Source organism: Silene latifolia, chromosome 5, assembly GCF_048544455.1.
Source record: "Silene latifolia isolate original U9 population chromosome 5, ASM4854445v1, whole genome shotgun sequence".
Classification (NCBI taxonomy): Eukaryota; Viridiplantae; Streptophyta; class Magnoliopsida; order Caryophyllales; family Caryophyllaceae; genus Silene; species Silene latifolia.
Genome location: NC_133530.1, coordinates 78,805,846 through 78,877,934, shown reverse-complemented (window position 1 = coordinate 78,877,934; position 72,089 = coordinate 78,805,846). Strand labels below are relative to the sequence as shown.

Sequence of the window (72,089 nt, the reverse complement as noted above, 5' to 3'; positions counted from 1 at the left end):
TCTTCCCATGTTATCCCACTAACTTGACATTAACAATTCTCAAATGCATTTGACCCAACAATCTATCCTTCATACAATCATTCATAGGAACACAATATCCATCAGTAGTCAATTCTTTCTTTTGCCACATAATATGTGTCAACCACATGCCATAAGAAAGCTCCCTCTTTTTCTTAGCAACACCGTTAGTAGCTGCCTTAGGAATAGTCTTAGCATCCCTCTACACTTCAGCTGCAACTTCTCGTATGTAGTAAAACATAACAGATGCTAAATTCCCATAATTTCTCGTCATCAGATAAAATATGAGCAAAAAATCAGGAATAAAGCAATAGCCTCGAGAGTGCGTGAGAGGAGTGACAGTACGATGGATACAGTTGAAAAGAAATTGATGTGGTCCATCGAGACTACTAGGGGAAATACCGGTATTCATAGTAGCAGAAGGATCAAAGTAAGGCAAAACATCAAGAGGTCCCAATTAGTCAATCATCAAGAGGAGTGATAGTACGATGGTTAGAGTAGGTGTTTCTACTCGGTTTTCATCACCCATGGGTTCATGGATTATAACCCCTTTTCTAGTTCCTCTTCGACCTCATAAAACCCGCTTGGAAATCGTTTTCTTAACTGAATCAGTTGTATAAATTGGTGGCTCCTCTATCTCAGTGACAGGCGGCTCAAGATCAGTTGCATAACAATGAGGAAGTGAAAATATGTATATAAACTACACTTATCAAGTACAAAATGTACTACTTTTATCATTGTAGTACTTAATTAAATATACTCCACTATATATGTGTACTATTTTGATAATTATTTTACCGCGTTTACTGTTGAATGAACTACGCATACACGTTTATTACTATGTGGTTGCCGGATTTGTGTCATCCCCGCGGACCCGGCAACACTCCCTGATAAGGGTAAAATCGTATCACCTATATCAAAATAAACATAAATTACTACTAACTAATAGCTAGTGGTAAGAAGGGTCGAATCCGCAGGGAGGCGAGGTAATTATTCTAGTTTGTTGATATTTAAGTCCGTCTTAAAATAACTGTTTCTTGAAGGGTTGTTTGATTGATTTCTATAAACTAATTGCAATAAAGTAAATAAGGCGAATTTAACAATATTAAAATATCTAGGGATCAAGTTCACTAGGTAGTTATCCGAAGGTGTGATTTAACTAGTTGATAGAGCAATTTATATTGTTGAAGGTCATATGATCTATCGATTCTAATATATCCTCTGGGTCTAAACTTAGCATACGGTCGCTATCATTAAGTTAACCTATTCAATTGGCGTAGCTTATATTAGTCTTAATCCGGTCGGTAATAATCCTAATTCGCAATGCTAATTAACTAATCCTAGCCAGTAATAATCAATTAGGGTTAAGACAACAATTGAACAACAATCAAAAACAATTTAACTATCAATTCATTATATAATCTCCTTCTAACAACCTAGATACCCATTCACCCTAGATAAAGAGTTTAGCTACGCATACTAAGATAATTAACAACAACAATAATAATAGAAGACATAATTAAAGGCATAAAAGATGAATAACAATATTAAAAGGGAATTTGAATGAATACTGTAGTAAAATAAGGATGAACAAGGTTTAGATCCGAAAGTAATGCATAAATAATATAGTCTCAGGATTTTGAGAGGTTTTATTGTAAAAGTAACGTAACTAGGTAATAAGACGTAAAAATACAATAGGGCACGAATTAGGTATTTATACTAAACATAAACCGATTTAGGAAACTTTCGAGAAAATTCATCAGGTCACTGTATACTCGATCGAGTCCGTGCATACTCGATCGAGTACACCACCACTCAATCGAGTCTGTGAGGACTCGGTCGAGTACTCCTTGCTTCAACACTTTTCTTCGTCTAATCTTCTTGAATTCCCTTCCTTTATTCTTCTAGATTTTCGTGCCATGCTTCGTGTATTCCTTCATGCCATCTCCGCAGTGCTACGTTTCATTCTTTTGCTCCACAAATGCATCGTTCCCGCATTAAACACCAAATAGCGGAAGTAACAACATTCTAATATAAATGGTATATAAACAATGTAATTTAGCACGAAAACCAAATCAAAAGTAACTAAGTGGAGGCATATAAATGTATATAAATATGACTCATCACTCCCCCCGGATGTGCCTCTTGTCCATCCAGTCGAGCTTTCAAACGAAATTTGGAGATCACATACACCGTTCTTGTTGGCAGCGCCTGCCCATGTCATCGGTGACATCCGGCTACGATAATATTCCCACCATCCCACATCAATTTAATTTGAATAAAAGCACTAATAAAAAAAATACAAAACAATAACAAAGAGTCAATTTAATTACTTGTAATGAATTAGTGAATTAAAAATATATGTGTTGTATTCGAATAATTATGATTGATTAATTTGAAAGAGATTGAATGAAGTTCAGTATATGTAACAATAGAGGAGGGGCAAAGGAGAAACTATGGGAGACGTGGTTTCGTGCAATACTACCTAATATATTCGTCTGATCACTCTGCCATCATAATTAAAGAAGAGGAGGGGCACATGAGAAACTATGGGAGACATAGTTTCAAGTTTGAGCCTTTTTTGCTGTCGGATGAGCAGTGTATGGAGGTGGTGAGGGATGCGTGAAGGGAGGTGACATGAAGGAACGTTCCAGACAAATTGGAGAGGTGTGAGATGAGGCTGACGAGCTAGGAAAAGGAGCGTTTTGGGGATGCAAAAAGAAGAATACGAGAGAAGGAGGCTGAGTTGAGGTACTAGCAACGACGAGCACTATTAGCTGATATGTTGTCTCGATGCAAGAAAATTGTGATGGAGGTAGATGAATTGAGAAGACAAGTCGAAACGTATTGGTACACGAGGGCTTATAAATGTGAATTGAGGGACGAGGACAAGAATACTAGCTACTTTCATCATAAAACTAAGCAACGCAAGAAGAGAAATTCAATTGTGGGTATTGAGGACGAGAGTGAAGGCTAGTGCACGAGTGAGGTGGATATTGCGCCCGTAATGCAGTATTTCTTTAGCCAGCTATTTTGCTCGTGTAATCCTGCCAATTTTGGCGATGTGTTGGGAGTGTATTCCACATGTTGTTTCGGAATAAATGAATGAGAAGCTCGACAACCATGTCACTAATGATGAAATAAATGAGGCCTTATGCACCCGAACAAAGCACCGGGGCCGGACAGTATGCATGCACTTTTTTTTGTCAAAAACATTAGGACATTGTGGGGCCAGATGTGTGCAGGTTTGTGCATGATTTGTGGCAAGGAAGAGAGGATGCAGATTGAATTAATATGACAAATGTGGTATTAATATTGAAGTGCAGTTCGCCGAGAAAAATCACGGAATACCGCTCCATTAATCTATGTAATGTGGTGTACAAAATTATATCAAAAACGCTGGCAAACTTTCTTAAACCTCTTTTGAATGCCTTTATCGCGGAAAATCAAAACGCCTTTACTCCCGACAGACTTACCACTAATAACGCCCTTGTTGTATTTGAGTTTTTTCACGCAATGGAGCGGAGCGGGGATGGGAGGAATGATAACATTGCTCTGAAACTTGACATAAGTAAGGCGTATGATAGGGCGGAATGGGTATTTCATGATGAGGTTATGAGATAAGAAGGGTTTTCATCAAACCAGAGGAATAGGGTAATGACATGCATCTCTACTGTAGCTCACTCTTTTCTCATTAATGGGAGGACATCTGGTGTGGTGAGACCGAGTAGGGCGTTACGACAAGGGGACCCGATTTATCCCTTTTTGTTTCTTTTGTGTGCTGATGCGTTTTCCTACTTAATTAAACAGACTGTGAATGTTGGTAAGATACATGGGGCGAGGGTTTGTCGTGGAGCCCCGAGAGTTTCACATCTTTTTTTTGCAAATAATAGTATCCTTTTCGCAAGGGCAAACTTGAGATAATGATTTAAAATAACTGAAATCACCAGTAAATATGAGAGAGATTCCAGACAGAAAATTAACTATTCAAAGTCGGAAGTGATCTTTAGCAAGAAGGGATCGCCATTGGCAAGAGAAGAAATTATCGCTACTCTGGGGTCCGTGAAGTAGAAAGACATGGGAAGTATCTGGGACTACCCACCATAATTGGGAGATCGAAGAAAGTTATATTTGCAAGCCTTAAAGATCGGGTGTGGACAAAAATACAAGGGTGGAAAGAAAAAATGTTGTCGAAACTCGGGAAAGAAATTTTGATAAAGGTTGTGGCTCAAGCCGTTCCTACATACATGGTGAGTTTATTCGCCATCCCGGAAGGGGTTATTTCTGAGTTGCACACGATTATAGCTAGATTTTGGTGGGGATCCACGGAGGGGTAGCGAAAAATTCATTGGTGGCGCTGGGAAAGATTGTGTAAACTGAAAGTGATGGGTGGAATGGGATTTAGGAATTTACGTGTTTTTAATCATGCATTACTTGCAAAATAGGTGTGTCGGCTAATGGTGAATCCCGAGTCTCTGGTAAGTAATGTATTAAAAGCAAGGTACTTCAAACATGATTCAATCCTTGATGCATGAAGGGGTTACAACCCTAGTTTTGCTTGGCGGAGTTTATGGGGATCGAAGCCTTTGCTCCTGGATGGGCTAAAATGGAGGGTAGGTAATGGAGAATCTATTAAAATGTGGTAGGACCCATGGCTACCAGCGGAGAGAGGAAGAAGAGTATCACATCCAAACATTGAAGCGAACCCGTTGATGCGTATTGCTGCTCTTATTGACGCTGCCATGGGATCATGGAGGGATAATGAACTTCTTTCCTTGCTGACTGAGGAAGAAGCAAGGCTGGTGTTTAAAATTTCCTTGAGTAAGAAAATTTCGGCGGATCAATTGTACTGGTGGCCAACAAGAAGCGGTGATTATTCGGTCAGGCTATTGGTTAGAGATGGGCCCGACAAATAATGAGGATGTATAAGAGGTTTCGGAAGTAGGGCACGACCTTTGGAAAATGGTATAGAATTTAAAAGTCCCTCCAAAGCTTATTCATTTTATCTGGAGAGCTTGTACGGGTATGCTTGTTGTTAAGAAGAATTTGTTCAGACGTCATTGCTATGATAATGCGCTGTGCAGGTTTTTTTAGGAGGTTGACTCAAAGATAACGCCTTGTTCTTGTGTCAATGGACAAGGGGTTTTTGGGAGAGTAGTGGGTTTGCTTAGACTATAGCGGGAGGATCCTAGCTCATCGTGCTCAGAGAGGATGACGTGGGTGTTACGACACCTTGACAGTGGGGAGAAAGGGAGATTCTTGGCTTTGTTGTGGGCACTTTGGACAATTAATAATTCAAGCATTTTTGAAGAGGAATCGTGTCATATGGATGTTGTGGTTTTGGGGTTTGCGAAAATGGTGGCTGAGTATCAGGGCTATGCAGAGTTGGTTGGTGAGCGTACAGGGGAAAGTTTGTGGAAGCCACCCGACCAAGGACTATAAAAATTAATTTAGACGCTGCGATAATTGGAGATGCGGTTGTGGGACCAGAAGTGGTTGGGAGAAATTCGAATGGTGATATGGTTTTGGCTGCGAGCATGAGAGTTCATGCACGTTGGTCATCGGAATTGGCTGAAACTAAAACTATGCTATTTGGATTAGAAATGGTAGAAAGGATGGACTTGACAAGCATTAGTATAGAGATCCACGCGCTTAATTTCGTTCGTGTTGTCCAGAAGGATAACGATTTGCGTAGCCCGTTTGGACTTTGTATTAGTGACGTGCGTTTCAAGGCTAAAACTTTTAACTTTAAAGAAATATATCATGTAAACGTGGGGGGAATACGGTAGCACATTTGATCGCTAGGCTGTATTCGGTAGGTGATGAAGAATTGGTCTTTGTCAATGATTTTCCCGAGTACATCCTTAGTTTGGCGGATTTAGATTTAATCTAATATAAATCCCACGTTTTATTGTAAAAAAAAAAGTATTAACAATAGAGAGAAGATTAGATAGAATTAAGTTTGATGTATTTTTTTTTTAGAAAAAGTTTGATGTTTTGTAGGTAAGGGTAGAGAAATGGAAGGGTTGGTGCAAAAAGTATTGGAGTGAGTAAAATATGCACTACGAAGATAAACTCCGTAAAATTACTATTATAGATCCCGCGTGCAATATAAGTACGGTATTTATAGAGTTTTACATTTCACTATATCCGTAATACTCCGTATTTTAATTAATAGTTTATGTTTATATTTATATTTATGTGGGTAGTCGTAAATAAATAATAAGATGAATAAATATTAAGGAGAATAATAAATAATAAGTTGTAGTCATAATAGAAAAGAAGTAAAATAAAATAAGCAAATAAGACAGAGTGGGGACCATAGTTGGACCGTGTGGTGAGTCGTGTAGGGCCACTGTGGGGACCAAGAGGAAGGAAGGTGGTATTTGGGTTGGGTGTTACCTATGCTTTAAGATATTTTTATTATTTTATTATTAAAAGGACTTTCCTAGAACCTTCCTACTTCTCCTACCAACTTATATAAATACCAACCATATGCCTAACAATTATAATTATTCTTCTTCTAAAACTCAAATATAATTATTGTGAGGAGAGCTTTTGTGAGACAACTTTAAGACGGAGCTTTGCACCTTGTGATAATTAATTACGGTAAGATATCTAATCATCTAATATCAATTGTTTACGTTTGACCTTGATCCGTATTAAGGTCGTTGACCGTGACCGTTGACCGTGAGGACCGAGGCCGTGTGGCTGTTGACCGGCGGGTTGACCACCGTCGGTTGGCCATGAGTTTGGGGATTGTTGTGGTGTTTTGCGGGATTTGTTTTGGGTAGTTTACATCTTAAATTTATTAATAAAATTAGTTAATAATTATACATAATTCAATTGTTGTTTAAGTGGTGAATTTATTGAAGAGGCTTTTTGATTAATCTCTTAATTGAGAAGATTTGCTAAGAGGTAGGTTAACTACTCAACTTTACTATATTGGTAATTGGAGAATTGTTGAAAGATGAATTATTGTTGCAATTGTTGTCTTGAGCACATCGTCGTAATTGTTGTCTTGAGCATATTAATATCATTGTTGTCTTATGATCATATTATTATATTGTTGGTTGGTTCTCTGTTGTTGATTGGTTGTGAAGGAGATTGGCATTGAGATTGACATTGCTATTGAGATTATTTGGTCGATCAGGCACGGGGATGTGTATGTGCCGTGGTCCTGTACGTATGATGGTCGGACAGGCATGGTGGCGTAAGGAGTGGGTCATGGACTTGAGCAGTACACCGTGTGTGGTGTCGGATTGGAATTCATTTATGGTGTGTGTGTGTATGTGTGGCATGGACAAGCCGTGTGTGCGCCGCGTGTGTGCCGTGTGTGTGTGTGCCGTGCGTGTATGAGCACGATGATCTTGGTTGGTTCGTGGATTGTATTGCAAGCTAACGTATTATCATTATTGTTATTGTTGTTTGGTTATCCTACTCAACCTCGTGGTTGACTGTGTATTCGTGAACACCTGTGATAAACCATAATGAGGAGCAGATTGATTTCAGGTTAGCTTGTGCGAAGTGTCGGATGCTTAGAGGGGAGCTTTGGGACGAGATCACTCGAGTCTAGAGATCACCTTATTAATATTCAGACACTATTTATTTTAATTCCGCTGCGAGTTGTTAAGTACTCTATAATAATTATTTATCAAGTTGGATATTTGTAATAAACTCTTTTTTAGGCACTTTAATAATATATCGTCTTAAAGTACCTTTGTATTGTTTGTCTTTTATACTTACTACCTCAGGCAACTGAGATGGTGACACCTTTATTTATTTGGGAATGTCTAGCTAAAGGCTCTTAAATAAATAGGGGTGTTACAATATCATTTATAGATTGTAAATTGACAATCATTATTTGTTTTTGTTGTTTTTCATAATTTTTTTATTTGAGAAATAAATAAATAAAATTTTTCTCAAATAAAAAAATTAAAACAACAAATTAATCAAGAAATTTAATTAATGACATGGAATGTGTATTTTAATGAAAATATCTTTTTATACAAAATTAATGATATCATTTTATAACTTTTTTTAACAGCATATATTTTTACGGAAAATTCACGTGGTACCCTCGAACTTTGCCATTTTGCACGTGATATCCAACTTTTTAAGTTTGTGTACATGATACCCTCCATGTTTGTTTTTCATGTACAACATGCCCTTTTTGTCGCTATAAAAAAACTCAATTGCGCATAACTCATGAACTCCTAGACCGGCTTTTCTAAACGAAAATCTCAAATCAACCATATTTTCGATCTTAAATTACCGAATGACCATTTTCGTTTTATCAATCTATAGATCGCGAAGAGATAATCAATTTGAAAAAAAACATACTCAATTCTGATTTCTGGTCTATAAATTATGCTCTGAAAATTTTAAAAAGATAAAAGGGTACGCTGTGCTTCAAAATCAAATCAAGTATAACATGTGCACAAACTTAAAAAGTTAGGTACCATGTGCAAAATGACAAAGTTTAAGGATACCACGTGAATTTTCCGTAAATAAATTTATAATCAATCAAACCACCAAATAATTACAAACATAATCAAAATACTCGTATTTGTACTCCTCTGCAACATTCCTCTCAAATCACTTGATTTAATTAAGAGAGTAGTAGATAATGTGTCTTTAAAAAATTAAAATGTGTCTAAATACCATCTACACATGTATGAGACATGATCAAATATCATGGACACGTGTCAGCCAAATCCATACTCTTTTAAAATCCCAAAGGGGACTTACTGTAGCTGTAACAGTAATCATGGTATTTTCTGCCCATTCTACCCTTCCCTTTCATTCTTATTGCATCCCTGCCACATTATTATTCCTAATACTCCGTATATGCTTCTTTATTGCTTCTTTTTCTCCTTCTCCGTCTTCACTTTTCTTTCGACTTTGGCACAAAACAATCACCATAATTCCTCTTCGAGAAAGCAAATCCACTTATCAAATCGACAACAATGGCGATAACGAATTGAATTTGGCTGATACGGTAAGTAACCCTGTCCATTCTTGTGATTTTATAAATTGAGATAGATTATTGATTGTGAATTTAATTAAATAATTTTAGGGTTTAGTTTTTGATTTTAAATTGATTGCATGCAATAATTTGGGGCTTTTTTTAGGTTTAAACTTTAAATTGATTGATTGCATGTAATAATTTGAGCCAAATTTAATTCCTGGTAGATTTACTGTGATGCATGAATGGAAATCCATTACTATTGATTGAATTTTCTATTCACCTTACTATGCTTTACTTGCTGGTTTTTCATGGCTCTTATTATTACTGTTTTCGCTGCTTTTCCTCTATCTATATCGTTGCTTTCTTCCTCTTCTTTCTGATCTCTTTCTATTATAACAATTTTAATTTCTGGGTTTTCCGTTTCTCTTACTCATCAAAGCAACAACAATGGCGATCAAAAATGGAATCCGTCAACAACAAGTAGCAGGTGAGTTGCTCTGCTGAATTGTGTGATTTATATCTGTTATTGATTGTGAATTAAATTATATAAGTTAGGGTTTAGTTTTGGGTTTAAATTGGTGGCATGCAATAACTTGGGCCTTTTTTTGGGTTTTAATTGATTGCATGTAATAATTTGTGGCTCAAAAGAGTAGCCTTTATTATTCTATTTTCAATTTCTGGTTATTGTTGTGTTTTTGTTTGGCTTTCTATTTATATTTTTTTAATCGTCATTTGCCATTTTATTATTGTATGCTTTAATCCCCGGTTACTGTTATTTTCGTCCTAAATATTACCTATTTAGCTCAATGATTGTTTGTGAGTTATTTAAAATAATTTAGGGTTTAGTTTTTGGTTTTAGAATTGATTGCATGCAATGATCTGGCAGTTTTAGAGGTTTAATGCTATGATCCTGACAAGGTGACGATTTCTTAAATGATCCTTGAGTTGAAACAGATTCTGGGTGCTTCATAGAGCTTAAATACAATTGCAGATTTTACGATACAGACATATGAACACAAATGTTGTCAGTTAGGTCTTGGTTTAATTGCATAAGTTAACATTTGGCTGCGCAAATCATCTGCAGCATATTCTGATTTTGTTTAGAATAACTGAATGAATTTCTTAGTTTTCACATGGTTAGAATGGATATTACTTTTACTTTGTGCGTGCTGCTTCTGTGGGTAGTTGGAGCATAATTAATTCATCTTGATTGAGGATGGTGGATGTAGGTGATGTGCTACAGGGTGGGTTGTTTGCAGTTGGTTTTTATGTAATGATCATTGTTTTAACATTCTTAAAGTTGTTCATCTTGGAATTATGTTGGTGAAATTCAATCTAAAACAATCAAATCTGAAAACAGATTTAGTTGCCAACGTCAACCTGCCCAGACTGGTCACGGTCTCCTACTACTTTTTACCCTGACCAAAGCATCATGACTACTGTATTGTGTTTGATTAAGTTCTCATATAAGAATTTGTTATGATCTGCCAAGGAAATCTAAAGTTAGATTTAATTTCATTGTCTGCGGTATGCCCCGACTTTCAACGTTTAATACTCATTTCTTGTAAGAGAACTATTTGTGTTTACCTGACAATTTATATTTACATTACCATGGCACCAAACTGTGTGGTTATTAAATATGGTAATTATTCAGCTTATCGGTTAATGAATATTTCACAGATTTTGTAGTTGGATAGTTGGTCACATTATATCAACATGAAAGTGTTATTCAAGATATTGAGCGATTTAGAACCCGTTTTTGGCAACCACACATATGGTGGAAGTGGCATGGGAGTTCCGTTTTCTTCAGGATATGCGGTAAGATTTTTTAATTCATTTCTGTTATGCGAGGAGTTTAGTGGTATAACTTTTTTTATTTATTTAACAAATTATTTTAATATGATTGGTTTGAACTAACTAAACTTTGTTGCTCAGTATCAAGCGGTTTCCCGTATGGTTAATCCTGTCGCACCCGTCTCTAGCCAACCGTGGCCATCACCTGGAATTCAAAATTCTACAAAATTTGCCCCAGTTCCACCAACAGCAGATCAGTCTTCTGTCTCTGTGAGATCTCTTTCCCTCAATGAAACAAATGAGTTTTTAAAAAACTATTTAGATGAGAAATGTATTCCTTTTATCAGTCAAGTGGGTGTGAGTAAATTTTAAAATGAATTGAGTTATCGATTAGGTACCAAACTTCTACTATGAAGTTGAGGGTGGGAATGGGGAACAACGTTTGATTACTATTTTCATTGGGGGTTTTGGACGAGGTCGCAGAGTTTGGGTGGGTTGGTTCAAATTCTTACGAAATTTGTGTTTACATTACCATGGCACCAAAGTATGTGGTTATTCAATACGGTAATTATTCTTTTAGCTTATCAGTTGATGAGTATCTTACAGATTTTATAGTTGGACGGCTGGCCTCATTATATTAACATGATACTTCTATTCGAGATATGTGAAAGAGATCACGAATGCCAAATAGACCGCGTATTAGCTAGGTTGGACAAATGGGCATGTCACACATTCTACAAACACTAATTTAGGTTTGGTCATAATATTATTTATGAAATAATATTATTTATTAAACCATTTGTTCATTTTGTACACAGCTCGGCCGCACAGAGATGCTGGTGGAAGAGGTCACTCTTGATGAGCTGATGGTAACGTACTGAAGTTGGCAGCATTTTAGACATCAACTGCATAATTTCTGATTGTACAGCAACGGCACCGCAGAGATAAGGAGAGTGATAAATAGATTTGATATTGTAATAGAAATAATATTCCATTCGTATTGCAAATGAAATAGTCGTCTTGAGGTTAGTATTCCTACTTCTAGAACGTGCTCGAGGAAGTCGGAATCCTAACTGTATTTGTCTGATTTCCTGTACTAACTGTTACTTTCAAGGTCCTTGCTGCGAAATAGTAGGAGGGTTATTTTAAGCATTTTGGACTTTGGCCAAAAATTATGAATCCAAGTAAGTTTCTTCTGCTCCTATATATGTCATATAACTATGATGGAACTTCCGTGATTAAAAGTTTGTTGACTTGTCTTCACCTAGAAAAATGAATAACATAAAGTCTTGCAGCAAGGCATTATTCGGATAAGGCATTTTTCAGGATGAGAAAATGAAAGGTAAGATATCATCCGTACCCAGTTGTTTTTAACTTCATCATTACCGTACATTAACAACATTGAATGAAAGTTATAAAGGGAATTAAAGGGTAGAAAATGGAGGAATTTCTCCGATAGGGCAAATCAATATGTAAGTTAAGACGTCTCACAATCCTTTATTTATGTTTTACTTTATTTAAATTGTTTGTGAGTGTCGTCTTAACATAGAACGATCATAACCGAGAATTTGTGTAATTATATATTACTCCCTCCGTTTCAAAATATATGAGTTGATCATTAGGGCAGACATATGACTCTCGAAATTGTTTTCAATTAGTATTTCACCACGACTTCTTCCCTCGTAATGGCCGGTGGAATTTCAACAATAAGGTTTCATTCTCACGATGCGTATTTTTGGGTGGACATGTGTTAATTCTCTTAGTATTTGATAGATTTCAGTATCTAAGTATTTTTTAATTTCTGAAGAAACTCATGGACTCTGCTAAGATAGAAAAGTGGGCAATTGTGAACTTCTCAGCTCGATGTGATGTCAAGAATCTGAATAGAGTTTGGAACAAGTGTGCAAATATGAATGCCATAGTAAGTAACTTATACGCACAACACTTTTCATTCTGCTTTTACTAATTGACGATGTAGTTTTAGCTTTACTACTTGAGACCAGTTTGTCTCATTTAACAGTTGTTCACTGACATCATTGTCACTGCCAGATTTGTGAACTTTGTGTTTACGCCTACTTCAATACTATTGTGCTGATAAAAATTTCTCGAAGTTGTTTACTCTTTGCATTTTAATTACATTTAATTGTGTTTATTTCGTAGTGGGCTGATTATCAAAATTCACAAGTGTAGATGTTGATCTTTCTGACGGCGACGGAGGGTGCCGCACACGCTTTGGCCTAGCCATACCCACTGTTCCTGGATAATAAGGAAAGGTATCTACATTTTGTAAATGGTTAATCTAACCTTTAATGAAACCATTTAAAAATCACTTATTTTCCTATTGTGGTCAATATTTATTCGTTCCCTCAGCTCTCCAGATCCAATAATCCAGCACTTCAAATCATGCAAAAGGTATGGAGTAAGTTTAATGTGTTTGTTGTTATGAGACATATAGTTGTTTATATTTTTAAAATGGGTGTTGATCTCATTAATAAAATAGATGTTTTTGGTGAATTTATTAACAAACATTCATCATCTTCATCTTATACTGGGTATGTTTATAGTATGATCATTTGGAATTTTAGTTTATGTATATGATTGCGCTTTTATTGAAGATGGCGTGTCCGGTCCCTTGGACGTTGGAAGCAATCGTAAACAAATATGCTATGGGTTTACAACAATTAAGGTATTTCTCTCTTTCGTTTTTATCGAACATATTAATTTCTTTAGTTTGTCCTTTTTCTGTGATACTTCATTTGGTCATGTCATAAACATCGGAAGGGGTGTTTTAAACCTTCAAACTGTTTTATTTTGTGCCTTAACCAGTTTGTTTGTCGCGGCTGGGCATCCGTGGAACATGACACAACGAAACTGGTGGTTGCAAGTGGTGGATAAAAGTGACAGAAGGGTAAAATAGTGTATACTGGTTCAATAATACTGGTTTGGTTATAAACTGATCTAAGTAAGGGATAATTTTTTCAGGATGCAGCTTTACCATTATGGAATAGGTTCAATAGTACTGGCTTCTAGCGTCAACTGGCTGTAAGCTCAATTGTTGTTTACTTTGTTGAGATCTGGTGATTTTTCTGACGTTCAATTCTGAATGCCACATCTCCTTCACCATATTCTATTGCATAAGCATAAACATAGGGTCAGGTGATGCTATTTTGCAACGATTAGAGGTTTGTGTGGAACGAACAGAATGCCCTTTTGACACAAGTATAGCATACTTGATTTAGCATTACTTTCAGCATAGGGACGACTTTGTAACACCCCGTAATTTCGGACCGTTAATATATTTCGGAAGTAATTTATTAATCAAGTAAAATGTGATAATAATGTATTTAAAGTAATAATAATTCAAAGAAATATAATTTTATTATATTTTGAAGAAAAGTATTTATTTTGATAGTTTCGAAATGTTTAAAAATAGTTTTAACCGTGTAAAAACTTTTTATTTCGAAATGGGCATATCGGGAAAAAATTACAACTCTTTTGAAAATTGGGTAAACGATTTAGGAAATGGGTCGTATGAGTATTCAATTTTCTTGTAATCTCGTGTTTAAAAACTTTGGTCTTGTCGGAATTTGCATTTGACCAACGGTTCTAATTATTATCGAAACGAGCCAAAACCGACTCGTAAAATCCCGACTCAATCCCGCTCTTTCCTTTCCTTTTCCGCGGACACCTCCCTTCCTCCTTTCTTTTCTGATTTTTCTGTCAATCTTCACCTCCTTTTCGTTCTTCATTTTCCAAACACCAAAAAACACCATTTTTCTACAAAATTCAAGCTAAAATCACCATAACTTCCTCGTTTCTTATCGGATTTTCACATAATTTATATTTCCGGAATCCTCTCGTCGAGATCTACAACCTAGTATGTTTTAATTTCAGTTTTCTTGAAGTTGTTTTAAGACGAATTTTGGCAAATTTCGGTATTTATACTTATATATTGTGTTTTTATTGTTTAATTAGGTGAAGAATTGGAGGAGGAGTTTGGGGACTCGTATATTGTCGAGGATAGCGGCTAGTTGCTTGTTGGGGTTTGGGTTTTAAGGTGCTAATTGCTCATTTTCTAGCTTAAGGTAACATATTTCGAGTTACTCGACGAATAATCGTCACATGCTTTGATTTTTGTATGTTTTTGTGATTTTTAATTAAGTAGTTAATTTCACTTGTTAAAATGATTGCATGCATGTTTAATTCATGTCCTTTGGATAGTTTAAGTTAATATGTTAGTATTGGGGACGATTAATTATGTTTCAGACGGTCTTATACTGAACAAAAATGGAAAATGGAGGTGTGGGGGTGGCGGCAGCAGGCCCGGCAGCAGCCCGGCAGCCCACGGCTGGCCCGGGTCGGCCCGTTGCTTGTTTCGCGATTTTCCATGCTTTGTTCGTCATTTTAGGTTCATTAATGATATAATTATAATAAGTGACATATGGTTAAACTTAAGGAATGAATCATATTAGTAGTTAAAAATTATGTTAATGGTAAAAGTTATGCTTATATTGATAGTTTTCACATGTTAGGATAGTTTATAAAATGAAATTGTAATGATTAGGCTCAAAATGAATTTTATAGTGATAATTGTAATGTTTTGTTGATTGTCTTGAAAAAAACCGAGCCTTGGTCCCTTTGACGATTCGATGTCGCTTAATTGAGTGATTGGTCACCGCAATTTAACCCGTACCTGTCGCAGGGCTGGGGTTGCGGGTAAAAATTCGGTTGGATGAAATTTTATATGAATTGGATAATCGGCCTTTTTCTTGTTTTGGGCCATTTATCAAGTTTTAGTTCACATGTATAGTTGATTGAATTTAATAGTATCTTATGTTGTAGAAATGGCCCTAGATTTCCCCTAAAGCCTTTAATATTGTTTAAATTGCTAGAATTGGAATGGGTATTGGATATCTCTTGCAGGTTGTTGTTGTGTTTGTCATAGATAGGTCTTTATAGTCTCTGACGAGTATATGTTCACTGCTTAATAGCCTTTGTGTTCCTGACTAGTGGATTTATATCCAAGTTGGGGCATGACCTCGTTACTTATTTTGATAGTAAGTGGTCAGCTTAAGTACTAGCCAACCCTTTGGTGGACTCCTTAGAGTACTCACTTTGTTTTAGAAAAATTGTGGATCTTGGGTGCGGTGGTGTGTATCCGCATGTCTAGGTCTGCGCAGATTTTAGGCTAGGGTTGTGTTGTGTCTTGGCCATGTTTTATTAATATTAACCGCTGAGCCAAGATACCGGTTCGATTACCTTCCCTACCTCGTGGTATAGACTCGAGTTCAGAGTGACTATTGACTGATGCGAGAACTTATGCCTGTCTTTGATATATTGCCCTTTCTTGTTTGATGATTCTATGAATCATAGAAAGTGAGATGCAAGCCGGCTATGGTTGATAGAGTTTGGATTACTACTTGTTATATTTTTCACATGATAGTTTAAATTAGTCAATTTAGCATTCATATGTTAGAATACTCGGAAATTAGATTAAATTTTCATATAGTTTACATGTTTCATTACATGACACATTAAATTTGACGTTTCGTGGGTCGGGAGGACTCGAAGTTACTCCCACTGAATTGTGGCTTTCGTGTTTGTATAAAATGCGATTGACAAAGTTGAAGATTTAGATGGGGTCACGAGACAATTTAACTAGTGAGCATAAGGAACCTTGGACCTAGTTTGGCTATTCTTATAGCAAACCTTTTAACTTTTGGTTTTGTATATAATTTGAAGGGACATATGTCTCCCTTTTCTATTTTGGGTTGTATCATTATATTTTCTTATAGATTAGCTATGGCATGTAAATTAGTTCGTTAGCATTGCAGGTTTTGGCACCCTCCTCTTGGGAATGTTGGAAATGTTTGTGGTTGGTTTAGGAAAGTTTTAAAAATTATAGGTTTTGTCTAGTTGAACCAATTACAAACATATCCCGTCGATTTTTCTCGTAGAATTTACGCGTTTAATTATCGGTTTATTTAAGGGTGTCACAGCTGGTATCGAGCATATTTGCTCCCGACGACGTTTGACCCCACCTAAAATCACTTGACCTTTAAATAATAAACTTGAGAGATGGGTAGGATGGGTAGATTTAGGATTTTATGTGGTAGTCTGTTTGTGATTGCTAATTGTTAGGTACTAATTGATTTTCTGTTTTGTAAGATGGCTCTCCAATAAATGTAGATAATGCAATCTTACCTTAGTCTTCCAATCTCGTTGTTTATTCGTCTTTCAAATTACTCTTCTCTCGCCTTGGTAACTACCTTTCAATTCTTTCTCCCGATTCATCTTAGGTTCGTTTTCTTCTTATAATAAAGTCCATGTGGACACCTTCCTTTTATTCCGCAGGATAGTTCCCTTGTTCAAGAGAACCCGGTTTTGAGAGAATGTATCATTGGAGGGCGTGAACGAGTTGAGAAGTTGATTGGTTAAGGTTTGAGTTGTATAGGAGAATATAACTTGGGATCCTTTGGTTAGTCTTGTTAGTTGTACTTAATATGAGAGCCTAGTGAGTTGAGAAACACCTTGGGATTTATGTCTATTGAGAGCTTGTTTGTTATAGATGTTTGAGCATGGGTACTACTTTAGCACATAAGATGGAATGTTGTTCGATGTAGTTCGTGAGTTCAAGGATGTGATTCCAATTTATGGTATCGGAGACTATGGTTTATTTAGGAGACTATGCCACAATTCCAATTTATTGAGAGCTTGTTTGTTATAGATGTTTGAGCATGGGTACAGGTTTTGTCTAGTTGAACCAATTACAAACATATCCTGTCAGTTTTTCTGTAGAATTTACGCGTTTAATTATCGGTTTATTTAAGGGTGTCACAGTTGGTATCAGAGCATATTTGCTCCCGACGCACGTTTGTGCACCCCACCTAAAATCACTTGACCTTTAAATAATAAACTTGAGAGATGGGTAGGATGGGTAGATTTAGGATTTTATGTGGTAGTCTGTTTGTGATTGCTAATTGTTAGGTACTAATTGATTTTCTCTTTTGTAAGATGGCTCTCCAATAAATGTAGATAATGCAATCTTACCTTAGTCTTCCAATCTCGTTGTTTATTCGTCTTTCAAATTACTCTTCTCTCGCCTTGGTAACTACCTTTCAATTCTTTCTCCCGATTCATCTTAGGTTCGTTTTCTTCTTATAATAAAGTCCATGTGGACACCTTCCTTTTATTCCGCAGGATAGTTCCCTTGTTCAAGAGAACCCGATTTTGAGAGAATGTATCATTGGAGGGCGTGAACGAGTTGAGAAGTTGATTGGTTAAGGTTTGAGTTGTATAGGAGAATATAACTTGGGATCCTTTGGTTAGTCTTGTTAGTTGTACTTAATATGAGAGCCTAGTGAGTTGAGAAACACCTTGGGATTTATGTCTATTGAGAGCTTGTTTGTTATAGATGTTTGAGCATGGGTACTACTTTAGCACATAAGATGGAATGTTGTTCGATGTAGTTCGTGAGTTCAAGGATGTGATTCCAATTTATGGTATCGGAGACTAGAAGTATTAAGTGGTGAGATGATGGAGTAGACAAGCTATGGTACTTGGGGATGACATAGTAAGTGAAGTTCAATGATGAGAATTGTAAAGGAGATACTTTGGGACATGGGTGGTAACAAATGAATTTGTGTGGTGAATTGATTTTGGCTCTTAGAATCAATTGAGTTGAGGAATACCTACCATTGTGGAGTCCTTGTTAGTCTTATCATTTGGTGGACTTTTGGGGCTTTGTTGAACACCTTAGTGGTGTAACCTTATCATATCGATAATAAGCTTTGATGAGTGTTTGGTAAGCGGTAACCCTTTCATTGTGCCGCTTCTATTCTCCTCTCCTTCTCTTTAACGTTCGTTGAACCTTGTTTTTATGCCAAATTTTACGTATCTTCTTTTTGCCCGAGATATCTTCTTAACTCGAATACCTCTTATTTATGTCAACCGTTATCTTTACGGACCGACTCCTTAGTTTCCTAACTTGTCAGATTCATGCACCCTTCGGAAATGTTTTACCGTTTCTCTATTCCTTTATCACTCCTTATCTCCTTAGTATAGTTGGTACCTTTTTGACCATGTTTACAGAGTTAGTGAGATGTGACTTGAGGATATAGGATTGACTAAGTAGTCGAGTTTGTGATTGGCTTTCATAATCACTTTGGAGATGAGGGTTTGATAATGTATATGTTACCGTGTGAGAAATGTTAAATGTGGGATTATTAGTTGGTTTTAGTGAGTGATATTGATTACTACTTGAGGTATGGTATGAGAGTGAGAGTAAGCTACATTATTGGGAGGTTTTAGCACTTGTTTTGGTAACTAGAAAGGGTAATGGTATGGTTAAAACCAATTGTTAGGCTAAGGAACATAATTTCAATTTATGGTTTTAGGAACTCTGAGGTGATAAAGTGTTGTTACAATTATGACCTTGTTCCTTGAGAATTTGATGGTAAGTAAGTTTAGGATATCAAATTTGAAAGAATACTCCTTGGGGATGTTGATGACCAGAATGGATTGGTGATGTGATTTGGTATTAGTTGGCTCTTGAGAGTTCTTGAGTTGAGAGAGACTTAGTATTGAGAAGAATTTGTTAATCCTATAGTTCTATAGACCTTGAGGTCGCACTGAGTACTTGAGGTGATGGGACGGTGTTGTAGCTGAGTGTAGCTGAGTGTAGTTCCTCTTTTGGCAATCCTTAATAAATAAAAGGATAGAGGAACGTGAGATCCTATTGATTTTTCGGATTTTGGGGTTGGTATGTTACTACCTTGTTTTGAAATGAAAACCTTGTAGAATTTGAGGAACCCATAGTTGACACTAGTTGGATACGAATATAACTTTGTTGGAAGCCTTGACCTTAGGCTTGTGAAAGTTGTTTTGGAATGATATTGTAAATTTGGGCCTTATATTTAATCCTTTGAGGAATCTTTCTATTGGAAATGGGAATATTGTTGGGAAGTAGGATTGTGAACCTTTCTTGATGTACCGATCTTCCTAATTCCGATCTCTGACAATTGTCATTCTTGCTATTCTGGTTTTTCCGTTGTGTTCGCCTTTGTGGAACTCATTTGACCTTTTGAGTAAAGCGTCTTGTTCGTTGACATCTTTATTAACTTCATCCAAAAATTCCACCTTTAAGAGTTCAATTCCTTCTTGTCTGTTGGGTGTGAGTTCCCTATCGCGACTTGCACTTCTCGTTCCCGAGTTGTTTTCCATCTTGCATAGATTCTATATAGTTTGAGTAAACTTTTGGTTCATTTTTTCTTAATTTGGAGTTAAATCTACAAATTGACCTCTTTTTATAACATTTGAAAATGATTTCTCACTCTCTTTCAACCCTAGTGTTCAATTGGATACCTAAGTTGTTTCTCGTTTTGTGTAATGATTCCTTTTTCTTACTCCTTTTCCGCGGTACTAAGCCGTATTTAATCATAATTAGTAAAGATATTATTCTTATTATAGAACTTTAAACTAAAATTTTGAAAATGCTTTTATGATTTTCAATGGTTTTAACATTAGTGAATGTTAAATCTCGTTGTTGGAGACGTCCCAATAATGGATATTCTCATTTATTGGTGTAGAAATATTTTTATATCTTGATATGAATGTGGATGTTCTTGTCTGATCAACGAGAGTATCACCGTTTCATTGACAAGATACTTGTATTTTCTTATAACTATATTATTAAGATGTTGTATACTATGATTTCTCCTTCTGAGTTTCGAGGTCGAAACTTTTTAAAAGGAGGAGTGATTGTAACACCCCGTAATTTCGGACCGTTAATATATTTCGGAAGTAATTTATTAATCAAGTAAAATGTGATAATAATGTATTTAAAGTAATAATAATTCAAAGAAATATAATTTTATTATATTTTGAAGAAAAGTATTTATTTTGATAGTTTCGAAATGTTTAAAAATAGTTTTAACCGTGTAAAAACTTTTTATTTCGAAATGGGCATATCGGGAAAAAATTACAACTCTTTTGAAAATTGGGTAAACGATTTAGGAAATGGGTCGTATGAGTATTCAATTTTCTTGTAATCTCGTGTTTAAAAACTTTGGTCTTGTCGGAATTTGCATTTGACCAACGGTTCTAATTATTATCGAAACGAGCCAAAACCGACTCGTAAAATCCCGACTCAATCCCGCTCTTTCCTTTCCTTTTCCGCGGACACCTCCCTTCCTCCTTTCTTTTCTGATTTTTCTGTCAATCTTCACCTCCTTTTCGTTCTTCATTTTCCAAACACCAAAAAACACCATTTTTCTACAAAATTCAAGCTAAAATCACCATAACTTCCTCGTTTCTTATCGGATTTTCACATAATTTATATTTCCGGAATCCTCTCGTCGAGATCTACAACCTAGTATGTTTTAATTTCAGTTTTCTTGAAGTTGTTTTAAGACGAATTTTGGCAAATTTCGGTATTTATACTTATATATTGTGTTTTTATTGTTTAATTAGGTGAAGAATTGGAGGACGAGTTTGGGGACTCGTATATTGTCGAGGATAGCGGCTAGTTGCTTGTTGGGGTTTGGGTTTTAAGGTGCTAATTGCTCATTTTCTAGCTTAAGGTAACATATTTCGAGTTACTCGACGAATAATCGTCACATGCTTTGATTTTTGTATGTTTTTGTGATTTTTAATTAAGTAGTTAATTTCACATGTTAAAATGATTGCATGCATGTTTAATTCATGTCCTTTGGATAGTTTAAGTTAATATGTTAGTATTGGGAACGATTAATTATGTTTCAGACGGTCTTATACTGAACAAAAATGGAAAAATGGAGGTGTGGGGGTGGCGGCAGAGCCGTGAGCAGAAAGCCGCAGTTCCCGGTCGGCCCGTTGCTTGTTTCGCGATTTTCCATGCTTTGTTCGTCATTTTAGGTTCATTAATGATATAATTAGAATAAGTGACATATGGTTAAACTTAAGAAATGAATCATATTAGTAGTTAAAAATTATGTTAATGGTAAAAGTTATGCTTATATTGATAGTTTTCACATGTTAGGATAGTTTATAAAATGAAATTGTAATGATTAGGCTCAAAATGAATTTTATAGTGATAATTGTAATGTTTTGTTGATTGTCTTGCCAAAACCGAGCCTTGGTCCCTTTGATCGATTCGATGTCGATTAATTGAGTGATTGGTCGGCCGCAATTTAACCCGTACCTGTCGCAGGGCTGGGGTTGCGGGTAAAAATTCGGTTGGATGAAATTTTATATGAATTGGATAATCGGCCTTTTTCTTGTTTTGGGCCATTTATCAAGTTTTAGTTCACATGTATAGTTGATTGAATTTAATAGTATCTTATGTTGTAGAAATGGCCCTAGATTTCCCCTAAAGCCTTTAATATTGTTTAAATTGCTAGAATTGGAATGGGTATTGGATATCTCTTGCAGGTTGTTGTTGTGTTTGTCATAGATAGGTCTTTATAGTCTCTGACGAGTATATGTTCACTGCTTAATAGCCTTTGTGTTCCTGACTAGTGGATTTATATCCAAGTTGGGGCATGACCTCGTTACTTATTTTGATAGTAAGTGGTCAGCTTAAGTACTAGCCAACCCTTTGGTGGACTCCTTAGGGTACTCACTTTGTTTTAGAAAAATTGTGGGTCTTGGGTGCGGTGGTGTGTATCCGCATGTCTAGGTCTCATGTGATTTTAGGCTAGGGTTGTGTTGTGTCTTGGCCATGTTTTATTAATATTAACCGATGAGCCAAGATACCGGTTCGATTACCTTCCCTACCTCGTGGTATAGACTCGAGTTACAGAGTGACTATTAGCGGTACTAAGAACTTATGCTTGTCTTTGATATATTGCCCTTTCTTGTTTGATGATTCTATGAATCATAGAAAGTGAGATGCAAGCCGGCTATGGTTGATAGAGTTTGGATTACTACTTGTTATATTTTTCACATGATAGTTTAAATTAGTCAATTTAGCATTCATATGTTAGAATACTCGGAAATTAGATTAAATTTTCATATAGTTTACATGTTTCATTACATGTTACATTAAATTTGACGTTTCGTGGCTGGGAGGACTCGAAGTTACTCCCCACTGAATTGTGGCTTTCGTGTTTGTATAAAATGCGATTGACAGGTTGAAGATTTAGATGGGGTCACAGACGAACTAGTGAGCATAAGGAACCTTGGACCTCGTTTGGCTATTCTTATAGCAAACCTTTTAACTTTTGGTTTTGTATATAATTTGAAGGGACATATGTCTCCCTTTTCTATTTTGGGTTGTATCATTATATTTTCTTATAGATTAGCTATGGCATGTAAATTAGTTCGTTAGCATTGCAGGTTTTGGCACCCTCCTCTTGGGAATGTTGGAAATGTTTGTGGTTGGTTTAGGAAAGTTTTAAAAATTACAGGTTTTGTCTAGTTGAACCAATTACAAACATATCCTGTCAGTTTTTCTGTAGAATTTACGCGTTTAATTATCGGTTTATTTAAGGGTGTCACAGACTTGCAGAGCTAATAACTCTTTGATACCTTGAAATTAACATGCCCAACCTAATACCATTTTGAAGCTACTGATGTTAGCTTTCACCTCCAACAAGTTTCACCCCCAATAATGATCTATAACTTGAAATATGCATGTTTAAGTAATATCAGGTCATTTCTGAACTGTGCTGTAACTTTTCAGCACGTAGTAACAACTTTCAGGCACCATAACTCTTGACTCAAGATGAACCAGGAAGTGACCCATATGCCAAATCAAATATACATGAGTTGGCTATGCTATCCAATAGGAATTACCCCAAAAACCTTCCTAGATCTTTCATTATTTAACGCCGAGTGATTGCAGGTAACTGCTGAAAGTTCAGCATGTTTTCTGTGTAGCAGCAGTAACTTTGATACAACATTTCTCCTACCTCAGGTTGAGTAAAAAGGCCCACAATACAACATATGAAAGCTAAATGAGTTGGATTTCATTCCCAACTGGAATCATGCAAGAACATGGCCTGGATCTTGAGGTATTAAACCGTTAGTAAGTTCAGGTCGGAAATGTGCGTCATAGCATTCTTCTGCAGGGTCTGCTTGCAGCAGTCATAAGTCATGCTATTGACCTGATATGGTGATGATTCAAAATTCATTGTTTAGCTAAGATTCCAAGCTTTCTAGGGACATAAGATTCACTGATATCCAATTAGCATAGCATGAGATATGATGCAATGAAGTTGCCCCATTTCTGCTGAGATTCTGAGAACTGTTCTGAGCTTCTGAAATCCATTTGTTTTTGGCTTGATTTGGGATCACTTGGCCTGCCTTGTGTCATTGACTAAATAATATATTAACAAAAATGATAACCCACTTGCTCCTGTTTCACTTTTGGTCTAGGTGTGCATAAATAGTCTGCGTAGAAGATGTATACCGACATTATCTCTCGCCTCAAATACTCACGTACGACACATTCACACCCACATGAGTTTTAGTAGGATGGGTTTTCTTTTCTTAGAGCTGAGTCGGTATAGTTGATTATGTCCACTAACACCAATTTTTACTGGTGGCTGGGTATTGAAGGTCGAAGTAGGAGACAACGGAGTCGGCAGTGGAGTGGTCGCTGAAAGTGGTGAGTGAAGATTGAATCATGTAAGCTCCGTTGTGTGTGGATTGTATTATTTTTGGCTGAATCTTCTACTCACTTCATTGTCTGGTATGCTATGTTACTCTTCTTATGTCTGATTGATGTTTCTTTTCTTGTGATTTTAAAGGAAAACCACTATGGCAGCATAAATGTTGTGGCGAAGCACTTATTTAGGAAGTTTTGAGGCAGGTAACTCTTCTAATAGCTACTTTACATGTATTGTTAGGCAACATCAGTAAGCCCCATTCTAGGCTAGGAAATTATCCATCCCTTGCTACTTTCTATGCATTGTTAGAAAACATCAGTTAGGTATCTCACAAGTAATTCTTCCTCTAATTTTTTCTTAAATGACACGGTGCCATATCACTTCAAGTTTGATGCTAATATGCCTGTATTGCACTACAAGAAAGAATTTATCTCATCCTCTTTTGGACACCGGTATCAAAATTTTGCTTCTTGTTAGTTACATCCCTACTTTTAAAAAAGTTAACTATTTTGGTTGTGTAGAGTAACCTCATAGAGCTTTTGTTTCTTTTGATAGGCAGGAGGGGCGGGATAGTTAATATGAGTTACGATCATAGAAATTTATGAGCCGATTTAAATTTCCTATCGTTTTTGAAACCTTGTATCCTATTCTACATAATTTTTTGGGTTCATTCATGTCGCAATTGATTTTGGGCTCTCTCATATGATTTCCACTTAAATAATAAGAATATAAGATCACAACTAGGATTTGAGTTTGTTATTGTTACTGTAAAATTGTTGCCAACTAAGTTCGATTTAATTGCTTATAATTTGATAGTTACGGAACACGTTAAGTTGAAGTGCTTGTATTCCAAGATGTGACAAATTTCTTATTTTATCAGTAGCGGAGTAGCAGATTTATCTGTAAGACACTGTCAGAGTATCTTAGGCGCTATAATCATGGAACTCATAATAATAGTAGGTTCGGGCTTTGCCTTGTATTACATGCTTTAACAGTGGCAAAGATTTAATCTTGGATCCTGAATAAAAGGTGAGCCAGGTTCTGGTAGTGGCAAGTGTTTAATTTAGGCTATTGTGCATATATTTGGTTTTGCATGCAAATTTAAGCTTTTTAGGACGTGAACTGAGGACATGGAGAGGTGAGAGAGGAGGGGGAGTGGGGAGGAGGAATGGAAAGTTAACTTGGAATAAGTTCTTTTTACTTCATGTCAATGGGAGTATACCCTCACCATCAGGTCATGCATCTAAACGATGTCAAAATGAGTTTTAGCTTTTAAATGGCTTATTCATACTGCCAAAACCGAATGATAATTATGTTAATCAAATGAGAGTGATAGTCATTAGTACAGAAGAAAACTTTTTCCTCATTCGTTTTACCGAATGATAATTTGAAGCACTTATTTAAGAAGTTTTGAGGCAGGTAACTCTTCTAATGGCTACTTTACATGCAATGCTAGGCAACATCAGTAAGCCCCATTTTAGGCTAGGAAGTCATCCATTCCTTGCTACTTTCCATGCATTGTTAGAAAATATCAGTTAGGTATCTCACAAGTAATACTTCCTCTTAATTTTTCTTAAATGACATGGTGCCATATCACTTCAAATTCGATGCTCATATGCCTGTATTGCACTACAATAAAGAATTTATCTCATCCTCTTTTGGCTACCGCCTACCGGTATCAAAATATACTATTAAATAATGCAAAGTTACATACCTAGGTTCTAAAGTGATCCATTCCTTCTTACCTAAAACTGCCGATGTTTCTAAATGAAACAAAAGCAACTTGCACACCTAGGTATAAAATGGGAACTACCGTATCTCTCGGTTGCAGCTGTCAACTGAAGATGAAGATGACGGCAACGCTCTTTCTATATCTCTCTCCATCTCATATGCAAAATGTTGATCCCTTAAGTAATTTGAGTATATAGTTATCAACTCAAATTTTGACCGTTCACTTTCCGCGAAGCTAAATAAAGTGCGTCCCCCGTAGCACAAATCCCACAATGCACTTGATGTCATAACACTTTCAAGCTTAAATAGAAACTCCACCAGTTCTTGTTTTAATGCTTCCAGATACCCTTTTCTAGAATAAAACTCAGTGCGAGTTACATTTTGAAGCACATCATAGCCTGGGTTAAGTAGTTCATTTGGTGTATTTCCACAAAGAATTTGAACAAGCATAACACAGTTTGAGTTTTGGTTAAGTTTCTCCCATATAATGCTTTCTGTCAAGACTATTCTTAGTCGAACAAATAGCTCTTGAATTTCTTTTACAATATTATCAATTGCATGTTGCATTGCCTTTATTTTCTGAATATTGTTTGGCGTAATAACTTGAATAGAAATGTGAGGATATGGGAAATGACGGGCATGTATTAGAACCTTTTTCTATTTATATTCTTCTTTCACTTTGTATAGGTTAGTTGATTGACATCTAAATTATTTGATGTTGATGATAGAGCTAGATTTTGTGTAAGAGATAAGCATAGAGATGAGGTTAGATAAGGTAAGGATAATAATAGATAAAGTTTTTGTTCCGGGTGTAATTCCAGAGCAGTTATATGTTACCACCCGTGCTTGTAGAATGACGTCTTTAGTTGAATCCTCCTTGCGGTCTCCTGAAACGATGAACAAACTGAGGGCTCGGCTTTGGACCGAGCGAACTCACTCCGACGCTCAAGTCAGTAACTTAGAGAGGTAAGTTGTTGTTACTTGGCAAAGTACGTATTGTAGAGAGATAAGGAAGATATTACCAGATGAATAGTGATTCTTAGGTTAAATTGTGGATCCTTTACTCAATGAGAGTAGAGGAGTATTTATAGACTTTCACCTTTTGTCACGTAGTGGCCAAGTGGCCAAGTGGCTAGCAGGTGGAAAGACCGATTACCCTCGGCCGAGGGACCCACGGCAGCCGACGGCCCCGTTGGCTCACCGCCGAGGGTCTTGGATATGAGTTCGTGGATGTGTGCCCCGCCAGACCCATCCGACAGCCGACAGCCTCGTCTTGTTAGGCCGTCTAAGCCGTTGACTTGTCAGTGGATATCTTTGACCTTGCTCAATATGTTGATCGGTCACGGTGTGCGAATATGCCCCATCAATTTGCCCCCAGCCGTAGTCTATGCCGTGGTATGGGCTCCGGCGTACGTTGAGCGTATATTCTGCGAAGACAAAATTTTCTGCCCCGGCTTCTTCTACCTCGGCGTGGCTCTGCTTAGGCCGTACCATATCCCCCCTCCACATGGTTGTGTAATGGACATCCGATGTGGAAAAGGCAATGACTTTGGCTGAGACCAGGGTGGAGAGTGCCGGTTGTGACTGATTACCCCCTGGCCGGTGCTTTCTGGCTTGGTTGATCATGTGGCCGGCGGAGAAACGGATACTTAGGAATCTTTTGAGGAAGATGAACAGGCAGAGAGATATGAAGGGGCGTGTTGAAGACGCTTGGTCACATTGCATTGATTGACATTCAATCCGTTGCAACGATTGTCATTCCGTGGTTGCATGCTCGACACGTGTCTGTTTGTTGATTGGCTGACGTTTCATGGGCTGTGCCCTGATTGGTCCCTCTTCATGGGCTTTCCTCTATAAATAGGGTACTTAGTCCCTGAAATTGGGCACCAATTTCATTTTCTCAAAAATTTTCTTCTTTCTAGCCCTTGTGACGAAACCTCTCTCTAGCTTTCAGAATCATTACTCCGGCGTGGCATTTTCTTCAAGGTAAACAAATAAATTCTCTTTTTAACTCGTAAGTTTTGTTGTAACATGTCTTCTTCGCTGGTGTTGGACCTAATAAGCTGCGCACGGGGTTCCCCGTCGCGTCTTGATGAGGAGGAGATACTAAACGCCATCCCGATAAGGTTTGGGGGCCCTAGGTCTCCGTCTCTTGAAGTCGATCCAAAAGCTCCGGAGGGTGGGGAGGATGATGATGTTGATGATGACTGTGAGGAAGGGATTCCTTCTGGTGAAGAGAGGCCGCATATCCTGGACCACGGCGAGGCGTGCATGACTGGTCCCGACCGTGCCGGACCCAATAAATTCGCAACATTGTTCGGTGGAACTCTTTTCGAGGGTCATTTCTACTTCGGTGAGGGGTACAAAATTGTTATCCCCGGGGAGGGTCAGGCGGTCTGTTGCCCTCCTCCGGTCATATCGGCGTATACATCAGGCATCTGGAGTATGGCCTCCGGTTTCCTTTGAATAAATACGTCACGGCCATCATCAAAGCTATGAATGTTGCCGTGGCTCAACTGCATCCGTTGGCCATTAGGACGATAGTTGGCTTCGTGTGGCTCTGTCTTTTCAAGGGGGAGGTACCTACGGTTAACTTATTCCGCCGGCTTCATCATCTTCGGGCATCGACCCCCGTGTAAGGTGGGGTGGTACGGCGTGCGATGGAGCCGGGCGTCCTCTCTGTTGATAAGCTTTCTTCCCGCAAGGACCGGAAGGGGCGGTGGGTGTATGTCGAGGTGCGATGACTATCCGCGCCCGGTCTTCCAAAGACCAAGTCAACTTACGGTGCGAGAGTAAGAGGGAGCGTGAAAATGGGTCTCCCGGAGTAAGCACAAGATGGATGCCAGCAGGTTTCTCTTGGTGCCGACGAGGAGCGGCGATGCAAAATTGTTTGATGCTTTGAGAAGGGATGGGTGCCCCGACTCGGATTATTCTTCAGGATGAGCCGCGCTTTGCCGCGTCGGCCTCATACCGGCCCTCAACCAGGGTGAGTAGGGTCGGTGTGAGGCCCATCTTCGCCTATTACGCTCCTGTTTTTAGAGCTTTGTTTTATTTCTTTTATGTAATTCTTGTCTGGTTTCTTGCAGACCGGTTTGGCCAGGATCTGTCTGAGGAGACCTTGAAGAGGTTAGGGCTTGATAAGGACGGGAACGTCGTTGAGCGGCACCCTCAGGCTGACGCTCGTGACCGTAGGTTGGCTCCCAACGAACTTATGGACAAACAGCTGAAGGCACTGGATCAGGCGGCGGCTCAAGCGCGGGTTCTCGGGGGTGTGCCGAAGAGAACATCGAAATCAAGGTCCAGGTCGGCGACGTTGTCGATCCCAACTCCCTCTTCAACCCCAACGGTCCAGAAGGAGCATGTGGAGGTCATCGATGTCTCCGAGGAGGGGGTGACCGTTGTGAAGGGCCCTCCTCCTCCGAAGAAGAGAAGAGAGCCACTGCCGGCTTCTACCGTCGCCGGGGAAAAGAAAGATTCACCCGGTTCTCCGTCCAAGAGGGCCCGGACTAGTACGGACCTAACCTGTGGTTCAGACTTAGCTGGTTCGTTATGCATTCCTGATGACAGACTCTCTGATGTATCAATGAATGTTGATATGGATGCGCTGTGTAAATTTTTTGTAGATCCGCCGTCGGCAACCGCCGTTCTTACTGAGCGGCAATTGGAGAAGCAGCCTGAGAAGGCGGGTGATAGGAATGTCACCGTTGACTCCGTACTCCAGAAGGTCCCCCCTGCCGAGCTTGTGGCAGAGGGTACAAAAATATCCAAGAGGCTGGCGAAGTGGACTCAACTGGCCGGCTCCTACCTTATGGAGCAAGAACAGGCCATGGCCCAGGCTGGGCCATTGATCCAACGGCTTAAGCTTGATCTCACCGCTGCAAAGGGAGAAGCCGGGAAGGCTAAGCTTGACCTCCTAGCTGCTCGGAAGCGCGCGGAGGAAGCTGAGAAACGACTCATCGGCCGAGAGGGCTAAAGTTGATCTTCTTGATGCCACCTCTCGCCCACCGCCGGAGGAGCGGGACAGGTATAAGGGTGGCTACGATGCCGTTGTTGCCAAAAGGGAAGAATGGAGGGGATGTATGAGGCTCGACGGAGGCACTTGCGGACACTAGGGTTGTTCTTGCCCAAAGGGAGAAAGATATCGAGGTGCTTCAAGATAAGATCCTCCCTGACTTGTGCGCTCAATTCCGGGATCAGGCCGAGGAAGCGACCAGGGAGGCAATCAAGAGGCTCATTCCTGAAGACTCCTTCCCGTGGGAGAAATTTGAGCAGCTTCTGGATGAGATGGCTGATGCCGCGGAAAAGGCGGTTGCGGAAAAAGAGGAGGCGGCGAAGGCGGCTCAGATAGCCGAGGCCAAGGCGGCCTATGATGCAAAGGTGAAGGAGGCCGAAGAGGAGGCTGAAAGGCTGAAGGCATGTGGAGATGGCAAGCTTTCCTCTGGGCAGGCCACCGAAGTTGACGCTGGGCGGGTGCCGATGGTGGCGGCATCAAGATCGTAGGGAGACGGGCGGTCGTCACCGGACTCACCCGGCGTCTCGATAGCTTTAGCCGTCGGGGCCAACTACATCGAGCCTTTCCTCCCTGACATCTTTTGGCGTTCAAATATCATGTCTGTAATCTTTTGCTTTTCTTTTCCCTGTTTATGTAAGACTTTGGTAGGTTGCGTTTTGGCTTATCCCTATGGGGACGGCCGTCGTCTGCATTCTTCTCGTTTGTAACCTGTTGTCATTAATGAAAGTTTGCTTGTTTTGCCTCTGGCTTGGCCGAGGTCTTTTCTTGTCTTCTTGCGTTATTAATTGAGCGCTTTTCATTTTTACCTTCAGCTTAGCCGAGGCAGCTAGAATGCGTATCTCAACTGCGTTTAACGTCTTTTTCTTGAACATGTTAGCGCGTTGGTCGCTTCCTCTTTCACTCTCGGTCTGACCGAGGCGTCGGATTTGCGCTTCCCGACCGCCGTTGCGAACATGTTAGCGTATCGATCGTTGTGTCCCCTGCCAGGCCTTCGGCGGACCGAGGCGACTAGGGGTTACAACGCGACAGCGTAAGTTGGCGTATCGATCGTTGTGTCCCCTGCCAGGCCTTCGGCGGACCGAGGCGACTAGGGGTTACGACGCGACAGCGTAAGTTGGCGTATCGATCGTTGTGTCCCCCCCCAGCCTTCGGCGGACCGAGGCGACTAGGGGTTACGACGCGACAGCGTAAGTTGGCGTATCGATCGTTGTGTCCCCTGCCAGGCCTTCGGCGGACCGAGGCGACTAGGGGTTACGACGCGACAGCGTAAGTTGGCGTATCGATCGTTGTGTCCCCTGCCAGGCCTTCGGCGGACCGAGGCGACTAGGGGTTACGACGCGACAGCATTCTTGGGGTGACTGCCCGGCTTGGGCCGGGGCGTCTACCTCGATATGATCGCGGGGGGATAAACACTTTGATGGAAAAATTGGGTGATTCTTCATTAGATGTAAACATGCGTTGGGGTGCCAACAATTGTTTCGGACACCTCCGCCGCTACACAAAGTATTTCCTGAGATTGTCAGTGTTCCAATGGCTCATCAGAGGCATACCCTCTATGTCGGTCAGCCGGTATGTACCCGGCCTCATTTCTTCAACCACTTTGTAGGGACCCTCCCAGTTGGCCGTTAGTTTACCATGAATGTTTCCCTTGTTGGTGGCGGCCGACTTTCTCAGGACTAGATCCCCTACCTTCAAGTCCCTTTTGTGGACTCTTCGGTTGTAAGCTCTTCTCATTCGGCTTTGGTATACCGCCAAGTTGAGGCGTGCTGTATCTCGGCTTTCTTCAACTAGGTCTAGGGAGGTTCTTAAGCCTTCCTCATTTTCAACCGGGTTAAAGGTGGCCGTTCTGAATGTCGGCACTTTGCTTCTATTGCAGGATCGCCGGACCCGTAGACTAAGTGGAACGGACTGTACCCCGTTGCTTCTTTCTCCGTGGTTCGCAGGGACCATAGGACGCCGGGTAGTTCATCGGCCCATCTTCCCTTTAGGTCTTCAACTGTCTTCTTCAAACCATTGAGGATTGTTTTATTGGCTGCCTCCGCCTGTCCGTTGCTCTGTGGGTGACAGACGGAGGAGTATGCAAATTTGATACCGAGTTCTTCCAGCCAGCTCATTATTGTGTCACTCCAAAACTCTCGGCCGTGGTCGAATACCATGACTTGGGGTAACCCAAAACGAGTTATGACGTTTTCCCAGATTACCTTTCTTACGGCTGCCGTCGTCTTTGCAGGTACTGCTATAGCTTCAACCCATTTGGTGAAGTAGTCAACGGCGACAATCAAGAACTTTCTTCCACCGGATGCCGTTGGAAATGGCCCTAGTAGATCCATCCCCCACTGTGCGAAAGGAAGGGGATTAAGTACCGGTTGCAGGTCTCGGGAAGGCGCATGTATCACCGGAGCATGCATTTGACAGTTGTTGCATTTTTTGGTCTTGGCTCTGGAATCCGCAAGCATGGTGGGCCAGAAGTAGCCGGCTCGGAGAGCTTTGTGGGCTAGTGTTCTTGCCCCCATGTGATGGCCGCAGATGCCTTCGTGGATCTCTGTCAAGATATTAGCTCGCGTCGGCTGGACCGACGCACTTTAAGAGTGGCCTTGTCACGGACCTCCTGTACAATTCCCCTTCAAACACCAAGTACCTTGCTGCGATCCTCTTTATTTTCTGCGAGAGACTGCGGTTCTCCGGTAGTTCACTTGTCAATTTGTATTTCATTATCGGAGTCATCCACGCTGTCTCGGTCTCTATGTTACCCACCATGCCGACGGCCTCAGTAATGCTCTTGGCATTCCTGATGTCCACCAGCACGGTTCGGCTGACATTCTTGATGGTTGAGCTGGCGAGTTTTGAGTGAGCGTCGGCTCGGTTGTTCTCAGACCTGGGAATGCATTGTATCTGAAAAGATTTTAATTTTGAGGTGTCAGCTTTTACCCTTTCCAGGTATCTTACCATTCCGTCGTCTCGAGTCTCGTACTCTCCTCTGATTTGATTAGCCACCAAAAGTGAGTCTGTTTTCAAGATGATGTGCTCCGCCCCTAGCTAGCTCGACTCCGGTTATCACCGCCTCGTAATCGGATTCGTTGTTTGAGGCCGAGAAGGTAAATTTCAAGGCGTACTCGAACTCGTCCCCGTTTGGGCTGATGATAAGTATGCCGGCTCCTGAGCTGTTCGTCGTGGAGGACCCGTCGGTGTATACCTCCCATACTCCGGGGTTTTGCTCTTCTTGGTATGTGCATTCGGCCAGGAAATCTGCCAGTGCCTGTCCTTTTATCGAGGGCCTCGGCTTGTATTGAATGCCGAAGCCGGATAGCTCTACTGCCCATTTGATGAGTCTGCCGGATTGCTCAAATTTTTCCAATGCTTTCTCCAACGGCTGGTCGGTTAGGACCGTCACGGGATGTGCGTCGAAGTAGGGTTTCAGTTTCCTTGCAGCGACGACGACAAAGAAAGGCGCTTTTTCAATCGGGGGTAATTTCTCTCGGCGGGCAACAATGTATGGCTGACAAAGTAGATTGGGTGTTGTTGCTTGTCCTCTTCTCTGACGATCACGGCACTGACCGTGGCCGAGGTAACTGCTATGTACAGATATAGTGTTTCCCCCAGCATCGGCCTGGACAGGGTTGGGAGAGTCTGAAGATGAGCTTTCAGTTGTTTGAAAGCTGTGCTCTGCTCCTCCCCTCAGCCGAAGTCTTTATTTCCCTTCAACACCTTGAAGAATGGGGTGCTCTTGTCGGCTGACCGAGAGATGAAACGGGCTAGAGCCGCCATCCTCCCGGTCAGCATCATGACCTCCTTTCGATTCCTCGGCTCCGGCAGGTCTAGGATCGCCTGGACTTTGTCTGGATTGGCGTCAATTCCCCTGGCGCTGACAAGTACGCCGAGGAACTTACCTGCCCGGACACCGAAGTTGCATTTCATTGGGTTGAGCTTCATCTTGTACTTCCTTAGTGAACAAAATGTCTCGTGTAAATCGGCTAAGTGCTCGCTGTCGGACTTGCTTTTTACAATAGCATCGTCGACGTAAGCCTCAATGTTTCGCCCTTTTTGATTTTGGAACACTTTGTCCACCAGTCTTGTGTAAGTTGCACCGGCGTTCTTTAAACCAAACGGCATCATTTTGTACATGTATGTGCCGTTAGCAGTGATGAATGCGCATTTAGGCATGTCTTCCTCGGCCATGAACACCTGATGATACCCTGAGAAGGCGTCCAGCAGGCTCAGCATAGTGTAACCTGCCATCGCGTCGATTAAACTATCTATTCGAGGCAGGGGATAACAATCTTTGGGGCATGCTTTATTAAGATTGGTAAAATCCACGCACATCCTCCATGCCCCCGATGATTTCCTTACCATTACAACATTAGCTAACCACTCAGGATAGGTACAAGGCATGATGAAGCCCGCCGCCAGTAATTTATCCACCTCGGCTTTTATGGCCTCATCCTTCTCGGCTGAGGAGTTCCTCATCCTTTGCTTGACAGGGCGAGCGGTGGGGAGTACGTTCATCTTGTGAACAATTACCTCCCGGCTCACGCCTGGCATCTCGGCCGCTGAGTAGGCGAAGACGTCTTTGTTCTTTCTCAGCAGATCTAGGAGTGCGGCTCAATTTTGGCTCCCAGGTTAACACCGATAGTTACGGTGCGGCCTGGGTCAATCTCTACCTCTTCGGTCTCCGCTCCTTCGACCATGCCGACGGTGGTATCCATGCGCTCGCCCTCCTGTTGCAAGGACGGGCTCTTCCCCCTTTCTGACTTTTTCGCCACTTTGAAGGATTGCATGTTGCACCCTCTGGCGGACACTTGGACATTGACCACTTCGTCCTTTTCGTTCTTTGAAACGAGTTTATGCGCTTCCCCCCGGTCCGAGACATACATCAATGTCAGAGCCCGGATGGACATTACTGCATCGGCCTCGCTCAGGGTGACTCGGCCTATGAGAACGTTGTAGGCGGACGAGCCGTCAATGACCACGAACTCAGACATAACGTTCTTGGCCGCACTTCCCTCGCCCGAACCTCACCGGCACTGATTGACCCAAGGGTACCAGTAGCCGCCCCAGAAAAAAGTCGTACAACGGGTTGGTGCAGGGGCTCAAGTCTTCAACCTTCAGACCGAGGTTGAGAAAGCATTCGCTGTACATAATGTTCGTGTAGGCGCCTGTGTCAATCAGGCACCTCTTCACCAGGTGGTTGGCTATGTCCAAGTGGACTACGAGTGGGTCGCTGTGAGAGGCGATGATTCCCTCGTAATCCTTCTTCCCAATAGTTATATCGGGGATGTTGGAAGCGGGAGTCGCTGTGTTGGGCACAAAGTTGATGGCCTGATACAGCTCGTTCAGGTGCCGTTTGTGCCCATGAGCGGACCCACCGTTCTCGTTGCCCCCGATGACAACATGGATTACTCCCATCCGTTCGAAGACGGATTTCTTATCTGAACCGTCGGCATCAGTCTTTTGGCCTTTGGCAACATACTTGCCGAGGCTCCCCTTCCGGATCAGTTCCTCAATGGCATTCTTCAGATGCCGGCAGTTGTCAGTAAGGTGACCGGTGTGGCCGTGGTACTCACAGTACTGGCTCGTGTCACCGTCACTCCTCGGCCTGGGAGGCCTCTCCCACTTCTGACCCTCGCTCTTGCTCAGGGCGAAAACCTCGGCGGCGGACATGGCCAGGGGGATGTGATCATTGTACCGCCTCTGGCGGTTCGTTCCCGAACTCCTCCCGGCGTCCGCCGAGTTCTGTTTCCTGGTGGACCTGTCAGACCGTGTCCTATTATCGTCACGGCGTCTTTCATCCGGGTTGTCCTCCCGGCGGCTTTTTCTTTCTGAGTGCTCGGCCTCGCTGGGGCCTACCCAGGTTTTGTGGTAGTCCTCCACCTTGATGGCTTGATCGGCCATTCTCCTGGCGGAGTCTAATCTCTGGCCGCCGCACTTGATGAGCTCATTCTTTAGGTCTCCTCTCGGGAGGCCTTTCATCGCCGCGAAGGTCGCCCGGTTCATTGCTCACTCACGAATCTGCTGAACCTTGGCGTCGAACCTCTTCACATAACTTCGGAGAGATTCGCCTCCTTCCTGTCTGATAGTCAGGAGGTCCGAGGTCTCCACGGCTCTCCTCTTGTTGCAGGAATACTGGGCTAGGAACGTATCCTTTAGGTCGGCGTAACAGTATACCGACCCGTCGGGTAGCCCCTTGTACCAACTCTGTGCCATCCCATGCAGTGTCGTTGGGAAGATTCGGCACCAAACCTCATCGGGTTGCTCCCATACTGACATGTGAGACTCGTAAGCCTCGACGTGGTCGGTTGGGTCGCCTTCTCCTTTGTATGCTATAGGTGGCAACTTCAGCTTAGTCGGCACCGGGGTATCTAGGACGTAGGCGCTGAGGGGCTGTCTGACCACGTGTCGAATGACACGCGGCGATCGGCTCCTCGCATCCCTAGTCCGGCCCCTCTCTCCGTGGTGGGAAGGGCTTCTTCTCCGACTCTGGTGAGTCGGGCTTCTTCTCCGACTCTGGTGAGTCGGACTTCTTTCACTCCTCTGGGGGGTGCCTCGTCGGCGCTGCGGCGACGCCATCCTCCCGCGAGTGCGGGAAGGATTAAGGTCTACCACTAGCGCTCGGGCTCCCCGTCTTGACAGGGCGCTTCTTCCAGTGCTCCATTTAAGTCTCTTGGAGTCACATTCTGGGCCCTGGTCTCCTGGACGGGTTCCGCCGCTCTTGTCGGTGTGACAGTGTGAGCCGGCGTACTATCAATTATGTCCAGGAGTAGTTTCAGCTTTGCTGCATCGACCACATGTCCCATGATGGTGACCTGGTCGGCGGGCAGCGGTATATCTTGTTCCTTTGGCGTCCCGTTCGTCGTATCAGTGATATGGCCGGTGGGGGACTGCCCGATTTCTGAGTTGTGGAATGTGTCGTCTTGGTAGAATTTGTTTTCCACCAACACCTTCTCTGGTTGTTTCGACATCTTCTTAGCTTTTGGGTGGGTTTTTGTTTTGTTTTTTTTTGTTTGGGAATGAATGTGACTAGCTTCTAGTATCTTGTCCCCACAGACGGCGCCAATTGTTCCGGGTGTAATTCCAGAGCAGTTATATGTTACCACCCGTGCTTGTAGAATGACGTCTTTAGTTGAATCCTCCTTGCGGTCTCCTGAAACGATGAACAAACTGAGGGCTCGGCTTTGGACCGAGCGAACTCACTCCGACGCTCAAGTCAGTAACTTAGAGAGGTAAGTTGTTGTTACTTGGCAAAGTACGTATTGTAGAGAGATAAGGAAGATATTACCAGATGAATAGTGATTCTTAGGTTAAATTGTGGATCCTTTACTCAATGAGAGTAGAGGAGTATTTATAGACTTTCACCTTTTGTCACGTAGTGGCCAAGTGGCCAAGTGGCTAGCAGGTGGAAAGACTGATTTACCCTCGGCCGAGGGACCCACGGCAGGCCGACGGGCCCTGTTGGCTCACCGCCGAGGGGTCTTGGATATGAGTTCGTGGATGTGTGCCCGGTGGTCGGTTGCCGGCCGGACCCATCCGACAGCCGACAGCCCTCGTCTTAATTTAAGATGTCTAAGTTTGTTGACTTCTTTGTGGATATCTTTGACCTTGCTCAATATGTTGACTGGTCAGCGGGTGCAGAATATGCCCCATCAGTTTTGTTACACAAGTAGATATTAATTTTAATTTTAATGTTTACAAGGCAAATTTTTATTTTTATTTTTTAAGAAACATTATATTGTTTATTGATTATTTTCTTGAACATGGTGGTACTGATTTTCCCTGAGCAATGTTCTAAGACAGTAAATAAATGAAGAATTTATATTAGTTTATTTATTTACTTTATCAGTTTATGGAATCTGATTCTTAACAAAAATGCATTTCTGCAGAAACTACCTTCACCACCGAATCTACCAATTGCCACTTCATCTCAAAAGAATACCGACAAGCAGAAAGACCAGGATAATTCTAATTCAACCACTGCATAGCTTATCTCAGTCAAAATCGAAGGTTCCAAATCAACAGCCCAAGACAAGCACCCCAAAAAATATATCATTTCCGTTGCAGGAAGCCAGTATGCCACAAAAATCAGGAAACTCCGCGGCATGATGTTAGCAACAAAGCCAGTATGCAATAATACCTATATAAAATAGTATCTATGTAACATATCTATGTAATATATGACAAGTACAATATTTTGGGAACACCCATGCTTACGAAGCTAGGTGTTTTGTTCAAAAGCAACTACCTATTGCTTTTGTTTGTGTAGAATGCAACATGTAATAGGCACATGTAATCTTTTGCTTGTGTATGTGCAATACGCACAACTTCTATATAAACGACAATGCTTTGCATAATTACCATTTCTACAAAAAAAGCTATACAAACGTTCAAACAAAACCGTTCAACCAAATTGGGGCACCGCGCCCGATAGGGCGCGGGTCAACAACTAGTAAATGAAAAAAGTTTGACACGGTTTTATAGGCATCAGATATATTTATGCGTGTGTCACACGAATGTAGTGTCGGACATGAGACGGCGGGCCAGAATGAGTGTGCAAGACTCCGTGCTACCTAGTTCTTGAGCGTTTTGAGTGCCGAAATTAGTAATGAGTACCCCCTCTCAATCTACCGACTAATCACAAATTAAATAAGACACACACCCAATAAGGCAATAACCCCATGTGACATGATTATAATCAATCAAACAACCAAATAATTACAAACAAGAACATTGTATTAGCATCAAACAAATATTTGTACCCCTCTGCAACATAACATTCCTCTCAAATCACTTGATTTAATTAAGAGAGAAGTAGATAATTTGAAGAAATAAAGAAGAATGTCATTCTCATTTTTTAAAGCAAGGCCAAAATCTCCACAAGAGATTGCTAGAGCAACAAAAGATAGCCTCTTAGCTCTCGATTCTCCTACTGTTGTTGAAGTTAAATTCCTTGAAAAGGTTGTTTTTTCCCTTTTTCATCTGGGTTCATCTTATTTTTTTGATTATTTTGCTGCCATTGTTGTTGTTGTTGTAGTCTCATTTGTAAATCGGTTTTTCTAACCCGTGCCGTAAGGGTACTTGTTAAAGACACTTAATATTAGTTGTGGGCATGTTGGTTTTGGATCATAGCCTCATAGGATGAGTTTTTTGTGTGAATGTTATTTGGGTGTTGTGTTTTGAGCTTAAATTTGCTGGAACATTTGGAATTTAGTTGCTTTTTCATGAGTTTAATTTGTGATTTTAATGCTAATTACCTTTATCAGTACTGTCATATACCTTTTATTTTGTCTAATTGGGTGAATATTTTGATGTGAATGTTACTGGGCTTTGATTTGGAGCTGAAATTTGTTGGATTTTGTAAATTCAGTTGCTTTTCTCGAATTTTATATGGTGTTGAATGCTTATTACCAATTGCTAGCCCAAATTCTCGACAACAACGAGAATGTAATGATTGTTGGGGCCTTTTGAGCCATGTGAAACTTAAAATCACTACCTCAAAGTCTAAATCTTGGCTATGCAATGTGACTGATGAGAACACTGAGCATATTGAACCATGATCGTTAGCTGGGCAGTGAGGTGTGGCCGTCTGGGGTTTTAATACAGAGAGTTCTGATTTGGCCACGTTAGTAGAGTATATAGTGTGAGTGTCTCTCTGCCGCGAACTTCAATATGGTAATGAGTTTTGCAATAAAATTTGAATATTAATATTCACTTGGCTTATAAAAATGTGTTGAATTCTAATTGCCAGTGACTGAGTGACAAAAGAGGAAGTTGCAATTTTTTCTAATCATATAGCGGCGTTTCACTCAAGATGATTGACTCGTGTGGTGGTTCTGAATTGGTCTTTATTTTCTTTACTGTTTGGTATGTTCTGTCCTGCTAAATAAGTCTGGTTGCAAGTTATCAAAGAAAGAAACTATTGGGATGAGAGTGCAGGGCCATTCTTAAAAATGATTGTGAATATAGATAATAGGTCATAGAAGAGGAACTTTTGATCCTTGTGGCCTTCTAAATATAGACACGATCTGTTCATCTGTTGGAACCACGTACTTATTGGGAAGGTGAAGTGGTGTAGGTAAAAGTTAAAAACATTGAAATAAAATCATGAACATGATAATTAATCGAATTAAATTACTATGCACCCTACATTCCAGTAGGCTGTTCACATTTAGCAAAATGGTCCTAAGGACTAACATATTCTGAAAGTGTAAACAACCTATTGAAATGACTTCTGCAGTTTCCGCTTGCAAACCATTATTTATACCTAATTAGCTTAACAGTTAACACTAATCTTTTTTATGCGGTGAATTCTTGCTGATGATGAGGAACACTTGTAACAGAAGTGGGCCATCATCAATGTAGTGTACAATGAAAATGTAATATGCTGATTAAGTTATATTAGTTTATCTTATGCTAAGTTTTTGATTGGCTATATTAGGCATTGGAAGAAGTTGATAAGAACTTCTCAGCAATGAAGATCATGCTCTGTGGAGATGGGGAATCTGAGCCTAACACTGATCAGATTCTGCAGCTCACGATTGAAATATGTAATGATGACGTCATTCCCCTTCTAATTCACAAGCTCCTCATATTTGGTTGGCAGGTAAATCATATATAGATCTCATTTGTATTGAGGGATTGACAACAACTGCAAGGGATGCAATTTTCCTGGTTCGGGTAGTAATTGGGTTGGAGGGAAGACAGAGGTAGGAAATGAAGTAATATATTAACTACTACCAGGCAAATCAAATCCTTCTTCCTTAGGAAGTATTTGAAAATAAAATATCCTTCTCCATAGCTTCCTTCACTTTCTTCCCTGCTCCCTCTCTCCTCCTCATATCCTATCCAAACAATGCCTAAATGTATGATAGTCGACCACTTGGTTGCTTTCTAACCATGATTATGTGGTACAGGCAAGAAAAGATTTGGTCTTATGCTGGTCTGTGTTACTGAAACAACAAGTGAATGACACTTATTGTTGTGCTAACTACATTGAGAACCATTTGGAGTTACTGGACTTTCTTGTTGTTTGGTGAGTCTATATGGAGCTATTATTGCTTTTGGTGTTTGCCCTCATTTTCGTTTTCAATTTTTTCTTGTTCTTAGGCATCTTACTGCATATCTTTCTGCTTCCGTGTATATTTAAAAAAAATATGTTCTCTTGCAAGTATATTTTCTTGCTTTTTCGTAATGCATATCTGTAAACTAAGACGTTGAAAGCTTATGTCTTGGGAGTAGCCTTGCATTCTTTATAGACTACATAATTAGTGACTGAAGTTGTCTGCATCCGTTGTCCCCATTTGGTTTTGTTAATCAATCAGTGTCCATGATAATTAAATTCTTCAAATATATGTAGAGATTTGATGTAAAATTTATCGTGTTTCAATTATAAGAACAATATTTTTTATATTATCAATTCTAAAATAATTGCAACCAGGGTACCGGATCGCTCGTATACCCTCCTAATCGCGAAACGTTCAGCGGATCCTATCCTATTGCTTACTGAATACACATATAACACATTCTGTAAAAGCAAATCATGAATCGGTAAGGGTGTATTCATAGCGAATTCCGCAAGTCCGTAACCATGATTTTGCAACTAATGTAAACTATGAGAAATATCGGTCAGAACTGACATAATTTGACCACCAAAGTCAAATGCGGACGATACAAAATCGGATGGACTATTGAGTAGAGGGAGTACCAAATTGCACATTGGTCACATTTTCTTCTAGAAGAGTGTAGTTTCCTGTACATTTTTCTTATTCTCTTTTCTCCATGACAAAGGAACTTCTTTTAAGTTAAGAGTGATATAAAGTTGATTTTTGTTTGTAATATAATGGCTCTTACACTTTTTTTACGGTAAGATATAATATTAATTAAGAGACAGCAAGGAGGTGATGCCCATGTACAAAAGATATCATAGAGGTGACACCATATACAAAAAGACATCTTAAATGTGACAACCATATACACAATTGGAGATGGATAATTATGCTCTTAGACTATTTTTATCTTCAAAGAAAAGACCATTTTTCTATTTGGATGAAGCATATGAATCCAAACATATAAAAGCTTCACAAAATGAAAATTGAGCTCTTGATATGATTACGCAACATCATCATAAAAAATGGATCTTACACTAGCTTTTCTGATTCATCTCCCTTCTGTGGGGATATATTTGGATCTCAGGCATGTTACTGTATTAGAGATTCAGTGAATAGATGAAAGGGCATCATTCAAGATCGATTCTGCTATATATATATGTATAGGAGTTACAATTATCATTTTCAGTTTCATTTCTTGGACGAAATTAATGGATTGTCTCCTTTCTTGAGCAGCTATGATAACAAAGATGCTGCCTTGACTTGTGGGAACATGCTAAGGGAATGCATCAAGTTTCGATCACTTGCAAAGTAAGATGTTTATAGTTGTTTGGCACTGCATAGTTAATACAGACATCTTCAATGTTTATGTTGTCTGGGCACTTGGGACATACGGAGTACTTTTTTTCCCCCTGATTGTAGCCCATTTTTAATGAAAAAATACAAGTGAATCTCGCAGTCTTTGGAATTGTTATTACTTATTAGTTTGTGCTCCTTTAAGGTGCTTGAGGTCACTTGGGTAATATCAGAAACGATATTGTCATTTACTCATTTGTAATTTAGTTCCAATTTGAAGAGAAAGCCTATATTTAAGTTTACGTACACAAAGGTGTAATTTGCCTGCCCTGTTCATCATTTGATTTCTCAAAGATTTTCATGAAAGTACTACATTGTTTAATGAACTTCCCATTTTCTAAGATATCAGCTTTGTAGTATTCTCTCAGATATATATTGGAGTCCGCAAGCTTTCACTTTTTCTTCAAGTATGTAGAGCTTCCTAACTTTGATGTCGCATCTGATGCATTTGCCACATTTAAGGTCAGTCTGATTTTGGCATTTTTCTGCATTTTGGTGCATAAATTTTACTTCTTTGTAACCCTGGAACAAACTTATTGTAGGATCTGCTTACGAAACACAGCAAAGAGGTGTCTGAGTATTTAACGTCTCATTATGATGAGGTAAATTAATGTCCCCGATACTCCGAGATCAATGATTAGATAGTTTTGACCGATCACGCTTTTTGCCCAGAATTTGATGTCCTGTGAGCCGTGAGGCATCCTTTACCTAATTTACAATGTACAGAGCTATATTGTTGTTTCCATTTTTAATGAAGCTAAAACTCACTATTATTTGTTGTGGATTGTAATGAAATAGAGCAATAGGACTTACTAGAAGGTGGCACTTATTTTTATCGCGAAGTATCGTCTAATTCATAAATAGAGCAAGGGAGTTTGCTAATTAACAAGGGAATTTGTATCTCTCCCTCCCCCTCCCCTCCCTTTCCCCACCCAAATAAGGCCTTAATATCTTCGCTCTAATTAGTGCGTGGTCTTTTCAGTTCTTTGAAATGTACGGAAAGCTTTTGACATCCGAAAATTATGTGACAAGAAGACAATCCCTCAAGGTTTGTTGATATATTTTTTTAGATATGACCAACAAGCTTTAGATTTAATTTACAAACTAACAGAATGTTGTTGTTTTGTTGTAGCTTCTCACAGATTTTCTTTTGGAGCCTCCAAATTCGCACATAATGAAGCGATATATTTTGGAAATACGTTACTTGAAAGTGATCATGACATTGTTGAGGGTAATTATTGACTTTTAGTTTCAGACCCCATATGCTTCGTCTCTTCACTTTTGTGCTGTTGGTTCTTAATTTTCAAATAATTATACCAAAATGTGAATTTCTATGCATGCTATTATGGTGAGTCTCAGTGTTTAGCCAACTCTTCTTGAATCAGTAGACTTGCTGAGGGGGCGCCAAGGGTTTCCCATTCCCTTTACCACCTACAACTAACACTTCACCAACTCCAACATCCACCATCAACAACCACCATCGACACCAACTACCTCCCTCCTCACAGTTGAGGGTGCCGGTGCTTCCCCTATCAGGCCATCATGCCAACTTGCTCACTTCAGCATTGCACGGTCCAACCCTACACCCAATTCGAAAGCCACCACACCAACCCCTAAACACCACATTAACTAGTAGAAATCCCCTCATCCACAATTCTTGATGTAATTTCATTATGGGCTATCTGAAACGACCTCTTTGTATTGTTAACATTGGATATGGATGCGTACGTCCGACCTCCTCTATGGCCCTAACCCACCACTTGTGTGATCCCTTGACACACAAATGTTGGTATTGTCGCTGTTGTTGAAGGTTCATTTTGTTTTTCGGCGTGAGTCTATATGCTTTAGTGTAAAATGTTTAAATAATTCAAATTTTTTGCAATTAGCAGATTACTTGTAACTTGTGAGCTTGCAAAAGTAGAAAGAAACTTGCTAAATAATGAACAGTCTGTTGACTGCCAGACAACTGATTATATATAAGGTCAAACATTGTTCGCGAATGGATAAACTGTAGTGTGAACCACTTTGATGTGCTGAACTATGCTGAAGCTGATGAAGGTTGTTGATTACTGACCTTAACTCCTTTCAAATTTGTTTTGGAATAGGATTCGAGTAAAAATATCCAACTTTCTGCTTTCCACATTTTCAAGGTGTGTTATTTATTCTGACAATTTCTTTCATATCACATCCATTCTTTAGAGTTAAGAAATTTTGCTGTTGCTGTTGAAAAGTTGACGATTCCTCAGCGTTATACGAAGAATTATCATCTGTTCTTTTTCGGATTTTGGTGTTCTTCAGGTGTTTGTCGCAAATCCTAACAAGACGCATGAAATCAAGATTATATTAGCCAAAAATTGTGAGAAGTTGTTGGATCTCCTGCGTAGTCTCTCTATAGGAAAAGGTCAGGAATGCTTTGAGAAACAGCGCTTTAACTTAGATTTGGCTTTGTTCCGCGATTTACTCATCCTTCCTGTGTTTAGGTTCCGAAGATGAGCAATTTGAAGAGGAAAAGGAAATGATCATTAAGGAAGTTGAAAGAGTATCCCGTTTTATTAATCGTGAGCGTCCTTCGTGATTTGTTGGTTATGAGCTTTGTTCATCTTTACATCTTACGATTCCATTCAATGCTTTTGTATTAGTAGATGGTTTTCCAAGAATGTGAAGTTAGTTAACATTCATTTTCAAGGAAATGAGACTCATAAGTCATAACTCATAATTAACTCCCTGCTTTCTTTGGGGTGAAACAAAAACGGTAGACTATGAAGCACTTACAAGTAGACCTGACAAATGGGTTATTCGGGTCGGGTCACAAACGGTAGACTAAGAAGCACTTACAAGTTACAAGTACACCTGGCAAATGGGCCATTTGGGCCAGGTTCAGTCGGATTGTTTTGGATCGGGTCATTTCCGGGTTAACAATTTATCGGGTCACTTTCGGGTCGGGTTATTTTGGATTGTTGGGGTCATTTCAGGTCACGATTTTGCCTTAATTAAGTCATTTCGGGTAAATCGGGTCACTTCGGGTCGGGTTTTTTCGGGTCTATCGGATCATTTTAGGGGCATACATTTTGGGTTATTTTTGGATCTTGTGTCAGCCTTATCGGGACGGGTCATTCGGGTCTGGTCACTTGTCTGATCGTCCAGATGTCAAATTGAATTAACTATGTTTGTTACTAATTGTTATTGTTCATTTGCTAAGGGCAGTACATAATAGGGGTTTTGAAGTTGGAACCTATGATTTATTGTCCACTATATCTTCATCTCAAATTCTCAATCACTAGCCTATGATATCGGTACTAGGTCTGTTATTGGTTAAAATGGGAAATAATAACTTGTCAGATATAATAACTCGTCATCTTCAAATTGCAGCCATTACAATTGTTTGAAGAGTATGTCATTTTAAAATCATGACTAACTTCATACACTTGTTTGATACTTATTTAAAAATTGACGAAATAATCTTATTTATGCATAAGAAAGATCTTGTTCATAACCTTCTTTATACTTAAATTTGAAACGACTTGTAACTTATAAACCTTGTTTGGGTTAAAACTAACCAAACACAGTATATCATTTGCGGAACGGTTAAAATGACTTACTTTTTTTAGAGTCGTATTTGGGGGGTTAAATTATATGTGATTTATGACGGAATAACGATGTAAATAAAATAAAGGATGAAATAAAGAAATAATGACACAAGCGATTTCGGTGACGCGGAAAATTTGATGTGGAAAACAACCGTGGGAGGAGTCGATATCCCGTCAATAGTCCACTATATGATAACCGGAGTACAAGTATAATATACAACGAGCTCAGATCTGATGACGAATAATTAGTCCAGCGTGTGTACGGGACTGACGGAGCACAGATTAGACGATAAAAGCTCGTTCGTGGGTTCATACTGTTATACGTGGGTTTATTTGTATTGTGATATTGGTGGAGACATAGTAATGGTTAGGTAATCATTACTTAATGATTATAAGGAATGTTTGATGGTGTTTATGGTGCATATTGGGTAATTTTCTTGTTCTGTACGTAGGTTGGTGTAGGTTTATATGGTATACGCTGTTTTGGTAAATTTCTACTAATTTAGGGTTAAAGTGGTCTTAGTGCCTAATCATATTACGACTTGTTGACGATTGTATTTAGTGTGTTATAATGAATTAAATGCAAACGTAAATAAAGGACACAAGTAATTTTGGTTACGCGGAAAATCCGATATGGGAAACAACCGCGGGGGAGACGGAATCCCACCAATGTTTTCACTATAATTCGTTGGAGAGTACAATGTTAGACGAAATTGATCTATCTCGGAGGCTAGGGTTCTCTATTGTATTTTTGGATGATCTTTTGATCTTGCGTCGATACCCCTTTTATAGTGAACCTCTCCCATTTAGGGTTCCTTGCTTTCTCGCCAAGTATTCCTAATTTGGTATAAGATTGGGCTTTCCTTATTCAGAATATAGTAAAGACTTGGATTTCCTTATTCCACACAGGGGTATGCGAGTATCCGAATCCGGGTCCAAGTCTTCAATGCGCGTTATCTCGACTCTGCCTCCTAACCTGCTTCCCTGACTCAGCCCATATCCAGAATTTGGGCCTAACAGTTTGCCCCCAATTTTCCGTGAAAATCACCTCTTGATAGTTGAGCGGGAAATTGCAATGTTCCGTTGAATGACTTCCCGCATACTCTTTTTCAATCCATTTATTTCCACATTTTGAACCCCTCAACTAATTTCACTATTTAATCTCATCCGTCTCTCCCCCATTCCCTCTCTTCAATCATTTCAACTCCTCAAAACCCTCAAAATCTCGATTCTCCAAAATTGCCTCTCCGTCTTCTTTTCGCCGTCAACGCCGCCTTCCCTTCTCGTCTTCCAGGTACTCTCCCTTCCTCCTTTTATTCAATTTACTATGGCAAAAACTCGTTTCGCCGCTTCTTCGTCCGCCACCTTTGATCTCGTCGAGGACGACGTCTTCCCTTCCCAGGGTATCCTAAAAAAACCACACTTTTGTGACTCCGCCCTAACCCAGGGCGACATCCCAAAAATCAAAGCTCTCCTAGGTCTAGGTGATGATGTGGAGATTCACATCCCTAGTCCCGGTCAGAAAGCTGACGCCTCCCGTGAAGGGTGGATCTGCTTGTACACGTACCCCTTCATCCTTGGTCTCAAATTTCCCTTTCCTTCCTTGATCCAAGAGTTTATTCGTTTGAACTCTCTCCCTATGGTTCAAATTGCTCCATACGCATGGATAATTCTTCTATCCACCGTCACTCTGAACAATAGCCTAGATGCTGAGATCGGGCTATCAGATCTGGCCCATAGGTTTGAGTGTCGGTCACCTGGGAATGGCCAATATACTTTCAGGGCCGTGGAGAAGACTGTAAATTTCCTTCAGTCTGCGGCCAAAGGCAAACACGACAGCTGGTATGAGGGTTTCTTTTACATCAAGCTCAACTCTATTCCTCTGCATGTTAACTATCTCTTCGAACACTGGATTCTGGCTAGGAGTAAGTACGCTTGCATGTCTCTTTACCCAATTTCTCCTGCTACTTACCTTTCTTACCCTGTGATTTATTGTAGAACCCAAGAACCCTGAAAAGTCTGAGGACGAAGACACCTCTGTTACCAAGCTTTTCCCCATCCCTGAAGAACAAAGGACGTTCCCTGCACTGCTCTCTGGCCTTGACAATCCTGCTGCTGAAGAAACCATGTCTTCTGGTGAGTATCCATTTCTGACTTCTTGCTTGTTTTTTTGCAGCTATCTACCCTGAAGACTCATATCTGTCCTCTGGCGTTTTTGTAGGAAGTACCCGCCCTACTGCCTCTGAGATTCTGATGCGTCAGGCCAGGAAGAGGATGGCTGAGCCCACCCCCTCACATGCTTCCTCGAAAAGGAGGTCTGCTGCTAGACCTACTCTTGAGCCTATTTAGGTCACTCCTATATCCCGTGCCCCTGGTTCTTCAACTCGTGTTGATGACTAACTGATCCGTCTTCCTGCTGGCTTTGGGGACGCATAGCGTGTCAACTACTGGCCCTTATTGGAGAGACTCTTGACACCAACCTTCACCCAGATGTTCGATGAGACTGATCCTCAAGAGATGACAGACGTGGCTGCTGAACAATGATTTCTTATAAGTCTGCCTCTTGCCCCCTTTATATTTTGCTTTCATTACGTCGACTTTCTCTCTGACTGACAGCCTCCTCACGTGCCCCAGGCTCTACAATCTTCTCTTTACCTCCGCAAGATGCTGAAGAGAGCCAAGGTTGAATGCTTGACATCTGTGGGGAACAAGAAGGAGCTCACGACCATCTATGCTAAACTGAGGGAGCAACTCTATGCAGCTAAGAGGGAGATGAAGGGAGATAAGGACCAGCTTGCTTGGACGCAGGTGGCTAACAGTGTTCTGACCACTGGGCTAACCAAGGCTGAGGCTCGTGCTGAGGAGATGGTTGAACTGGCCATAAACGTTGGAGCCTATACTTCCTTTAAAGGGAGGATTGCCTGCATCCGGGCTTACATTGAGGGGAGGGACACTTACTGGAGCCTAAAAAAGGAGCAGGCTGAATTTACCCGTGCTTTCCCCAATGGTATGGACTTGAGCGCTCTGTTTCCTGCTGATGCTAGGTTGCCAATCCTGAGCCTGAATTTATTGCCATGGATATCTCTGGAACTATCTCTAAGGCAAATGCTGTAGAGGAGATCCTGGCACAGGCGGCTGGTGGTGATGCTGCGATGACTCCTGGAGTTGATCAGGTATCTGCGTCAAAGGAGCAGACAGAGCATGGGGTGTAGGGTAAAAGTCAGAGTGCTGCTGTTGAGAGGATTGATCTCTCTTAAAAATTTTTAGTCATATTTCTGGGGACTTGGTCCTGTGTGATGCAAGTTTTGTAATTATACTTCTGAAACTTTTTTTTATGTTTGTCTGCGCTTGCTGGTGTGCAGGCTTGAAACTATTTTGGTACCTGCTAGGGATAGTAGGTGTCTTTATTTTGAATTACCTTTGGGCCTGGTTTTTAGGCCCCTTTTGCTATAATCCGTGTTGATTTATGGTGTGCCTTCTTAGTCTAAGGCTTAGTTCCCACTTTTGATTTTCCAGGAGGTTGACCTGGTTCCAGGTACACAACCTCTGCCCCTGGTGGAAGATGCTTGATAAAATATTTTACCCATGACAAAAATATTTTATCAATAGGATAGCTAGTTAAAACGTACCTCTCATTGTCCTTTTCCGGTTAACAAGGAATGTTGCGTTCCTTGTGGTTCCAGCGTTTGTATTTTCGTGCACGCACCTATGTATATGGCCCCGGGATTTTAGTACCTACATCGTAGCTACGGTTTTATCTGGGATTAACGGTGAGGTGCATATGGTCTTTGTATCGCCATGCCCTGCTACCTCCAGACCGTACGCCCTCCATGTGGCTGACTTAGAAACGTCTTGTACCCCACATGGCAGGGCTGGACCCTCAAAGTTTACCTTGCCTGACAAATAACCAACGTTAGTACTCAAAGCCTTTCTTCCTAGAAGCATAAAAATCCTCAAATAGTACCAAATTACCTGGTGCTATTTCATGGTGTTCCAAGGCAACAACAGGATCCAGGAAGCCACAACCTAGACTACTTGGTTTTTAAAAACGACTCAATTTTGCTCAAAAAACGAAGAAAAAACAACTAAAAGTAAAAAACAAACCATAACCTAAGCATATATTATACCCCCATCACACCCCCCCCCCCTTTTTGTTTTTTGAATTTTTTTTTTGCTTCATGGACTGTTGAAAGGTCCTCTGTACACTTAGGTTTCAGCACTTTGTCAGACAAAGTACTGTTTCATATGGCGAATGTTCTAGGTTTTGTACAGGATCTGGCCTTGCATGGTCATCAACCTGTATGCCCCATTCTTAACAATGCTTTCGACCTGATATGGTCCTTCCCATTTGTAAGCAAACTTGCTTGCCTTGTGATTTTTGGTATTTTCAAATACCCTTCCGAGTACCAGGTCCCCTACCGCAAGGGTTCTCACATTAACATTCTTTTTATACGTTCTGACTACAGATTGCTTGTATGATGCCCTGCGTATGTAAGCACTTTCTCTTAGCTCGTCAACTGTGTCCAGGCTCCTGGTCATTTCGATTTGATTCTGCTCTGCTTTTTGGCAGCCATATCTCTGTGTTGGTATCAGAACTTCCAATGGGATTACTGCTTCTGCCCCGAATACCAGGCTAAATGGCGTCTGTCCCGTTGCTACCTTTGGTGTCGTTCTGTCTGACCAGAGTACTAGTGGTAGCTCGTCTGCCCACTTACCCCTAGCTCCTCCAGCTTCTTCCTGAGGTCCTCCACAATGATTTTTTTGCTGGATTCTGCTTGGCCGTTTGTCTGTGGATACCGGGGAGCAGACTTTCTCAACGCTATGTTCCAACGTGAACAAAATTGTTCAGCGATATCGGATATGAACTGGGATCCATTGTCACATATGATTTCTGACGGTATCCCAAACCTGCTGATGATGTTACGTTTTATAAAAGAGATCACCTGAGCCTCCTTTACTTCTGTCATTGCTTCAGCTTCAATCCACTTTGAGAAATAGTCGGTCATGACAAGCATTAGTTCATTAGTTCTGTTGGCTGATGAATTGCTGGGCTGCCTTTTGGCATGAATGACAGCGCTTGGCGTGGTTTATAGCGTCTGCCCTCATGGTAGGCAAAAAATATCTCTGCTTTAAGATTTTATTAGATAGACTTCATCCACCAGCGTGATTCCCACATTCTCCGCTATGTACATCCTGTAGCACCGTGTTAGCTTCCTCTCTATTCAGACACCTGAGATAAGGTCCTGCCAAAGATCTTCTAAAGAGCACGTTATCTATCAACACGAATCTGGAGGCCTTGATCCTTAAACTCCGTGTTTCTTTGCTATCCTCTGGGAGTCTCCCATCTTTCAGCCACTCTATATAATGTTTTCTCCGATCTGGACCCACCTGCTGGTTTTCATCTGATACCAGGATTCCTGCTCTATATATGTGTTGCACGTGTGCTGCTTTTCCTGGCTGATTTCGTTCTAACTCTTTATGTATAGCTGGAGTTAAGACACGAGTAATTGGTATATTAGAGAGTTCCGCGGGGCGGAAGGTGGCTCCCAACGTGGCTAGAGCGTCTGCCTTCACGTTCTGATCCCTTGGCACCTGAGTAATCTTGAAAGACCAGAACCTTAGTTTATGCTTTGTGGCTTTATCTTTGAGTCACGCGCCACGTATTCATTGTTCACATGATTCGCCACAAGCAGTGAGTCACTTTATACTCTCAGGTTCCTCACCTTGAGCCCCTACGCCATTTGCATCCCTGGTATAAGTGCCTCATATTCAGCTTCATTATTAGTTTCCTTGAATTCACACCTGACTGCTTGTACCGTCATATCCCTCTTTGGGGACCGGAGGACTAGACCTACTCCAGCTCCCCGAGCATTCGAGACTCCATCTATTTACAGGGTCCAGGTCCCACCTTCCTGGTCCCCTAGTAAGGTCAACATCCCTTTTTCTGCCTCCTCATGGGTGGTGGGGCAGAAATCTGAGACAAAATCTGCCAATGCTTGGGACTTGACCGCCGTCCTAGGTTCAAATTGTAAATCATAGCCACTTAGGTGTACCGACCACTTGGTCATTCTTCCAGATAATTCAGCCTTTCTCATGATCGTTTTCAGTGGGTAATTAGTTACTACATGAATAGTATGAGATTCAAAATACAGGCGTAGTTTGTATGAAGCAGTAACCAGAGCTAATACTAGTTTCTCAAAAGGCATGTACCTGGTCTCTACAGGAAGCAGAGACTTACTTATATAGTAAACTGGATGCTACATCCCTTCTTGATCTTTCACCAGAACAACACTTATCGCTGCTTCTGTAACCGACAGGTATATGAACAGTGGCTCCCCGTGCTCTGGCTTCGCTAACAGTGGTGGTGTACTTAGGTAGCACCTGAGTTTTTTGAATGCTTTCTCGTGCTCTTCCGTCCACTCGAACTTTTGGCTCTTCCTTAGTATATCATAAAACAGTTTGCATCAATCCGAGGCTCGTGAGATGAACCTACTTAAGGCTTCCACTTTTCCTGCTAGCCGCTGCACGTCTTTTGGCCTCTGTGGTGACTCCAGCTGGAGGATTGCCTTGATCTGCTCCCTATTGCCTTCAATCCCCCTCTGAGTTACCATGTACCATAGGAACTTTCTGGAGGACACCCCAAGCGAGCACTTGGACAGATTAAGCTTCATCTTATATTCCTTTAACGTTTTGAAGGTATCTGCTAAGTGTTCCATGTGCATACCAGCTTTCCTCGACTTAACCACCATATCATCTATATATACCTCCATGGTCTTCCCTATCTGCTGTTTGAACATCTTGTTTACTAAGCGTTGATAGGTGGAGCCAGCGTTTTTCAGGCCAAAGGGCATGACATTGTAACAGTATATGCCTCATTCCGACATGAATGCCGTCTTCTCCTGATCTTGTGGATTATATCCACTCCAAGCGTCTAGGAAGGTGAGTACTTCGTGCCCAGCCGTGGCATCTACCATTGTGTCGATATGTGGTAGCGGAGAAGGATCTTTAGGACAAACTTTATTTAGGTCCGTAAAGTCTACACACACCCTCCACTTTCCATTCTTCTTAGGTATCACCACCACATTAGAGAGCCATTCAGGTAGCTAACCTCCCTGATCTTTCCCGCTGCAAGGAGGCTGTCTACTTCCTTGTTGATAACCTCATTCCGTTCTGCCGCAAATTTTCCTCTTCTGCTTCACTGGGGTGCGCCTCGTCCAGGTGGATGGATCTATGCCAACCATATTGTTGTGGGACCAAGCAAAACAGTCCATGTTCTCCTTAAGAAATTGAATTAAATGATCTTGTAGCTTCCCAGTATAGGTTGCTCCAATTAATACTGCTCTGTCCGGGTGCGCCTCGTCCAGGCGGACCTGATCTAATTCCTCTGAGGGTGGCTCCTTGTATTCCTGCGAAGTTCCCCGGTCTTGTAATTTCTATGAGGGAAGCTTGGTTGCGGCTTCTATTGGTATCACGCGCCAAGCTTTTGCCCCCCTCTCAAAATCCCCTTCTTCTGATCTTCTAGGTGGGGCCAAATGATGGCCAACATAAGCACTTATAACATTTGGTAAAAGTGCGAGCCCAAGTAGATAGAGCTCGGAAACAAGAATGCGGCCCAAGTGCTAAAATGCCCAATGAAGCTCACGTGATATGTGTGCCCAAATGCAATTATCCATGTATTATTTGTTGGTGATTGGTCATGAGATTAAAGGTTGACCTTAATTTCATGGTTCATATTTGATTTTGCTTGTCCTTAATCCGCTTAATTTATTCGGTTGCTAATCCGATCAGTACCTACAAACAATAATATAACAAAAAGAAGTACTAATATCCCAAAAAGTAATATAAATTGCATTATATAAAACTAGACCACTAATATTTTATTTAATACTAAAATGGGTGAATTAACCTAACTCGGGTTATTAATTAGACTAAATAAGAGATAAAATGTGGGTTAAAAGTGCGTAAAATATTGAGTTATCAAATCTCCCCACACTTATCTCTTACTAATCCTCGAGTAAGCTCATTAATTAAACTAAGACCCTTAATATAAAAGACTATCTAAGCTACTAATATCCGATGAAAGGCAATTAACGGGTCTTCTCCATCCCTTCAACTCACAACGAAACACAATGAGGTATGTGCTTCCATGCAAAGCAAGTGGGAGCTTGCGGAAAAATTCGACACATCTATCATTTAAGCATATAAATCAACATATAAGATGCAGCACAAAAAAGTCAAGCCGCTTTCCTCATCTAAGCGGCCCTTTTGCTTTCAAAAAGCGAACAAAGAGAGTCTTTAATGGAGGATGTCGTCTCAAAGTCTTACTAAGGTGTCTATCCTCTAATTCTAGCTCAAGTAGCCTACATTGACAACACGGAGTGCCTAAGAAACAAATTATAGGCGGGAAAGGGAAAGCACTTCGCTATACTCCCAAGAATGACACGACACACACAAGATTCGACTCCATATCAAACCTTTGACCAAAGGAGACCTAAGTCCGACTCTCACGGTTTTCACTAGTCACTCGATGAAGAATAGGGTAATTATTGTGACAAAAGTAACCAAAATCACTCTCCTAACTCGACTTGTGAAGCATGCCCGCATTCTAATATGGTACTCCATCCAATATCCGCAAGAGAAATGTCAAAATGATGCACATACAAGAGAGACAACCGGGATGTAACGGGGCTTAGGTTAGGTGAAAAGGGGTTGGTGCAAGCACTATTTTAGGATATGTGAGGCTAAGGATCGAGTAGTCGCCACATTTAAACAATCCACTAAACCTTACCAAATGCAAAATGATTCTTCCACAAAATTTGGCAAAAATAGCCATTTCCAAAAATTACTCATTTTTTTTCTAAACAAGAACAATTGCAAATCCATCAACCCTTGGGAACAGAAGGATGAGAGAGAATCTAGAGAGATAAAATCCTCTCTAATTCTGAGTGTTTTCTTTTACTGCAAGCAATGGCTCGTACCAGAAAAACAACAAAAAATCCTCAGATTAGCGTCGTTTCTAAGCAAAAAAACAACAAAAATAGTCAAAATACTGGACAATCTAGTTTTCAAGCAAAGAATAAAGGAAAATCTCATCATCGTCACCTGGAATTCTCTTCACAGGAGTTTGAGGGAGACTTGGAATCAATCCTGGAAGAGGAGGAACCTGACCATGAGGAACCTGAGCAGATTAGGTCGGAATCTTTGGTTAACACGCCTACAATTCAGCTCACGCGTGAAGATGTGGATGGTGAGCTAAAATTCTGGTCCTCTTCTGTTTTTTGTTACGTTCTAGGAGTAAAACCCTCCAAGCTCTGTGCTTACTGGTTTTGTCAAGAGGGTGTAGCAGGCTCAGGGGATTGATAAGATCTCTTTTATGCCGAATGATATCTTTTTAGTCCGTTTTAAAACGAAAGAACATCAACAATTTGTCTTAAACAATGGTCATGTACTCTTTGATAATAAGCCTGTTATTGTTAATGAGTGGATGCCTGATACGGAGTTAGTTAAGCATGATGTGAAGCGTATCCCTATTTGGATGAAATTGTATGATTTGGATGTGAACTTTTGGGGTCTGACAAGCCTGAAAAAATTGAGTAGTGTAGTGGGCAAATTCATTCGCTGTGATGAGAATACCCTGCATAAAAATTTTTTAGGTTTTGCCAGGATCATTATAGAGGTTGAAATTGGCCAACAATTTCCTGTCAGATCACTTTTATGGATGGGAATGGAAAAAACCAGAGAGCAAGAGTGCAGTATGATTGGTTACCTCTGTCATGCTCCAAATGTAAGGGATTGGGTCATTTGGCTGCAAACTGTAGAAAGGATGGTTCAAAGCCTGTGACAAAAAAGGTCTGGAAACCTAGGAAGGTGGTTAACAAGCCTGACCAGAAAGTTCAACCCCCTCCAAAAGTGGCAGTTGTGAAACCAAGGCAGCTAGTAGTCCCTACCACGCCTGTGAATGTTGTGACAATCAAAACTCCTGTGATTGTTCCTAACACTCCGGTGGTGGAGAGTACTATGCCTAGAAGATTACTTACAAGATTGATAAGGCATGGCACTGGTGAAAAGAGAACATTCACCCCTGGTGGTTTCTCTTTCATGGAGTCCTTAACCCAATCTATTCAGAAAACTAGGTTGGGAATTATGGAGAATAGAGCTGTGGACAAAGAGGAGACTAGTAAGGATACTGCTCAATATGGGTAGTATTGGACTATGGAATGTAAGAGGAATGAATAAACCTAATAAGCAAAAAGAAATAAAATGCTTGTTAGGCAGGAATAATGTAGGTTTATGTGGTTTGTTTGAAACAAAAATAAAAGCAAAAAATGGGAATAATGTAAGGAATTTATTATGTGACAGTTGGTCAATCTGTACTAATTCTAGCCTTCATCATGGGGGCAGAATATGGTTGTTATGGGATCCTATTCTGTATGATGTTACTGTGCTTGACATTCAAGTCCAGTGTATTCACTCAGAAGTCCTTGATAAAGCAAGAAGGAATAGGTTCTGGTTTACTGTAGTGTATGGGCTGAATAAGCTTGCTGAAAGGGAGCCTTTATGGGATAGCCTTCGTACTTACTATGGTAGAATCACTGGACCATGGGTGGTGGGAGGTGATTTTAATGCTATTATGGCCTCTAATGAACAAATTAGAGGGGCTCCTATCACTAATGCTGAGATGAGACCTCTTCTTCAGGTCACTTAGAATTGTCAGTTGTAAGATTTGGGTGCTAAGGGTGCTTTTTACACCTGGACAAACAAGCATGAGGTTGGGTTTAAAGTTTGCAGTAGGTTGGATAGAGTTCTCATCAATGATGAGTGACTTGCTGATTTTCCTGATAGTTACACTCATTTCTTGCCTGAAGGTGTTTTTGACCATTGTCCTGCCATCATTAGGCTTGAAATGGAGAGGCAGAGGAATGGATACTCTTTTAAATATTTTAATATGTGGGCTTCTGCACCTGACTATAAGGATATTGTGAATAATGGGTGGAACCAGCATGTGTTTGGCTCTCCTATGTATAGGGTGGTTAGGAAACTGAAGGTTTTAAAGGGTGCTTTTAGGAAACTTAATAGAGAGCAGTTTGGGGATATTGAAAATCTTACTCATATAGCTGAGATTGCTTTGGCTCAGTGTCAAGATTGTCTTACCAAGGATCCCCTTAATGTGGAATTAAATCAGACTGAGAAAATTTATGCAAAGGAGCTGGAGGAGCTGCAAAAGGCTAGAGACCAGTTCTTGAGACAGAAAGCAAAAGTAGACTGGATGCAAATGGGTGACCATAATACTGCCTTTTTCCATGCTAGTATAAAGAGTAGGAGGTCTAAGAACAGGGTGTTCTAAGTTAAAGATATGAATGGCCAGATGTGTAGTAGTCCTGAGAAGATTCAATCTGCTTTTGAGGAGTATTATATGTCTTTATTGGATACATCACATGAAGTTAGGCCTATAAACAGGAAGATTGTGCAGCATGGTAAATGTCTCACTGCTGCTCATTGTTCTTTGCTGACTACCCCTGTCACTGGAGCTGAAATTATGGAGGCCATGTTCTCCATTCCTGGGAACAAGGCTCCTGGCCCAGATGGCTATATTAGCCAGTTTTTTAAAGACAATTGGGAGATAGTTGGGGGAGATATTATTAATGCCGTCCAAAATGTGTTCAGGTCTGGGAAAGTATTGAAACAGTGTAATAATACTATCCTGACTTTAATTCCAAAAGTTGTTATGCCTGAATCTGTATTGCAATTCAGGCCCATTGCCTGTTGCAATACAGTTTACAAGTGTGTCTCAAAGGTGCTTTGTGCTAGAATTGGGAAAGTGCGGCCTGATATTATTAGTCAATCTCAAGGAGCTTTCATTAAAGGTAGAGATATTGTGGAAAATATTCTAATCTGCCAGGATTTGATTAAGTTGTATAAGAGGAAGAGTTGTTCTCCAGGAGCTATGATGAAGATTGATCTTCAAAAAGCCTATGACTCAGTGGAGTGGGCTTTTGTTGGGGACATGATTGATGCTCTGGGCTTCCCATTACTTATCTATAACATTGTGAAAGAGTGCATCTCAAGAGCTTCTTACTCTATTTCTCTCAATGGGGAGATTTTTGGATTTTTCAAAGGCAAGAGGGGACTTAGGCAAGGGGATCCCCTCTCCCCTTTGTTGTTTACCATTTGCCTTGATTATCTGAGTAGAGTTCTCATGGTGGTTCAGAAGCATCAGTTGTTTAGATTCCATCCTTTATGCAACATGATTCAATTATCTCATCTTTGTTTTGCTGATGATCTCATCTTGTTTCGTAAAGGAGAAAGAGGTTCCATTGACTTGATGATGAAAGCTTTTGATATTTTCTCTAAAGCTACTGGGCTTGAAATGAACAAGAGCAAATATAGCTTGTATTGTAATGGAATGGAGGAGCATACTATCAAGGAAGTAGAAATGATCACTGGAATGAAAAGAGGGACAATGCCCTTCACTTATCTAGGGGTCACTGTGTCTCCAAAAAGGCTCTCTATTCAGGACTGTCAATGCTTGGTTGATAAGGTGGTGGATAGAATTAGAGGGATGGGATCCAGGAAGCTCTCTTATGATGGCAGGATGGTGCTCATTAAAGCAGTGTTAAGCACTCTCCATTGCTATTGGGCTAGGATCTTCATTCTCCCAAAGACTGTGATTTCTAAGATTGAATCTGTTTGTAGGAAGTATTTGTGGCATGGTAGTGATCATAAGGAGAGCCCAGCTCTTGTTTCTTGGGACCAAATTTGTCAACCTAGGAAGCAAGGGGGTTTGGGTTTGAGGGACTTCCATGTTTGGAACCTGGCCACGGTGGGTAAGTATGCCTGGTGGGTTGCCAACAAGGCAGACCATTTATGGGTGAGGTGGGTACACGCTGTGTACATTAAAACTTCATCCTGGTGGGAGTATAGTCCTGGTTCTGGTTGTAGTTGGGCATGGCGAAAAATTTGCCAGGTTAAACAACTTTTGAAACCTTATTTATCTTATTTATCTAGTGAGGAGCATTACACTATAAAAGCGGGCTATCAGTGGCTTAAACCTACTGCAGGAAAAGTTCCCTGGTATCCTTGGATGCTGAATGAGTGGTTGATTCCAAGACAGCAGTTTCTGTGTTGGCTGTTAGCACATAAGCGTCTTCGAACCCAAGACAGATTGCTAAGAATGGGAGTTATACAGAGTAATACATGTTTTTTGTGTGGTCTGCAGAAGGAAAGTATGAATCATCTATTTTTTGAATGTCCTTTTAGCAGACAATGCAGGGATCTGGTCAGTGACTGGTGCAGGTTTCTGCTACCACTACAGAACTGCATCAGCTGGTGGATTGAGCTTAGACAGGCAGCTGCTTGCAAGAAAAAAGTGCTTGCTATGATTTATCAGGCTTGTTGTATCATGTATGGCACTGTAGAAATAGGTGTCGAGTTGATGAGTAAGTTGTCAGGCCTACAATGGTCTTAGCAAATGTTAAAAGTGATGTGAAAATGCGTCTAGGTCAATGTGATATTAGAAGTAAGAATGCTCTAGTCTTGGAGTGGGTAGAGTATCTTAAGGCTTAGATGTGTGAAAAACTGATGTTGGGAGCCTGGCTCCAATAGTTTGTATTGTATGGGACACTTTTGAATTCTAATGAAACTTACATTTTCCTAAAAAAAAAAAAAAAATCCATCAACCCTTTATTGAACACAAATACAACATTCTTTTCTTTTTGTTTTTCATTTCATTTTTCTTTTTTTCTATTTGATTTTCTTTGTTTCATTTTTCCAACACTTGTAACCTTCTTATTCTTGCAAAATGAGCTAAAATTGAAGAACCGTCACATTTATGATATACAAGATTATACACCCAAGAAGAGTCAATTCCTACCCAAATATGCTTCCCCAAACGGACTACAACGACGAACTACTCAACAAAGGTGAGTAGTTTATGGGATGTAGTTGTTTTGTTGGCAATAGAAACGACAAGGCTAAGTCTCAAAATGGGTTAACAAAAGGGAAAAATAACTCAAGGGTATAACATAGGCTTATTTGGCTATTGTGAGGTTAATTTATTGAACAAAATCGTCTCAATATACACATCAACAATTCTAAGGAATCAAGGAATGAGCTCCATACTTATGCGTTTGGACATGACACACCACGCAAGGAAAACTTTTAACAAAAACCTAACGGGACCGGTTTGATGGACCGGCTATATGGAGGCTCTATCCTCACATTTGAGTAGCTATGTCGGTCCTAGGTTACGTCTCGGGTCTAATATGGTCTCACAGGGTGGTCGCAACTTGGTTGTTAAGCTACACTTCTGGGTTTTTGCAAGCAAAGACCCTAACACGTGTCATCAAAAGGCATGAGCTATCAAAAGGGAAAAGACACGGGCAAAACAAGTATCATCATTGGCGACATATGCCCTCCACATTTAGACCCTCTATACAACTATTTACAAACACGATGCAAAGTGTATGAAATGCAACTAAACATATGAACAAGCTACATGAATACAAGAGTGAATATTATATACATGTCTAGTCTAAATGCATACAATATCTAATCCTAACAGCACACTAACAACACAAGCATATCCAAAATGGTTCCCAAAGGAAATACCCACATCACATATCCCGTCCTCCTTCATGCTTATATATACAAAGAGAAAAAGAAGGATAAAGGAAAAAGAATTGGAAGAATTTTACCAAGCGTCTTCTCCGATGCTCGCATGTGTTGCCTATCAAAATTGTTAGGACAAATGCAATATATATATAATATAAACAATGCAAAATTTTGAAATTTTTCAATTTTTAGGCATTTTTTTGTAATTTTTCCAAATTAACAAGTAAATATATACAAATATAAACAAATATACACAAGGTGGATATTTTCCTCCCCACACTAAAAAATTTACATCGTCCTCGATGGAACGAAATGTAGGGAAGAAATAAGAAAAAATAAAAGACATATTTTTGTATTTTTAAATAATAGAATTTCCTCCCCACACTTATTTATTTACCACTTTTCAAAAAGAAACAAATGTGTGGAGGAAATTGAAATTAAATGCATGTTTTAGGTTTTTCAAATTTTTTCAAAGAAAAGAACATGTTTTTGGGTTTTAAAAAGATTTATCAAAAAGAAAAAACATGCATAAAAAGCTTGGGTTGCCTCCCAAGAAGCGCGGTTTTAAGGAAACCGCCAAACCTACAAGTGGATCCATTAACTAGCCGGGATCCCACAATCTATGGCCAAGGCCACTCATTGCCTTATCTTGTTAAGAAGGCTCAAATCTTTCCAAATTTCTTGGTTTTGATCATTCTCCTCATCATTTTCAAACTCAACTACATAAAATATTTCCTCTTTCATTGGAGGAGAATGATCAAAACCAACAACTAATGGACAATCAACAACATAGGAGACTCGATTAGTCACCTTGTCCCCCACTCTTACTTTCTCAACTTCTTCAAACACATGATCCTCAAAGAGATTAAATGACACCTCATATTCATTAAATTTATCAAGGAGAGGGTTTTCAAACAATTCACCCATGTAAGCTTTATCAAATATAGGAGATTCATACTCCTCATCAACAATCATGATCTCAAGCGAAAGAGTAAGAGAAATGAGGTCTAAATCGTAGGTGGATATAAGGAGTTCATCCTCACCAAGAAAGGAATCCTCAAATTTCACAAAACAAGGTTCATCAAGAAGATCCACCTCACAATCCCACATTTCTAATAAGGTCTCTTCACCAAGAATAATCTCCTAATCCCATTTAACCTCCAAATCTTCAACCATGATGCTCTCTTAATCACTCTTGCTCTCATAATCCTCAAAGAGAGCATCCTCATCATTGGCAAGTGTCGCTAAGGAAGTGTATTAGGTAGTGGGTGTTGCCTCAAAAGGGGAATAAGGCTCATCCTCAAAAAAGGGGGTGTCAACCTCAACTTTCTCAAAAGGTCTTTCCACCTCAATCTCAAGCCTCTCATCTAATACATCCTCAATTTCCTCAATCTCCAGAATATCCTCACTAACACCGACAATCTCCTCACCAACATCCTCAACACTCTCACCAACATCCACAATAATATTCTCCTTAATACTCGACAAAGAAAAATTAGGCTTTCGGCTTTTACGGTTCAACCAATCAAAAAGATTATATGCTTCATCATCCGATTTGGAAGATAAATCACCATCACATAAGGAATCAAGAAAAGATTTAACTTGACAATTTATGCCCTTTTCAATTGTAAGACGCAATTCTTCCTCACTAAAACCATGATCATCTAGTGAGTCAAGATATTGCACAAGTCTATCAAAATAAGCCCAAAATTCTTCATTTATATTGAGGAAAACCAGGATAAAACAACATTTTGAAATGACAAAAAAAAAAAAACGTAGCCTAACAAATCTAAGACTAAACTAATATCAATCCGTTGATCTCCCCGACAACGGCGCCATTTTTGATAGTAGGGTAAAGTCGTCACGCCCTTATCAAAAACAAATTTATAAAGCTCGATACCTAACTAGTAAAGTTTGGTAAGTCGAGGTCGATCACAAGGATGGTGGGGTTAGGCTACAAGTCTATTGTTTAGTTTAAGTTTAATCGGATGCAAAACATGTGAATGGATACTATGTTAACAAAATAATCTAAGAACATTAATTAAACAAACAAATAAGCATGAAGACAAAGAGAGTAGATGTTACGGTTTCGGGTTCATTTAGGTAGGGAGAGGGAGATGCAAAAGTCTACGAGAATTGGGTCACGGTTTCGGTCAAGGAATCGAAGCTAGTTTCCTAGTCACCTTAAGCTCACCATAAAACTTTCATATTATGTCAAACTCATCACATACATGCTATCAAACACTCTTATTCACTCTCATGTAAAGAAATGTTAAGCAAAATTCAAAGAAAGGTAAGAACTTTCATTCACCCATTTCATCGAACACCTTCAATGCAAGTATGTAAAGACTCGATTTTACCCATATTCAAATGTAAACAACTCATTATCATCCCTCATGTTTACTCAAACTCCCCCTTTAACCCTAGACTAATTCTACTCAAACATAGTTAACACAAGCAATACACATACACCAATACTAACCGTGCCAAACATGGTTAGCAACAAGATTAAACAAACAATGTAAGATGAAATGAAAAACATGTAAACAATTGAAATAAAGTGAAATTAAAATAAGAATTATACCAACTTAAATTAAAGGAGCAAACTTGGATTGAAAAATGGAGGATGAATGTCTTCTTGTCTTCCAAAATTACAACCCAAAACTAATTGTAAACTAATGAAAGGAGAGAAATTTGGATACTAAGAACAAAGAAAGATTACAAATTTAATTAGGGAGAAATTGAGAGGAAAAATAAGATGCTACTCCTACTGTCTACTGTTTTCTATTTATAAAAATGCTGCGGCTAAAACTAATTAGTGTCTCAAAGCTGCGTAAAAAGTGGGTTTTATAAACCCCTCAATACTCAATATGAAAAGACCAAAACACCCCGACTTAAATTAGACAAGGGGAACAAATAAAAAGGGCATCCTAGTCATTGAAACCCAAATTGTTCCAACACTCTCAATCAGCAAAATTAAACAGAAGGAGCGAAGACATCCGGCGAGAACAGCGGAGGAAGTGCGGTGGATATAGAAAACTAACACTGATAGTTTTTGTGAATGTTTCAATGTCTATTGAATGAGTTGTTACAATGTATAAGCTGTTGCATTTATACTAGAAATTAGGGTAAATCAAAACTAATCTTCTCCTAGTTTACAAAAGATATTATGCGATATTTACTTGATAAGTTCCTATATTAGTATGAATACAATATTCTTACGAATATCGAATATCCACGTAATATTATCTCCAACACCCTCCCTCAAGTTGGAGCGTATCCATCGGATATGCCTAACTTGGCAAGCAAATCTTCAAAACGCATTCGACCCAAGGCCTTGGTTAGAATATTGGCAAGTTGAGAATTAGTATGAACATAGCATGGAGTGATGACCCCATCACGTATGTGATGACGAATAAAATGGCAGTCAATATCAATATGCTTGGTACGTTCATGATACACCGGATTACTGGAAATATGCATAGCGCTTTAATTATCGCAATGTAATCGGACCGAATCAGAAAGATTAATTCCAAGTCCTTTGAGAAGCCTTTCAACCAAATGACCTCACATATTGCCGACACCATGACTCGATACTCAGCCTCCGTGGAAGATAGAGAAACCGTAGCCTTTTTTTTCGTTTTCCATGAGATGGGTGACCCACCGAGACATACAAAATAAGCAGTAAGAGAACGACGGGTAATCGGGAAACTCCCATAAGAAGCATCACAATACGCCTCAACCAACAGAGGCGAGTCACTTCGAAACACGATCCCTTGACCCGGCCTTCCTTTCAAATATCGAACAACTCGCAAAGCCGCCTCCCATTGGGATTGAGTCGGTCGTTGCATAAATTGAGAGAGGATATGAACCGAGTAGCTAATTTCGGGACGTGTAAGAGTCAACTAAATTAGCTTACCAACCAGCCTACGATATTTGGTTGCATCGTCCAAAACCGTGTATGTAGCAAGGGCAAGCTTATGCTTTTCATCCATCGGAACCGTGGCCGGCTTGCATCCAAGGAGACCCGTTTCTGTCAACAAGTCAAGAGTATACTTTCTTTGACAAAGAAACAACCCCTTCGAACCTCGCGCCACTTCGAGACCGAGAAAATACTTTAACTTACCCAAATCCTTCATATAAAAGCATTTGCTTAGATAGGATTTAAAAGTAGATATAGCTTCAGAATTATTCCCGGCAATGACTAAATCATCAACGTAAAACTAGGATATGCATTTCAATTCCCTCTTTACGATATGTAAATAATGAATTATCGGAAGCGCTCATAATAAAACCATAAGAGGATAAAGCTTGAGCTAATTTCGCATACCAGCACCTCGGGGCTTGACGAAGGCCGTATAGAGACTTACAAAGACGACAAACTTTACCCTCCATTCCACGACTGAAACTAGGCGGCATACGCATATACACTTCTTCCGACAAATCGCCGTGAAGAAATGCATTATGTACATCCATTTGATGTAACCCCCACTTCTTAATTGTTGCAACTGCTAAGAAAGTACGTACCGTCACCATCTTCACTGTCGGGGCAAACGTTTCCGTGAAGTCAACCCCAGCTTTTTGGTGATTTCCGATAACAACGAGTCGGGCTTTGAAACGCTCGACTGAACCATCAGATTTGTGTTTAATTTTAAACACCCACATGCACCCAATGACACTTTTGCCGGCTGGTAAATCACTAACCGTCCAAGTGTTGTTAATTTCGAGTGCTGCTATTTCCTCGCTCATGGCTTTTCGCCAACGAGAATCAGTCATAGCCTTCTTAAAAGACTTCGGTTCAACATCACGACTTAAAGCTGCAAGGAAGTGACGATGTGGTTTCGAGAAAGCATCATAATTCACAAAATGAGTTATAGAATAAGAGCTACCTGAGATGGGAATTGATGTGGGTGACTCGGCCATAATCGTGTTAATGTGATCCCAGCGAACATAATCCCTATGATTTTTGTTAGGAATTTTTTCCCGCTTGCGATGACCCAATTCTGTATCCGTCTCTGTCCCTACGTCTTCCTCATGCTCAATATTATCTCCCTCAACTTCATTTGTAATTGTATCACTCTCTCTGCCATCATTATTCGGTTCCTGCACGGTTTCGTGTACATCAGTCCCTGGTTCTGTGTCATGCACATCAGACCCCAGGTCCGCGTCAATCTCCTGTTCTGTATCCGTAATTATGAGAATGTCAGGAGGGCAATCATCATCAAAAGCCGAACCCATAGAATGCCCATGACCCTGCTCCGTTTTGTCAGCGAAAGGAAACTCGGTTTCAACAAAACTCACATCTCGAGACTGAAAGTATTGCCCTGTCTCAAGATCATAAAGACTCCAACCCTTCTTTCCGAATGGATATCCAAGAAATACACAACGTCTACTTCGACTATCAAATTTATCACTTGGACTCATATTTTTAGCATAAGGTAAACACCCAAAAATACGAAGCATATCCAAATTAGCCTCCTTCCCAAAAAGTAATTCGAACGGAGTCTTACCATGAAGAATACGAGTTGGAGCTCTATTTATCAAATGAGCTGCTGTTAAAACACATTCGCCCCAAAATTCGGTGGGTAAAGAACTCTGAAACCTTAAAGCACGGGTCACATTGAGTATGTGATGATGTTTCCGTTCTACTGTAGCATTTTGTTGTGGTGTTTTAACCATAGATGTCTCGAAAATAATTCCATTATCACGAAAATAAGTGATTAGAGGTTTAAATTCCGTTCCATTATCGCTCCTTAATCGTTTAATTTCTCGATTAAATTGCCTTTTAATTAACGCGAAAAATTCCCTCAACAACCTACTTACTTCATCCTTTGTCTTCATCAAAAATACCCACACACAGCGAGAATAGTCGTCAACAATAGACAAGAAATAATGTGACCCACAAGCATGATTTGGATCGTAAGGGCCCCAAACATCACAATGTATAAGGTCAAATAAATTACCAGCCTTATTATTACTCAATGGAAAAATAGAACGAGTTTGTTTAGAACGAAAGTAGACATCGCAATGTTTTTTGTCCAAGACACTCTTAAATCGACTAAGACGAGGGACGAACTTCATTGCTTGCAAAGAGGGATGACCTAACCGTTTGTGCCAAAGATCAATGCTGCCATTATTGTCGACCACATTAACACGATTTGTGACATCCATAGACAATTGATAAAGTCCGTTGGCGAGTCCACCCTCACCAATCCTCATCTTCGAGATAGGGTCCTGTATAACACATTTGGTATTAGTGAATTGAATATTACAATTTTGGGCTAATAACAATTGCGTGACAGACAATAAATTGCACGTGAAATCTGGAATGTGTAGCACATCATACAGTACAAGATTTTCACTTATTTTTACCCTCCCTCGATGTGTAGCCTTCAAACGTACGCCATTAGGAAGACCCACCTCAAGGGGTTTGATAGAAACAATATGGTCAAGTAACTGTAAGTCGCTACAAACATGGGTAGAAGCTCCTGTATCGACGAGCCAAGTGATAGTACGCTTACCATTAAGCCGGATATGATTGACATCCAAATCTTGCTCACCAAAAACCGCATTAGCCTGTAGTGAAGACGAGCCTCTCGAGGTGTCAAACTTGGGCTTAGAGCGTGGTCCACGATCCTCCGGAAACCCAATAACTTCCCAGCATTTGGACTCGCTGTGTCCTAGCTTGTTGCAGATGGAGCACTTAATCCGTGGCTTAACGGACTTGCCTCCTGCTCCTCCTTGTCCCCCATGCACGGCAAAAGCCATGGTTGTGGTTTGCTGCTTAGTAAGCGTCTGCACTTCCTCCTCCTGCACCATATGAGAATAAATAGAATGCAAGGGAGGGAGAGGATCACTACCAAGAATTGTAGAACGAACAGTCGCATAGTGAGGCACGAGACCCATCAGGAATTGTCGACTCTGGCGAGTTTCCCGACGTTTGCGAAGAGTGACAGTGAGACCGCATTTGCAACCGGAACAGTCACAGGTTGGGAGTGAATCGTAATCATTTACGTCATCCCAAAGCTTCTTGATCCGTCCATAATAAGCCATGATGGACTCATCGTCTTTTTGTTTGCAATCGGCAATCTCCGATTCCAACTGGTAGATCTTAAATCCATTGCCATTAGAGAATCGATTTTTAATATCATCCCACAACTCCACGGATGTATCACGATAAGAGATCGAAGAGCGGAGCGAGGATTCAATTGTATTAAAAATCCATGCAATAACAGTAAAATTTACCGTCATCCAGTCCTCCAAATCCTCCGAATCAGCCGAAGGTCGTTTGAGAGAACCATCAATGAAACCTAGTTTCCTCTTGGCCCCCAAACCATTGCGAAAAACCTTTGCCCAGTCCACATAATTTGGCCCGGTTAGCTCGACATGGGTGATTTTGGCTCCGACACCGTCATTATTTGAGAGGGCGTAGGCTGGTTTGGTGATATGTGGCGTAGAGGAAGCCCTTTTGTGTGAGTAGGCGTTGGTCATCGTGGAAGAATCGATTTCAGAATCTAAACCCAACTGATACCATATAGAAAACTAACACTGATAGTTTTTGTGAATGTTTCAATGTCTATTGAATGAGTTGTTACAATGTATAAGCTGTTACATTTATACTAGAAATTATGGTAAATCACAACTAATCTTCTCCTAGTTTACAAAAGATATTATGAGATATTTACTTGATAAGTTCCTATATTAGTATGAATACGATATTCTTACGAATATCGAATATCCACGCAATATTATCTCCAAAAGTGGATCTGTTCGTTGAAGATGGTGGCTATGAGGAGGTCGGCATGCGTCGTGGCGGTTTGATTCGATGCTTTTGGTGTTGTGGTTTTAGGTTCTGGGCAAGAGCCGCCGTGGCTCGAGTGGTTGTTGGAAATTGAATGGAGATGGTGGGAGAAGCGAGATGATTCTATGTCGACAGAGTGAAAACATCCAACTTGGTGTGAAATGGTGATGAGTTGGAGGTTGCCTGAGTTGATGCAGGTCCGTTATCTTGTCGGGTTTTTGGACCGATTGAATGACGGGATTGCTGGTGACCGGCTCCGTCGTCGTGTGAAAGTGAAGCAAAGCATAGGAGTAGCAACTTGGTGTTTAAGATTGACCCATGAGTTGCTCAACGTCGGGTTTAGAACGGAGTCTGGGCTGCTACCACTTAACTCGGTGGTCGTTACTTGCTGCTACTGCTGGTTAGAGGTGAGAATCACGATGGTGGCAGCGCTCGGTTCCGATGGAGATGAATTAGTCGATGTCCTTGCTAGATGAATGGTGATGTTGATGAATGATGAACGAGAGCGGTGCCGTCGCAGGAGCTGTAGCTCGGTGGTAGAAGAAGCTGCTGGCCGTGAGACGGAGGTGCGATTGTCGTGAATGTGTGGGTCAATTGTTTCTGCTGGTTAGTCGGTGATTGAAGGTGTGGGTTATGTGGCAGGGGAGTTGAATTGGAGATGGTGTTTGTTAAAGTCAAGGATTGACTTTCATTTTATTTTGTTTGCTTACTCTCACTTAGTCCGTCTCAACCCGTCTTTTATTCACGAACTTGTACCTATAAAATGAAAATAACAATAGCATTACTAAATCTACAAAATATAATGATCATTCGCGATTATTATAATAAAACTAATGACTTCCAATTAGTTAGTAAAATGAGCTATTAATCGATTAAAGCACGCAAAAATCGAGTCAAATATAAGATGTAAGTATGGGTAAAATAACGCTAAAATACCACTTATCAAATCTCCCTACACTTAAACGTTACTCGTCCTCGAGTAAGCTCATAAACTAAGACAAAGACCCTTATTAAATCAACAACTAATCTATAAGTTGTAATGGTTATCTCGCCTACTAAATGTGCCGTCTCACCGCTAAAACCCACCAATGGCACATATTTCTTTATCAAGTTTTCTTTTTCGAAGCCCATTACTTTGAGAGTTTCAAACATGATGAGGTTCACATAGCTTCTGGTGTCCACTAACACTTTTCGCACGGTGCAGTTCCCAATAGATAGCATTATGGTGAGGGCGTCGTGGTGCTGTTCTGCCTCATTTCCGGCGTCAGTTTCCTCTAATGTGGACCATAGGCAAGTCATTCTGGCCCACCCTGCATGATATTTATGGGTGGTCTCCTTTGCCTTCGGTAGCTCGCCTCTTGGCTACAAAGTAGGTTAACCCTGACAACTCGGATCTACCTGTTATCACGTTAATGATCTTGGTGCAAATAGATGGGGCAGAGGGGAGCACCTGATTTGCTGTCTTCCTCCCGTCCTTCTTACCCCCACGTGGTAACAGGTGATCCAGATTCCCCTTCCGTACCTGGAATTTTACCTCGTTCCGCAGCCTGAAACAATCTTCTGTTCGGTGTCCTATGTCTTGGTGAAACTCACACCTCTTATCGCGGTCTCGGTCGTCATTAAGCCTGTCTTGTGTAGGTGGCTTAGGCCACCTCACCTGGTCGCCCAGTTCCATCAATGCTTTTAACAGACCTTCCATTCCTGTACTGAACCCGTACTCAGCTAACTTGGGAGGATAGTGCGAATCTTCCACTTGTTGAGATTTTTCTGCCACTTTGCTGATGTTGGATCTGCTGTATGGTTTAGCTCTCTCGTCTTTTTTCTCTCTTGGAATCTTCCTACTCGTTCTGTCGAAAGTTACCGTTCCTTTTCTAGATAGTATATCTTCTTCCAACCTTAATGTCGCTGTTGCGCGCTGCTGAACTTCCTCAAATCTCTCACGGGGATGCATCGTTAATTCCTTATATAGATCTGAATCTTTATCTAAGCCTTGCCTGAAGGCATTAATTGTTGTGGACGTGTCACAACCCCGTATGACCACCTTTTCCGTGTTGAACCTGGTAACGTAGTCCTTGATTGACTCCCCAATTTCTTGGACGATCATGTAAAGATCACTTGGCTGCTTCGGAGTCCTTCGGCTGTTGGCAAATTGCTGGTTGAATGTGTTGACTAGGTCAGCAAATACGGATATAGATTGGTTGGGTAGACTAACAAACCATTGTAGTGCTGCTCCTGACAAGGTTGATGTAACACCCGCGAATTTCTTATTTTAACATTTATAATTTATTTGACCATTTTATTGTTTTATTTATATTTTAAATTATTTGATTTAATTAATTTTATTTTTAAACACAATTTTTATAAAACCTATATTTTTATAAGCTTGTTTATATAAAATACGTATTTCAGTCGGATAGTAATAATTGTGACGATAATAATAGTTTTCCGTCTTAAATTAATATGGACTTAAGACATTTTTTCTGTCTAGCATAAGACCGTCACATTTCACTTTTGAACCTAGTTTAATCCGGACCAATCAAATCTTGACAACACACATACCCCCTCACCTACCCTCTTACACTCTACTTTTAAATAATCTTTATCGTTATTATTGTTATTGTTGTTATTGTTGTTGTTGTTGTTGTTGTTGTTGTTGTTGTCGTTGTTGTTGTTGTTGTTGTTGTTGTTGTTGTTGTTGTTGTTGTTGTTGTTGTTGTTGTTGTTGTTGTTGTTGTTGTTGTTGTTGTTGTTGTTGTTGTTGTTGTTGTTGTTGTTGTTGTTGTTGTTGTTGTTGTTGTTGTTGTTGTACTTGTTGTTGTTGTTGCTGTTGTTGTTGTTGTTGTTGTTCTTTTGTTGTTGTTCTTGTTGTTGTTCTTTGTTGTTCTTGTTGTTGTTGTTGTTGTTGTTGTTGTTGTTGTTGTTGTTGTTGTTGTTGTTGTTGTTGTTGTTGTTGTTGTTGTTGTTGTTGTTGTTGTTGTTGTTGTTGTTGTTGTTGTTGTTGTTGTTGTTGTTGTTGTTGTTGTTGTTGTTGTTGTTGTTGTTGTTGTTGTTGTTGTTGTTGTTGTTGTTGTTGTTGTTGTTGTTGTTGTTGTTGTTGTTGTTGTTGTTGTTGTTAGTGTTAGTGTTAGTGTTCTTTTTCTTTGTTCTTTATTCTTTATTCTTTATTGCTATTGTTATTCTTTATTCTTTATTCTTTATTCTTTATTCTTTATTCTTTGTTGTTGTTGTTGTTGTTGTTGTTGTTGTTGTTGTTGTTGTTGTTGTTGTTGTTGTTGTTGTTGTTGTTGTTGTTGTTGTTGTTGTTGTTGTTGTTGTTGTTGTTGTTGTTGTTGTTGTTGTTGTTGTTGTTGTTGTTGTTGTTGTTGTTGTTGTTGTTGTTGTTATTATTATTATTATTTTCTTTTTTTTTTTTAATTTTAGAAAGGATGCACGCAGCTTTCATTAAAAGAAAAATAAAAGTTTACATGAAATTGGTGGGGAGCCGAGAGACAATCTGGGCTCCCACATCCTTAGGAACAACAAAGCTA

General features: G+C 40.4%; 3 protein-coding genes and 1 long non-coding RNA gene across 6 annotated transcripts; 2 read left to right on the top strand and 2 right to left on the bottom strand.

The window, feature by feature from the left end:
- Positions 1 to 13,387: 13,387 nt before the first annotated feature.
- On the top strand, positions 13,388 to 38,471 carry LOC141656183 (uncharacterized). Of its 3 annotated transcripts, XR_012548406.1 has the most exons (7): positions 13,388 to 13,469; positions 13,610 to 13,691; positions 13,766 to 13,825; positions 23,679 to 23,775; positions 24,323 to 24,391; positions 24,514 to 24,575; positions 37,990 to 38,471. It is a non-coding gene; the product is annotated as an uncharacterized LOC141656183 (long non-coding RNA). The 3 variants fall into 3 exon arrangements; XR_012548404.1 differs by lacking the exon at positions 37,990 to 38,471 and having other exon boundaries at positions 24,514 to 24,710; XR_012548405.1 differs by lacking the exon at positions 37,990 to 38,471 and having other exon boundaries at positions 23,607 to 23,775; positions 24,514 to 24,710.
- A 236-nt stretch (positions 38,472 to 38,707) lies between these two features.
- On the top strand, positions 38,708 to 45,284 carry LOC141657604 (uncharacterized). The gene is made up of 11 exons (XM_074464888.1): positions 38,708 to 39,061; positions 40,542 to 40,706; positions 41,017 to 41,135; positions 42,445 to 42,519; positions 42,933 to 43,026; positions 43,107 to 43,166; positions 43,547 to 43,612; positions 43,697 to 43,795; positions 44,670 to 44,714; positions 44,863 to 44,965; positions 45,045 to 45,284. Exons 1-11 carry the CDS (start codon positions 38,942 to 38,944, stop codon positions 45,137 to 45,139), a joined length of 1,041 nt encoding a protein of 346 aa, XP_074320989.1. The 5' UTR covers positions 38,708 to 38,941; the 3' UTR covers positions 45,140 to 45,284.
- Positions 45,285 to 51,302: 6,018 nt separating this feature from the next.
- Positions 51,303 to 51,973, bottom strand: LOC141655595 (uncharacterized). The gene is made up of 2 exons (XM_074462667.1): positions 51,914 to 51,973; positions 51,303 to 51,743 (listed from the first exon to the last, which is right to left on the bottom strand). Exons 1-2 carry the CDS (start codon positions 51,971 to 51,973, stop codon positions 51,303 to 51,305), a joined length of 501 nt encoding a protein of 166 aa, XP_074318768.1.
- A 17,910-nt stretch (positions 51,974 to 69,883) lies between these two features.
- Positions 69,884 to 70,666, bottom strand: LOC141655594 (uncharacterized). Its single transcript, XM_074462666.1, has one exon. The coding sequence runs from the start codon at positions 70,664 to 70,666 to the stop codon at positions 69,884 to 69,886; it is 783 nt and encodes a 260-aa protein (XP_074318767.1).
- Positions 70,667 to 72,089: the final 1,423 nt, after the last annotated feature.

What these genes read in the sequence shown, in the direction of transcription:
- LOC141655595 (XM_074462667.1), bottom strand. Translation starts at nt 51,973, where the DNA reads ATGACGGTACAAGCAGTCAGGTGTGAATTCAAGGAAACTAATAATGAA. An exon ending in ATAATGAAGCTGAATATGAG is followed by an intron (nt 51,744 to 51,913) that starts GCACTTATACCA and finishes AAGATTACTCAG; the next exon opens with GTGCCAAGGGATCAGAACGT.
- LOC141655594 (XM_074462666.1), bottom strand. Translation starts at nt 70,666, where the DNA reads ATGATCGTCCAAGAAATTGGGGAGTCAATCAAGGACTACGTTACCAGG.
- LOC141657604 (XM_074464888.1), top strand. Translation starts at nt 38,942, where the DNA reads ATGTCATTCTCATTTTTTAAAGCAAGGCCAAAATCTCCACAAGAGATT. An exon ending in ATGCATTTGCCACATTTAAG is followed by an intron (nt 43,027 to 43,106) that starts GTCAGTCTGATT and finishes AACTTATTGTAG; the next exon opens with GATCTGCTTACGAAACACAG. An exon ending in CTGCTTTCCACATTTTCAAG is followed by an intron (nt 44,715 to 44,862) that starts GTGTGTTATTTA and finishes GGTGTTCTTCAG; the next exon opens with GTGTTTGTCGCAAATCCTAA.